This window comes from Pinus tabuliformis, chromosome 9 (genome assembly GCF_031772625.1).
Source record: "Pinus tabuliformis cultivar Carrire ecotype Pingquan chromosome 9, CPIR1, whole genome shotgun sequence".
NCBI classification, from domain to species: domain Eukaryota; kingdom Viridiplantae; phylum Streptophyta; class Pinopsida; order Pinales; family Pinaceae; genus Pinus; species Pinus tabuliformis.
This window is the reverse complement of record NC_142307.1, coordinates 174,749,986-174,822,074: the sequence shown is the minus strand read 5'-3', so window position 1 is coordinate 174,822,074 and position 72,089 is coordinate 174,749,986.

Genomic DNA, 72,089 nt, shown 5'->3' with positions numbered 1-72,089 from the left:
ACTATTTCCCCTCATGCCTTAGTTGAGGATCCTCATTTCCTCACATATCGTGGACCCTATTCTTTCGACATCAGCTCATTTATTCTAGAAGAATGGTCTAAAGGGTGGCGTATCTTGGTTCCAACTTCCATTCTTATTAGGCACCTCGGATCGAGTAGAGGGACTCATTATTTCCATTTGACTTGGTCGTTTCATGTTTGTGATTCCTACACTTGATGGCCCAGTGATGCAACATATTGTACCAGTGATTCCCAGGTGTGTGTGAGATGTTTCATACCTCATGAGGGGGTGGCCCTTTAGGTAGGTCCCCACACACTCACATGCATTCCTATTATGCTACTGCCTCAAATGCAGTTCTGAAGATTTGATGGGTTCGGTTCTTACTGATCGTAGTGTTAATAGCATGCATGTCTCCTTCAGACCATCCATTCAGTTTTTCTGAGCCCTTCCCTATTTAGTAGGGCTTCCTCTGTTGTTTTACCCTCCCTCCCACCCATTTTTGAGGGAAGGGCCTTTGTATATCACATACTTAGATATTATTGTATTCATTCCTAGCTCATATTTTTGTAGGTTCATTATGTATATGGGACACATTTTATTATTTTCTGACTCTGTTATGCCAACATGTCATGTACCATTCAACATGTACTTCATTGCTCAGTTTTATGTTTCTGGGCACACCATTATTTTTGTACTAAATTATCTCGACAGGTATGGGTATGCCTCCCATGCCTCATTGAGGTCTGGTACCACAATATAAAATGAGACTTGCATTAGTCTCGCTCCCTCTATCCCTATCCTCTCCCACTTCAGCTTTATTGGTCTCTCTCTCTCTCTGTCTGACTCCCATGTGTTGTCTAGTGATTGTGTCTTTACGACGTACTTCGGTCATACGTTTTTCTCCTAACACTCGTACATTGGCGGGCAATTTGTTATCACCAAAAATTGATCATCTAGCCTAATTTACTAGATGGATCGAAGTACACCATTTAAAGCCAATTTTACCATAGCAAAATTGCTTTCATTATGAGAAATTACTTAATAAACCACCTTTGTTAAGTAATTTATAGTTAAACCCATGAAGAATAATTAAATAAATCAGTATTTATTTGATTTTCTTCTAGGAATAATTATTTGAACCATTGTTCAACTATTATTCCTTGTCATATTTGACCCAATTATGAAAAATAAATAGATAAATTGTTAATTATCTTATTTTTCTCTAAGAATAATTAATTAATCACTAACTAAATCCCTTAGGAATAATTAAATAAATCCTTATTTTTTTATTTTTTATAAATAAAAGTTTAAATACTTTTTCCCTCCTAACCAAATATAATAAAATATTTCAAGTGGTTATTCCAAGAATGGGGTTAACAATATTTTATTATTGCTCATTATTCGCAGATAACTCAATATTTTGTTATAAATAGAGGGGTTTCCCATTCATTATTCACTTTTGATTATTTTCATTATTGCACTAACTGTTGTAACTCTGATTATTTTCATTTTCGCACACCATATATTTGTTGGGTTTACACATTATAGAGGAAAGAGACTCTACACGAGCTGAAGATGTTTGAGGATAGCCAAGAACCCATCCCATAGAGGGGGATTGGCAACATTTATTTGTTCCCTTCACAGGTGTTATAATAAAATCTATTCTTTGTATATCTGGTTTCCATTGGATGATTGGAGATATTACTATTTCCTTTTGCTATTTAACTATGATTGGCATAGATCAGAATTTTGGTAGGTTTTGTTTCTATCAGTTGCTGCAAAGCTACGATGTTTAGCAGCCATTTATATTGTTGAGACTGTTTGTCATCCACAGTATTAAGTGGGTTCTTTTTGTACATCTTTGAGAATAAAACACTACAACACATAGATTAGTCAAACCACAAACAAGACAAATCTCATAGATTCACAGAAGTAGGAGTGTCGATGCAAATGGATAATGATTGCAATACATAGTTGTAAACAAAAAAAATTAAATGAATTACATCCACAATGTACATCAGTTGATTACAAAAGAAAAACATTGATATGTCGCATGCCTTAGAGTGATAGTTGGATCATCACAACTCAAAGATCTATCTATTATTTTTTCCATGAGAATATCACCATGACACAATTTTACCAAGTCGTTAAAATGGGTTATTGAATTAAAGAAAATAAATACCCAAATTCATTAAGAAGAAAAAAAAAACTTCATCAAATTAAATCACCAGAGTGAAGGATTTGCAATGATTTTGTATACATTCATTGCAGTTGAAATGGACTTCAACAAACATAATTAATGAGACAAAATCGAGGACTGAAAGAGGCATTAAATGGAAATTTAATATGAGAAATAAAGGAAAATAGGATAAAAGGGAGATTAAGAGACACAAATATGCATGCAAGGGAAATTAGAGAGAAATTAGGGGAAAATGATGAAAAAAGAAAAAGGAAAGAAAGTGACACGAGACATCAATGATAAAAAGGCATCTGAAAAATAATTGACAATTTTTTACTCAGAGTTTGATCAATCTCATAAATCAAAATTCAAGGGAGTGAGAACAAGAAAAGGAGCAAGAAAAGGAAAACAAGGGAGCACAAGAGGATGTTTGGTCGGTGACAAGTAAGGCGAAAAATAGTTGTGGAATTTCAAGTAATAGTGTGCATCTGTGGTTTAGCATGTGAGGATTTGATGCATGGTGCATGCAATGGTTTATGGTTTATGTTTATTGTCATTAGAATAGGATATGCCTAGATTGATAGTGGTTTATAGCTTCTCCTTATCCATTTCCTAGATAGCCATGGTGTTGTGGGTTGCTTGTTTGGCTTAAGTTTTGGATGGTTAGTATAATTTGGATACTTGTTATGTGGTCTTGGGAAATTCCCAAGGTTCAAGGGTAGAGATGGGATCTCTCATGGAACTCTTGAAGGATGGGTTGGGACAAGGAAATTCCTTTGGGTATAGTGAGAAATTTGGAGGCATACTATCCCTTTTGGTATTATTTATTTTTGGAACCGTTTAGGTGAAGTCACTGTGGTGAAGGGTTGAGGTGGTTTAACCTCTAGAAGCCCTAGTTGATTCTGTTTTGGTTCGTCCCATGTGACCTCACATTCATGCTTGGAATATGGCATGGGGGGATCTGGCTGAAAGGAAGTCCTTGGTTTAGTTGGCATTTGCAGATGCTAACATAAGTTATTTTGTTATTGTGATCATTGAGCACATCTATTAATTATTGTGGTGATTTTATGACTGGTTTGTCATGGTCTCTCTCTGGTTCATTTAGCATTTTCATATGGTAATATTAGTTATTTTCTTATTGTGGTCATTGAGCACATATGTTAATTATTGTGGTGATTTTATGACCGGTTTGTTATATTTTTTCCACGACTAGCCCCAGTAGTTAAGTCGGGGGGTTTGAAAGTGGGCAGAGACCCCCTCTACGAGGTCTGGGGTGGCACCCCGGGGTATTTTTTTTGGACCCTATATTAGGTTGGCAGACCTACCTATGGTTTTTTCCATGGATTTCACACATGGTTTTAGGCGTGATGGGTTTCGGTCCATGGTATTTTGTAGTTCTATTCAAGGGCACTACAGTTATATTCTAATCTAGGGTTAAAGGATTGGGGTATATGGATGCTTCGGCATGCATATATGTATTGTGACATTGAAAGGAACATAATGAAAAATCAATCTGGTAGTTCCGGTTTTGGTATTCAGGGCAAAATCTCAGTGTATATTTGTTTTATGTGTTATGCTCTTGCCTTTGCTTATTTTCTATTTTTAGAATTCGTATGTAGGTAATTTCTATGGGGGTTAAAACCTACATTTGGTATCAGAGTTGTTTTGGCTTCAAGGGGACACCTTTGCTACTGAGAGGTTTTGCTCAGGCATTTGGTAGACCATGTTGAGTGGCAGATCTGCAGGATCGATTCTTGCGGTGAAAGAAGATGGTGAGCAATGGAAAGATAGAGATCGAAAAATTTAATGGTCAGAGTTTTCAGTTGTGGAAACTCAAGATGGAGGATCTATTGGTGGATAACAATTAGTGGATCGCGGTAGATCCAGGTACTAAACCAACGAGAGTGTCCGATGAAGAATGGAAGAAGTTGGATCAGAAGGAAAAAAGAAAAATATGATTGTCTATCTTAGATCCAATATTGTTGAATGTATCAGGGGAAGCTACGACAAAGGCTTTGTGGGACAAGTTAGGGACTTTGTACCAATATAAGTCTCTAGTGAATAAATTGTTCCTATGGAAAAAGATGTATAACTTGAGGATGAAAGATGGAGAATAGATGACAAAGCATCTAAATGCATTTAATACTGTTATAAGCCAATTATTATCTGTTGATATTAAAATTTCAGGTGAAGATAAGTGCATCAGTTTGTTGTGTTCTCTACCAAATTCGTGGGATAGTCTAGTTATTGCAATAGTTAGCAATGCAACTGCCTTGCAGTTTGATGAAATAGTCTCATCCTTGCTTATGGAGGAGATGAGATGGAAAAATATGGAGAGCCAGAATGGTGATGCCTTATCTATACGAGGACGGTCCTAGAACATAAACAAAAATAAGTCCTTGAGTGGGAGATCTAAATCTAGAGGGAGATCTAAATCTCCAGGAAAACCTGTAAAGGTGTGCTAGAAATGCGGAAAAGAAGGGAACTACAAAAGGGATTGTAAATCTAAAACTCCTAAGAAAGGAACGGGATCTAATGGTGCTCCTTCCACAGAGGCGAAAACCACCTCAGATGAAGGTGGGGATGTGTACTTGGCTTCTTCTTCAAGTACACATGTAGATCATGAGGCATGGTTTATTGACTTAGGAGCATCCTTTCACTTCACTCGCCATAGAGAGTGGTTATTCAAGTATGATAAATATGATGGTGGTGATGTCTTCTTAGGGGATGACATGAAGGCTAGAATCATTGGTCATCAAAAATTCAAGTTGAAGTTGCAAGGTGGAAGGATTAGAACAATTTCGGGTGTTTTGCATATTCCTGCATTGGCCAGAAATATGATTTTTGTAAGCAAGCTGGATGATCCAGGTGTAAAAAATATTGTTTGCGAAAGATACCTACAAGATGGGTCAGGGAGCACTGGTATTGATGCGCGGATTTTGGATTTGAACTCTCTACAAGCTTCAAGGTAGCATTTTTATTGATGGGTGCAACAGTTCTGTGGTTCCTAAAAGTGGAGTAGAAAATCTAGTGGTCTCTAAAGAAAAGACCATGTTATGGCTTCAAAGGTTTGGACATATTGGAGAGAAGGGCCTTCGAATACTTCATGGTAAAGGCATGGTAGAAGGTATGTCTAATAGCTATTTGGATTTTTATTTCTGTGAAAATTATGTATATGGGAAGCAGAGTTGGGTGAGTTTCCCCTCTGGTGGTAAGAGGGTGAAACATATATTAGATCTTGTGCATAGTGATGTGTTTGGACCTGTGTCGGTTTCATCACTTGGTAAGTTTGTGTACTATGTGTCATTTATAGATGAATTCTCAACGAGTACATGGATATATTTCCTCAAGAAGAAATCTAAATTCTTTGATAGGTTTAAAGAATTTAACACTCTGGTGGAAAACCAGAAAGAGAAGAAGATAAAGGTGCTGAGGACAGATAACGGTGGAGAGTTTTGCAAGAAGGAATTTGAAGATTTTTGTAAGAAGTGTGGTATAGAGGGTAGAAGACTACTCCATACACACCTGAGAAAAAAGTAGCTGCAAAAGGAATGAACAAGACGTTGATGGTGTTATCACTCAGGTTGTTCCCTTTGACTCCCAAGGGAATACGGCCGAGGTAACCACTAACCAATCTTTGGGTCACAGGTTCTAGCCTACTTATGACCAGAGAGGGCTCTCTCTTTATGTTTTAACTTTGTTTGTGTAGTATTTTAGGCTAGCTAAGATGCTCAAGGTTTGTTTTTGGAATTTGTTGGATGATGATTTTAGTCAAGATATATATGTGCTCACTAGAGTTTGCTAGGCCATTGGGCATGGAGTCAGTGGTCCTTCAGTTATTTGGTGTGCTGTATTGATACAGTAGTGATGCTGCAGAGCTAGATAGGTGTCTGAGAAACAACGCTTCGAAATTGTGATTGAATGTGATGTGTCCAGTTTATGAAAGGCAATTAATAATCTTCCAATAAACTGATATGGAGAAAAAGTGAGAATATTATTTAGAAGCAGTGAAGAATTTCTAGATAACATTCATATTTATAGAATTAATGAAAACATGAGAAACTAAGAATTCATGTCCATAATTAATTCTGAAGAAAACATTTACAGCAATAAAAGATTGAGCAAAAGGTGTAACCAAACATATCCTGCACTATCCCTTTTATCTACTGCTAGATCAGTGAAACATGAGCATGATTTAATAACATAAGAAGACAAAACGGAGATTGAGAAAAACTTATTATTCCATCAGACAGCACAAGAATTCTGTAACAGCACGCATGGTATCAGCAAGACATCAAACATTCAGGAAATCACTGAGCTGGTCCAGCCCTTTGCATTAGGTAATCTGAAAGTATACAATACATTTGCCTCAGAGTGAAAATCACCAACCCCTCATACGTTATTAGGGGAGGTATATATACAAAATTTACATAAGAAAATATCTAGCTGAAGAGTAAATGCTTCATTAATGTCATGCCAACTCCTGGAGCGTAGTAGCTGAGGGAGTAAATGCTGTAGTAACTCTTCAGTGCCTTAGCTGTCAAAAATAGTCAGACGATATTGACTATGTGGTTGCTGGAGTCGGTTGAGGATACGCTGTCAAAAAGGTGCGTATATCTTATCCTTTGCTTGTTGCCACTGTCTTATGCTGAGTCATCTTTCAGCTGCCTTAAATGATGTTTGACTTTTGCTGAGTTGTAGCTGACTGGGATGGAACATCTGAAGTTAATGTGGAAAAATTTGAAGCATTGCTTGCCACCAATCCTCCTTGGGCATTTGGTGTCTTCTGATCTTCACCAAAGTCTCATCTGCTTCAGTATATCTATAAAAATTAGGAGGAGTCTCAAAAAGGTGGTGGATTTCATTTTCAATAAAAAATATATTCTCAAGTTTTTGCAGAAGACTCTGTCCTGTTGGAGGCCCTGCCTCTTCAGAAGTACTGCTAGATGCAGTAATTTGATTTTCCACAAAGGTGGACATCCTGTTGCATATTGCTCACGGGGGAGCAATCTTCCCGTGCTATTTAGTAGGCTAGGAAGTCCTTTTTCTTGTAATGCTCCCATTTTAGCCTTGTACTCATCCACCTCAGCCTGGATTTCATAGCACTTCCTCTCCACAGTTTGTACATAATTTCTGAGAGTGAGTACCTTTTTAACTGTTAGGACAACCTCTGTTCTATTGACAATATTGATGGCTGCCAGTTCTTCCTTTGTCTGCCTGTTCAAAAAATCTATCAATCTATTGGACAGCTCCGGCCAGTTTCCCAGCACTATTCTGGCCCTTTGAATCTCTGTCTGTTCTTGGCCAATCAAATCCATCTGATCATGCACAGTCTTAATTGATTTACATTGCTTGGTGATGGATTGGTCAATGCGGGCCCACAAAATTCTTTTTATTTCTGCCATAGCGGTCTCTAGCTTGAGCTCCTTCTCCAAGGTCTTTATTTTTTCTTTCAAGGCCTTTATTTCTGTGCCTTGTTCTGCCACAGTTATTTTTTATTTATCATATTTGGCATCTAGTTCTTCCAACTTTTCCTTGGCCTGCTTTATCTCATTTGCCTGGAGCTCCATTTCTTTAATGGCCTTGGTCAGCTCTTCCATGCTTGTACTGGAGTCTGGAGCCGTTGTCTTTGTTGATTCTGTTGTTGCTGTTGTTGTTATAGGGGCCACTGCTGCCTCTGTAGTTGTTGCAGTGGTTGAAGTGGTTGGAGGAGCTTGGGATGTAGACTCTCCCTGCTTATCTTGTAATGCCCCTTCAAGCTCTTTCTCCAAATCGAGGACCTTCTGGTTTAGCTGCATTATGAGGTCTAGTTGCTCATCGACCTACTTTTCCTTTTGTAACTCTGCAGTTTGAGGGTGCTCTGTGGGCAGCAGTTTTAACCTCTTTTTCAGTGCATTGAGGTCATCTTCTTTTTTCTTGAGGAGGGCCCTTACTCCCTTTGGATCCTTAGGATCATGTCCCAAGTCAATGATGATGTCCTCCAGCGATTTTATTCTGTTGTCCTTGGCTATGGAGGACATTCTCTCAAAATCCAACTGAATGTTGGTATTTTTCAATGATTCTTTTAATTCATGGGCCATGGATGCCTTGTCCACCAAGGTGGCATAGACCATTTCTCCAGTTTGCTTGTGGAGTTCAATTTGGTCCATGGGGTGAATGTCTTTTGCCATGACTTCCACCCTTGTCTTCACATAATCTGCAGCTGATTTTGGATGGGGCACTGTAGGTTTGAAATGACTGAGGATCATTTTCTCCTCTTGAATGTCATATACAGACATTAGCCTTTCTTTCTGGGCTGGTGTTGCATTTAGAAATTGTTTATAGACTTCCACCCTCAGCAAGTCATTTTGTGCCTTGATTTGCTTGAAAGAAGCCTTAGTGCTTTTGGGCTTCTTGCTCTGCTGAGAGGAGGAGGACACCTCCAAACCAAGTTGTACTCCCTGCTCCTGCTGAAAGGAGCTTGTACCTGTATGTTGGCTGCCTTCTCCATCTTTCCTTGAACTGTCAAGGACTTCTTCACTGATTTCTTCTATCTCTGGAGAATCAACCCTTTGTCTCTTGGCCTGGGGTTGTTGGGAGGATCCACTAGCAGGAGTGGACTCTTCTCTATCTCTTTTCATACCCCTCTCCTCATGTGCTGGGGTCTGCAAAATTGGTGCTACTAGTGGCTCAGTTTGTGGAGGAGGGGTGTGCTCTTGTTGCTGCCCTATTGAGGAGGCAGGTTGTTCTTTCACTTTTTGCTCTTCAGTACCCATTATTCCTTTACCCTTGTCTGTACCCGGTGCTGTTGTGGAAGATATCTGTGTGGTTGGTGCAACTGCTGAGGTCGAGGTACCTTCTCCTACTGGCTGCGGTCGTTTGAAGGGTACCTGCTGCACACAATCCAAGTCAAGAGTCTTTTCCAAATCCTTTACATTCTTTTGCATTAACTCTTCTTCAGTCAATTTTTCAACTAATGTATCTGGCAGCCATTCTTGCTTATTGGCATATTTTTCAATATGTGGGTACTTGCAGTGCTCATAACCTAGCAGTCTGTACTTGACTCTCCTAGCAGTGATGAAGCCTTCAGGGTCATAGGGGACCCACCGGAAGCTTTTTGAGAGCATGTACTTATCTTTAAGGATTAGCTCAGCATCTTGCCATCCCTCTTTTTTATTCATTATGAATGGGCCCAGGTGGTGTTTGAATTTGAGATGGGCTTTCTTTTTGGAGCTGTGAAAGTGAGTGAGATCAGAGTGAATGAGCTGCCTGTAATACTCCAAGGCAAATATCCTCATGGGCACATATTTTGGGAGCCTGTATGGACAGAGCTCACAGCCATAAATTCTGATGACTGTATGATCTTCATATAGGTACCAATCACCTATTTTGTAATTCTTGGAGAGCTGCAGGACTTTCTGCATATCAAATGATATTCTGGGAGGAGGGGAGTTCATTAACAAACAAGAGACTGGAAAAAAAAACTGATCAATAAATTCACAATATGAATATGGTGACCTTTGCACTTGATGGAAGACAGATGTCCAGAAGATAACAGATCTTCTTTCCCCTTTAGAATCCAGCTTTTTAATGTAGCATGGAAAGGCCTCAGACTGATAGTACATGAAAAGGTGATAGATATAAGATGAATACTTGAAGATGCCCTGTCTGTCTACTTTGCACAACTGATCATGAATCTTGTTAGCTATGAACTTGGCAAAATTATATTTGCGGGCAGGGGGTTGGCCTGGGTTGTAGGCTGCTAAAAATACCAGCATTGTTTCATCCACATGCTCACTGGTTCTGTACCCCAGCACATAAGCAATCATGTCCAACAAAAGTCTACCTACCTCAGTAAAATAAACATCCAAGTAGGGAGGTGGCCCTGTGGGCTGGCATTCAGGTCTCATAAATATCTTGGTGATTTTCTGAATATCCTCACTGGTCATCTTGGCACCAGTGTCCAGCAGATAATTCATGGAGAAAGGGAACAGCAGCTCAGTCTGATTGAAGTTAAGCATCTGGTTAATGGACTCAGCATTGATGTGAAAGAGGATGCTCCCAGATGGAGACTTAATAGCTCTGTGCTGCACATCATAATTTTCAGCACATAGGCGAATAATCTCAGGAAAAACATTGACAGAGGGGAGACAGTAGTGTGGTAGATTTGACTCCCATATCCCATATGTATCCTTGCCATTCAGGTAGTCATCTCTTAATTGCCTGAAGGTCTGCAAATAGTCCCTATTACCCACAAAGTCTTGGATAAGGTAGTCCCTGTCAGCAAGAGGCAAGGACTCCAGGTCTTTATTCGGTGCATTTATAGGAGCAACACTGAGGGTTGTGGGTGCAGGAGCAGCCATTATGTAGTCTGAATTTGAACAAGGCAAGTATAGTGACTAGGAAGGATACTCCAAATTTCAGTGACAGACTCAATGTGGAAAATGCTGGAAATTCTTTTCAAATGGAATAGGCAGGCTATGCAGGACTGTCTCTGCCTTGCTTGGCTAAATTCACAGGGATTGTGAATTGATCAGGATGAATTGCAGAGGGCATGTAAGATTCAATTTGGTGAAATTGCAGCTGGTATACACCCGGCAAAAGGGAACAATGCCGGGCAGCTCGAGGGCAAATTTACAATTTTGATCGGTGAACTGATCGTTTTAATATCAAATTATGGCGCCGGGGCAATGCAGGTTACTTTATTTCAACTCCAAGTAGCAGACAGTCTTTAATTTGGAATTTGACAGGTGCTTTAATGGTGAACTTGCAGAGAAATGGCATGCCTGGGGAAAAACAAGAGAATTACGATGAATACCTGGATAAATAGCTTGGAAAGCCTGCGGGCTGAACAGTGAAGGCTCAAGGTAGCTGAGTTGACGAGTTCTGACGGTTGCAAATTCGAATTTGGAGGTTGGAGGCGACCCGGCGGTGAAACGGCGACAACAACTCTGTCTTTTTCACTCGAAAATGACATAAAACGGCTAAAACCGCGATTTTTAACGACGAATTCGGACCAAAAGGGTCATTGGCGCCTTTCCGCCGATGACGTCTGCATGACATCATGGCGGGCCCGGGGTACGGAGGGTGACGTGGACGCTGAGCTGGAGGCCAGTGTGGACAGACACGGTGGCGGGCGGAGGTGGTGGCAGGGCTACGTGGAGGGCCACGAGGCGCGGGGGCGGGCGGAGGCGACACGACGTCAGGATGAGGGTGACGGGTGCCGGATGGGCAGTATCGGGGAGGTGGTAAGCGGTCTCGCCGCACCACCTTTGGGAAAAGGTGGTATCAACGAGGGGGGTTGCGAACAACCCCGCCGATCGCCACGTGTCCGGAGTACGAACACTCATACCGCCCTCTCCCTGGACGTTAAAGGGAGGCAGGTCCAGATCTAGAAATGACCGCCCACCGTTAGATCGGGGGCGGTGGAAGATGAACAGCTGGCGGGAGTTTCGGACCGGTCGTGCATGTTGGGGGGGACCCGCCCGCATATTAAAATATTCATTTTAATATTTGGGACGCGGGACTTTAAGTATTGGGATTTTTGTGGGTTTTATATTAGTCTGTTGGGGGGATAAGGGTTATGGTTAGGTTTGAGTAAAGGGAAAGGGGTTTTTTGATGAAATTCTTTAGGAAAAGAGGGGAAATGATGGATTAGGGGGAGGTTATTACTCTAACCAGAGGTTAGAGTAATCCCAAAGCCGGGTTGACCATAGTCCCTGATGGACTAATGTCTCCCTTAGACAAACTTATTAAGCTATAGTGCTAAAGGGGGGATATTTATACATTGCTTGGGGTTTTATACACCATGGTGTTATAATAGTAGGGGAAAGGGAAACATAGGGGATTTAATGTAAATACAGTTAGTAGTTAGTACTGGGGGGAATGAGAATGAGAAGTGGTAGTTACCAAGCTTTGCAGGTGTCAAACTTAGTTAGGTAGTAGATCAAAATGAAAAGAATTTTTACACAAGAAATGTGGCTTCTTTTCAAAGAAAGAAGTCATTTATGACATCAAATTTGTACAAATGAAGGGCATAAGGAGGACTGGTCAGGCAGATCCTGCAGTCCTCATGGGAGGTTAGTAAGAAACTTTGAAGGGAATGAGGGAAGTTAGTGATGACTTAGCACTTTGCCACCTAGGCCACTGCTCTTGCCTTTCCTGCTGATGGCCACTTTGATTTACTCCAAGTGATGTGCTTGGATTTTGCTTTCTGCATCCTTCAACTGCCTACCCTGCATATTATGCCTAACATTTTTTCTTCATTTTGTATGGGTGCACTTGGTCTTGCAAACCCTGATAATTTTCTTTTCTTTTTGCTGCCCTCCTATCTAAGTCTACCCTTATGCCTTCCAAGGGCCTAGATTAAGCAGTTGGGCTCCTTTCTTTCTCTATCAACCTAATCATCTGTCAAGCTTGAACTGTTTGATCAGGTACTTCCTTACTAGTCTACAACTTGCAATTTAAATTATGGAGAGGCCCAGCTTGAGCTGTTGGACCACCCATCAAAACAATAGTGGCAATTTGGACTAGCCACTCTCATGGTCTTTGTTTGGGGTTCATTTCTCTTATTTTTTATTGACCAATTCCTTTTCTTGCCCTTTTATTTTTCTTTTAAGGCATACCCTCTTTACATTTTTTAGACTGTCTATTTCTTTTACAAAAATGGAACCTTAGCAGCATGGAAGGTAGACATTTTTGGCACTTCCATTGTCAATCATGAGAGATGAGAACCTATTGGTATAGGAGGCTAACAGATGGAAAGGGAAAGAAGCATGCTTAGTGGTGTCGGGTTAGGACAGGAATTCTGGGTAGAGGCAGTGGAGACTGAATGTTACCTGGTCAATAGATCACCTTCATCAACGTTGGAGGATAAGACTCCAAAAGAGGTATGGATTGGTAAGAAACCTTCTATTTCACATATGAGGGTATTTGGATGTGATGCATATGTACATGTTCGAAAGGAGAAAAGAACAAAATTGGATAGTAAATCTGAAAAGTTCATCTTTATTGGGTATAATGATGGTTTAAAAGGTTATAAGCTTTGGAATGGAGTAACAAGGAATGTTGTGTACAACCAAGATGTGGTTCTTAGAGAGGTGAAAGATGTTATTAAACATGAAGTCCTACCAAAGGAACCTGAGAAGATATATTTTGAGATAAAGGACGAAGAATCAGACTCTATAGCAGAAGAGGAATCAGAAGAGGAAGAGCCACAAACTCTAGTTGTGAGAAGATCGGTTCGAGAAAGAAGGTAGCCAAAAAGGTATAGTCCATCTTCCTTCTATTCAAATTTTTCTTTATCTATTACTGATGATGATCCCAAAATTGTGAAAGAAGCAGTAGATTCAGAGGATGGAAAACTCTGGAAAGAAGCCATGGTTGATGAAATGGCATCTTTGCACAAAAATGAGGCTTAGGATCTAGTGGATTTTCTGGCTGGAAGGAAACCCATTGGAAAAAAATTGGTGTTCAAGAAGAAGACGAATGTGGAAGGAAAGGTTGAGAAATACAAATCTCGGTTCATAGCAAAAGGTTATTCCCACGTGTCAGGAATTGATTTTGGTGATATTTGTTTCTCTTGTTGCCAAGGTAGCTTCTATTAGATTACTTTTATATGTTGTTGTTGCTTTTGATTTTGAGGTAGAAGAGATGGATGTGAAAACATTTCTTCACGAGGATTTGGAAGAAGAGATATACATGAAGAAACCTGAAGGCTTTGCGGTGAATAGTAAGTAAGAACTAGTATGCAACTTAAAAAATCTTCCTATGGGATAAAACAATCACCAAGGATGTGGTATCAGAAATTGGATACATTTATATGGGGACTTGGCTTCACTAGATGCAAAGCAGATCACTGCGTATATTTTAAATTAATTGGAGACTATGATATTTATCTTCTCTTGTATGTGGATGATATGTTGCTAGTTGGAAATGACAAAGAAATTATCCAGGATTTGAAGACCCAATTATCCTCCAAATTCGACATGAAAGATCTTGGTGCTGCAAACTATTTTTTGGGCATGGAAATTAAACAAGATTGGGAAAAGAGGAAGCTTTGGTTAAACCAAAGGAAGTATGTCAAGAAAATATTGCAAAGGTTAAATATGTAGGATAGTAAATCGAGGAAGGTTCCTATTCCTGTAGGTGTAAAGTTATCTGTTGAAGAGTGTCCCAAGACACAAGAAGAGGAAGAGGACATGTCACGTGTTCCATATACAAGTGCAGTCAGTAGCCTGATATATGCAATGGTCTGTACTAGACAGACATTGCACATGCAGTGGGAGTATTGAGCAGGTTTATGTCAAAACTAGGAAAGGATCATTGGACTTGATAGTGAAGCGGGTTTTCAGGTATTTGTGTGGCACTAGTGATTATGGTTTGTGCTACCAAGGAAGACCAAGATTGGACAGATTTTTGGACATCCGTGCCTTTAGTGATGCAGACTAGGCTAGAGATCTGGATCAGAGAATATCTACAAGTGGGTATGCGCTTAACTTATTTGGAGGTGCAATCATTTGGATGAGTAAGAGACAATTTGTAGTGGCACTGTCAACTATAGAGGCAAAATACATGGTAGCCACTCATGCAATCAAGGAAGCAGTTTGGTTGTAGAGATTGTGTTCAAGTATGGGGTTAGTACATAAAGCTATAAAGATAGACTGTGATAGCCAAAGTACAATTTTCTTGGCAAAGAACCCTGCTTATCATTCAAAGACAAAGGACATTGATGTTTAGTATCACTTTTGTGAGGGATATGGTAGAATACAAAAAGGTGTTGCTGGTAAAGGTAGACACTTTAAAGAATACTACAGATGCATTGACAAAGTCTGTGAACTCTAAGAAGTTCTCTTGGTGTAGAGAAACAATGGGAATTGTAGGGCTGGATCAATGACTAAGATCTCCTATGCCCCCTATGGAAAAAAAACAAGTGGGAGAATGTTGGGTTGTGTTATATACTTTCCACGACTAGTCGGGCGCAACAGGGGGATCACATGGGAGGGTGGTATCCCCTCCTCTGTTGGGGGATTTGAAGGGGGTGGAAGCCCCCCTCTACGGGGTCCAGGGAAGCATCTCGGGGAAATTTTATTTTGGGCCCTATATTAGGTGGGTGGACCTACCTATGGTTTTGTGAATGGATTTCACACATGGTTTTGGGCGAGATGGTTTTCGATCCATGGTATTTTGTAGATCTGGTCAAGGGAACTACAGTTATATTCTAATCTAGGGTTAATGGATTGGGGTTTATGGATGATTCGACATGTATATATTATATTGTAACATTGAAAGGAACATAAAGAAAAATCAATCTAGTAGTCCCAGTTTTTTGGATCTAGGGGAAAATCTTTGTGTATATTTGTTTTATGTGTTATGCTCTCGCCTTTGTTTATTTCTTGTTTGTAGAATTCGTATGCGGGTAATTTCTATATGGGGTTAAAACATACAATTTGCATATGTTAATATGAGTTATTTTGTTATTGTGATCATTGAGCACATCTGTTAATTGTTGTGGTGATTTTATGACTGGTTTGTCATGGTCTCACTCTCGTTAAATGTTGATTATAAGAATTGTATGTTTATCACTATGTCATGTGGTCTTGTTATGGATCTAATCCAGGTTGATAGACTCTTGGTTATATATTTGAATGCATGAGCTAATATGTGTTTTATGCAGCTGGCAAGAGAGGGAAATAAACCTTCCAGATGGTTTATGATGGAACTAATGATACAGTGAACACATATTATCCATTCATGATCTGTAGATTGTATGTTTACCAAGTGTTTTTCTAAATGAATTTCATGTACTTGTTATGTTTGAGCAGAGAATGAGTACAGAATAGTGAGTTATGACACCTGTAGGTAATTAAGATTATTATGAATGATTTTTGGTAGTTCTGGGCAGTTGTCTTAGAACTGGTCCTAAAATACGGATCAATGTTTCTAGTCACACTCTCAAATCCCAGAAATTTTAGCTGTAGCCACATGGAGTGTGAGTTTTGAACGTGTGGCTGGATATTTCTAATCATATGCACAACCCTGCATGGGTGTGACTAGGAGGTAAAGTGGTTGAAAAATGTTTTTCCAGTCAAGGGAATGGTCACTAGTGTAATTTGTCTAGTGTATGGGTGATTACATGTCCCTAGATAGTTGCAGTAAGTTTAGGATGGTAGACCCCAACTCCATAACGAGAAATTGGATGTTGGTTCATCCTTAATATCTTTATGCTCATGTTTACTCAGGTGAGCTTATAAAAGTAGGTAAATGTAGGGTGGGGTGTTACAACCCTTGCATCTAGTGTCATTCCTTGGAAAAGTTTCTTTCACAAACTTCCCCAACACATATCCCTTACATACATCACCATACTCTACGGTCACTTTTGGAACACCTTCCACTATCTCTTGAATCAATTTTAATGCTCCATGATGAATATTACCCCTCTTACTATGCCATAGTTGTCCCTTTTCTCTAGGATTATTATTTCTCACTAGTGCCTTAGGAGTATCAAACTGCAAACTATAAAGTCATTTTCTCCTAACTTCAATATCTATGGGTTATTTCCAATCCTTATTCTTTATCAACATTTGTGCCCCCTTAAAGAGTACATAGTACCCTTTATCCTAAAGGATAGATACACAAATCAGGCTCATGACCAAATCTAGCACATGCAACACATCATGAATGGGAATCAATGTGATAGCCTCCCATTGTACTTAGAATTGTTCCCCATCTAAATCTATAATTTGATGTCCTCCTTGTAATTGGAGAATTAATCCCTAACTCATGTCATATGGAATGATCACCCATTATCTATATACCAAACACCTTGTGAGGTTGAGTTAGTCACGCAAGCTATGACTGCAAGCTCTTGTTTCATCTTACTAGAGAGCTCATTTACATTCACAGAGGCCTTCATCTGTTGCTTGCCCTTATTTTAGCTTTCCATCCTTTGTAGGAAATTTTTGACACAGTGGCCAAACTCATGACAATTGTATCATTTGACCTTAAAAACATCCTTCTTCTTCTCACTTTCTAGGATAGGACCTTTACTAGAACCCTTCTTCACCTTCCATTTTCATGCTAGGGCCACATATTCCCATTCCTCCTTGCTTTTCTGATGCTTATTGTTGTTGCCTCTTATGATACTTAGTCTGAGCTCCCCCGGAGTGAAATCCTTCCATAGCCAATCCTAACTTAGTAAGGCGTCTTGTCCATTGATGATTTGAATGAATACATACCGCTACTTAGCAAACCCATTCAAGGCTATTTGCACAAACTATTCATCATATGGTTTATCTCTAATCATTTCTAATTCATCCTTGAAAATTCAAACTCTGGTGAGGTAAATCACAATGCTTTCTCCCTTATTCATTTGGGTATTTCTCAGTTTATCTCTAAGAATCGACTACCTATTAGTGGTAGCATCCTAGAACAACTTTGTAATCGCATCACAAATTTTATTTGTTGTATCCAAATTTATGATATGTGGAACAATATAATCCTTAACGCCATTAATAACTATCCTCCTTGCTTTGGCATATTACTTCTTATATGCAAGAAGTTGTGTTGGATCTATAGGTACAACTACAACGCTGGCTGCATATTCCTTGATACCAATTTCTTCTAGCAAAAAAGAAATTATATCTTTCTAGGCATAAAAATTAGAGGCACCATACAATTTCTCCCAATCTCTCAATCCCGATAATGTGATTTAAAAAACAACATTGGGAAATATAGCAAGACCTAAATCAATCTAAATAAAATTAACTGGGTTTTATAAACCCTCGATTTTCTCTTCATTTGTATACGTAGAGACTCTTTTTCCCCTAGATATTCTTTGATACCATGTGAATTTTGTAAATGTTATAGTTAATCTAGTTACTATTCACTTATTTTTAAAATATTATTGTTATTATGTAAATCATATACGACAAATACTTTATAAAACACTCTTGCAACTTCACCAAAATTAAATCACAGTGGATGAGAAAATATCACACACAAAAAATAATAGACACCGATATTTTTAGACGAATTGTCCCGGGAAAAACCCTGGTGTGGGGAAAACTAGTTCTATAGACGAGGGCTTTATTATTCTTCAACAAGTCAAGGATTACATAAATTTATTGCCTCTTATTGGCAAAGATTTGGCAATATTTCCTTAACTTCTACTAATCAAATAAAAATCTCTGTGCAACTTGCACTTCCTTCAACATCTCACTAAAGCCACTTGAAATTCCTCTGGTATTTGTCTCTAGCAATTGGAAATTGATCTGTAGCTCCAGAAACTCGCACTTTCTGATGAGACCTCTCTTTGTAGAAATAATTCAACCTCTTTCATTCTCTAAAAAAACTGAAATCTTCATGAAGAATTTTTTCGGAAATTATCTCCTCAATTTCTCTTGTTGAAACCCTATCACTGGTGTCTCCCACACTATCATTATGCTCTTATTATCACTGCAAATCACTCTATCTCCAAAAGTCCCATAACTATCCTCTTAAAATTTTTCTTTAAGTAATCGACAGCCATGATCTATTAAAAATCGATGGATAATATCATCTTAACTTCATTCAATCACTTTTCTAGAAGCTATTAGAGAAAATCAATTTTCCTCAATTAATCCTAATCAATTAACCACTTTTTGGAGGCTAAACTAAGGAAAATAATTAAATTTCCTAATTAAATCTAAATATGACAATTTTCCTTAGAAACATTTTTTGGGTATTGGAGATAATTAATTCATCTATGTTTCTAGCCTCATTGACACCACCTAAGACTAGAACTCCTATCTGGACTACACCAATTAATGTATTCTTCTCTGATTTACTTATTTTTGTGTTTCTAGTTTTTGGCCCATCTTCCTAGAGTCTAAATGGGATATCCCTCTTTTGTTATTCGTGATTAATAATTTTGTACATATTCATTGCAGTTGAAATGAAGTTCACCAAAGAGAATTAGTGAGACCAAAACCAAGAACAAAAGAGGGCATTCAGAGCATGTTTTTACATATTCGCGACATCCTTCACCAACTAGTTTGACATGATAACAACTATAAAATTCAGTTTAGTTTTATAGGTGCATCATTCTTTATGAATCGATTTAACAACCTCTACTATAGTATCTAATGATGCATTAACTTAAGGGAGTTTTTATAATTCATTGGTTTAATTTTCCTTTAATTTACTACTTATTTAGTTTTATGGTTTTTGTACCATGTAACTCGAATGAAGTTATTTTATTAGCATGAAATAATTTTTATACTAACTTCTATAGATTTGAATTCAATATAGGTTTGATTTTATATTTGTTAGGTCCCTGTACTACTAGTGTAGCCCCTTATTATTATTATTGCAACCCCCTTATTGTAATTTTGTGCTCATGTAGTCCACATATTGTTATTATTGTGCCCCATAGAAGTCTCCTATTGTTATTGTTGTGCCCTTCAAATATTATTGTTATGTCGGCTCTGATTATATTGTGACCCCTTAGACTCCTATATATAGAAAGGAGGTCTTGTCATTTGTATCATCCAAGAATTCTTCATTTGTTTAATGTAAAGGAGGTTTCCCCCTCGAAGAGTCTTATTTTGAAGTTGTTGATCTATCTCTTCTTCTATTTTGTGAGCTGGTTTCACAACATTTCGTAGCAGAGGTTTGGATTCTAGGGTTTTGCTGCTTCAAATAGGCCATCATCACTATAATGGTTTTTCTACAAAGCTTTAGAAGCTTATAAAACAACCCATTTGAGAAAAAATTGTGCTCAAACTCGTGTCTGAATTTTAGACCGTTTCTCACTATAATTTTGGAGATATGAACCGATGAATTTAGGGTTTTTGAAGGCTCCCAAATTCCATATCAAATAGGTGACCTTGGGAAAACGTCATAAATTTTTCTCCAAGCATTGGATTCAAATTTCATAACCACTAACAGAAATAGGTTAGACTTTAGTTTATCGGGTAACATTTTCAGGGCCAAAGGTAAAAAGTGACATGTGGAACTTCGTACAAGTTCACTCTACTAAACTAGACTATAATCAGGTCATCAAGGGATATTGGGCGTAATGATTTCTTGATGAATCCAATCTAAATCAGACCTATGGGGTTATGAAGAAGACTCAAATGGATACCACAGGACAAAATTGCAGAACTTGGACATCCGAAATTACAAACTTACAGTCGTTTCAAGATCAAGCTCCTAAAAGGAAGAAAAAGAGATATGAGGAATTTTGATTCCAAGGATCTGGTAACTTGGATACTACAGATGGAGCAATATTTTGATCTACATGATGTGAATCTATTATAAAAGGTACGTATTGAATCTTTATATTTAGAACCAAATAAGTTTGTATGGTATAGAGGGCTTTGTTCTTGTAAACCACTTGTCACCTAGTCAATTTTCACGGAGGAAATGATAGCACATTATGAGGATACAAAGAGAATCACCTTCTTTAGCCAATTGATAAGTCTCAAACAAAAGGGTTCAAAGGCAGAGCACTTTGAGGACTTCCAATAATTGAATATAAGCTTAAATAATATTGCAGAGAAGTAGGGGATTGATGTCTTCGTAGGGACATTAAAGGATAAAATTCAACATGAGGTTCATCTTTGGGAACCTTATTCATTGCAGAAGGCATTCAGGTTGGAAAGAAAAATTGAAAGCAAAATTATGGCAACAAGGAATCCTATCACTCACAACTATAAATATGGAAGTGTTGTTTCTCCTAACCTTCCACAACCTACAAGGTTGACACCACAACAATTGGAAGAAAAAAGAGAAAACATGCTTTGTTATAATTGTGATAGAAAATACATTAAAGGTCATAAGTGTGCTGAGAAGAATTTATTTTACATGGATTTTGAAGAGGAGGAATAAAAGGATCAAGAAACATGAAAAGAAGAGGATATACACTAGGAACCAGCCCTAGAGAAAGAATAAATAAATCCAACCATATCTTGTAGTGCATTGGCAGGAATTACCACTCCTCAAACTCTCAAGATAGATGGACACGTGTAGATAGTGAACAAATGTTTAGGAGGATATCTTTGTTGCTTTGTATCTAATAAACAAACAAAATGGGTCAAGTGGCTACCTCTGGTTGAATGGTGGTATAATGCTTCAACAAAAATGACCCCATTTGTGCCACTTTATGGATATCATACACCATCCATCACATCATATTTAAGAGAAAATTATAAGGTTCAAGAAATGGAAGATCACATCAAGCATCAACAACAAGTTCTTCAACTCTTAAAGGATAACCTCACTTTTGCACAAAATCAAATGAAACAACAAGCATATCAACATCACAATGAGAGAATTGTTGATGTAGGCGATTGGGTATTTTTATGGCTACAACCATACAAACAATTGTCCCTCAAGAAAGTTAAGAAGGATAATAAATTATCACCAAAGTACTATGGTCCTTACATGGTGTTGCAAAAGATTGCTACTATGGCATACAAGTCAAAGCTTCCTGCATCTTCTCGAGTGCACCTAGTTTTCCATGTTCCATTCTTAAAGAAGGTTATAGGTGACAAGATCCCAGTTAAAAAAATATTATTGGAACTTGACGAGGAAGGAAAAATCATAGTGGAACCTTAAGCAGCCATGGAAACAAGAACCCAATAGCTGTTAAATCGATCAATTTCAAAGTATCTCATCAAGTGGAAGAACTTACCCGCTGAATATTTCACATGGGAGGATGATAATTTTATACAGAAGCATGCATAACTATTCAAGCATTGAGGATAACAATTTTTTAAGGAGATGGGCATGTTAGGTCCCTATACTACTAGTGTAGCCACTTATCATTATTAGTGCACCCCCCCCCCTTTTGTTGTATTTCTATGCCCATGTAGTCCCCATATTATTATTATTGTGCCCCATAGATGCCCACTATTGTTATTGTTGTGCCCTTACAATATTATTGATATATCGGCTCTAAGTATATTGTGACCCCTTCGACTCGTATATATAGAAAGGAGGCCTTGTCATTTGTATCATCCAAGAAATGTTCATTTGTGTAATGTAAAGGAGTTTTCCCCCTTGAAGAGGCTTATTTTGAAATCGTTGATCCATCTGTTATTCTATTTTGTGAGTTGGTTTCATAACAATATTTGTGGTTATTATAATTATATTTTAATTTTAATTATATAGTTTTTTATTTCTAAACACTTTAATTCGGGTTTTTTTTAAGAGGAAAAAAAACTAATAGGTATATTATTATTTGAACCAAACCAGTTACATCTTATAGGTAACATATGTTATAAAAAACCACCAGCCATTGTAAATGCATCAACTAGCTATTTAAAACTTAAATACTGCTTATAGAGTAGATTTTCAAAATAGTGAGAATTTTCCTCAAAGAATGCTACCGAATTTAAAACATCGAGAATATCTAGATAAAAGGTATGTTGGATAATACTATAAACCAAAAAATGCCACTACAGAATGGAAATATTTCCATCTTCTGAGATGTTTCCTGTAGTAAAAAAAGAGAAATACATGAATCCATATGGATCCTGAATGTCCATCTTGGACAGAGAATCGCAACACAGTTGGACTTCCTATAGATGTGGGCAATCGTGAAGCTCTAAAATTGATGCAGCATGTCCTTGATCCATTCTCACCACCCTCGAAGCTCTGGTGGATCGAATGTCAATCTTCCCAGGAAGCCATCAATGATGGTCTTAGAATCCCCATATATGTTTATGTTTAGGATATTATTTGATAGTGAAAATCAAAGTAGTACCCCAAAATAAATTATCTCAACTCTAGAATTTGAGCCCATCCCACCCTTCCAATGCATCTTGTAATATGGGAGTACATCAATATAGAACTAAGCCCTGCATCCACACAGACTCCATTGGGAAGAACCATCAAAATATCTAGCCAGTAAAATTATGTGTGGCAAAGTGAATCTTCTAGACATGTCTTGAATGTCCACACACTGCAGAGACATATATTCTAGCCATGAGAGGACCTTTGAAACAATGGAGTGAGTGCTAATCAAAACCCCTAAAAAAATTTAGTGGTTGTAGGCTTTCTAAATCTCCCAGAAAGTCAATAGTGGGATGTAGGCTTGAATACCCACCCTGGATGCTCCCCATCTCAAACAATGTTTGATAAACAGAAATGTGGTGGAGGGTAACCTGCAAAAAGACAATAAAATAGACAAAATGTATAAATAAAATTTACAGTGAATGAGGAGATGGATTACCGATTAGTGCAACAACCTGGTTTAGAGAATCCTCATTTACATAAGTTGTCAAAAGTAAGGATACGATTTCTCCAAGCCAACCAACAGAAAAGTATAATTTTGAGAGGAGTGCAGGACTTCCAGATAGGGGGGAACTAAAACCAAGGAGAGTGAGAAGTATTAATATGTGAGAAAAAATAATAAGATTCAAATACTACCACAGAGTGTTGTATAAGCTTGCCCCCCAAAGTGAGGGAGTCCCCACCAAGATAGCAGTAAATACCAATATTTCTGAGACATTGGACGAAGTGAGACCATTGTTTGGCCAAATTCATCGTTAATCCAATTTGTGAATTATCTCGCCAAATTGAAAATGGTCCATGCCACTTTGATCTAATATGTGCCAATAAAAACAAACCACACTGATGAATTGTCTCCAGTAAATATATCCTCGACAAGAATACACATCCACACTCAATATATTGTCCCTTCCAACAAAGATCTTGTTGCCACCCCCAAAGTTCTACTTAACATGCTAAAGGAACAAATGTTTGGATTTTTGGAAACTGCACCATATATATGATTCACCTCTGATACCTATTTCACCCCTACGGATCCAGTCAAAGATAGGTTTTTATTTTAAGTATTTGAAATGAAATTTCTAATGTAATACCATTTCCGAAGAGGGATCTCTAAATGGACTTTATAATAAGGGATTTTCCAAAAATATTTGTGTTGAGAGTTGTTGGCTGTGTGGGGCCTGACCGAGGTTCAGTGTTAGTTAGCCAAACAAATCCCTACACTACTATACCTTTCAAAATTAGCTGCGGGGCGTAGACCGAACCTTCACCCGAAGCAGTATGGGGGGATGTTGGAACCAAGTTTCCGCACCCTGAGATGGTCGTGATGTCAGTTTACTCCCTCTCTTCCTGCTTTTGCACAGGTCATTAAGTTCTAGGGCTCTATCATTCTAGCCCTTTATTCTGACCTTTAGTACCTCCGCAAAGGAGTACAATTGACCTTCGCGTAGCCCTAACCTACAGTTCAGGTACTTTTGCGCTGCTATGACAGTGTTTTGAATAGGTTTCTAGGTTACTTGAGGTTCTTTACTTATCTCATTATTCAGTCACAGTTAGAATCGCGTAATATGATATTCTTACTTGCGTTCATTTACCCAATATAATCACATATATTCACACATTACATACACCTTATAAATTAAACCTGAAACACAATATAACCAGATGCATTAGCAGGAAACAAAGATGGAATTTGTAGAATTCTTCTCTTTATTGATATCTTCATATGATTACAAACTCTATCCACCTTGTGCACACAGCTGGAGGGGTCCGTGCACTCAGCTGTAGACTTCCACCCTAGGCCTCTACACACTCAACTGCAGAACCTCTACCTATGCTACGACCCGAAACTTAGACTTCTCTACCAAGACTCCAAGCCTTCTATTCTACTACTAAAAAACTTATGACTTCTCAAAACTACTTAGAGCTTACTTACTTAGCTCTTTTTATACAATCTCATGGTCCGCAGACCATAGGTAGATCTTTTCAGCTGAATTTACACTTTAAAAACTAAGGGTATACAACCCTTTATGACTCATGACACCTTCTCGCTCTGCAACCACAAAATGCGGAGACTTTACAACTTTATTACAAAATTTGACCCAAAACATGGGCTTTTAGCCCAAAAACTATCTTTGGGGGATCCCGTTCCCAACAGGCCCCAAACACAAACATTGTGACTCACCCTCGAGTCACTCTGCAAGCACAGAGATCTTAGCACCAAGGCCTCCCAGATCAACCTGTATGACCGCAACAACAACAGTGCACTGTGCGGCTGCCTACTTTGCTTCTTCAACCATCTGCTCGATCACTGCTTTTGAACTGTTGGCCTGAAGCTTCTGCTGAGTTTCTTGGAGAGTCACAAGAATTCCTTCAATAGAGGTTGTGACCACATAAGCTTCATCCAGATAGACCTTCAGTCGCACCTTCAACACTGCCTCCTTGTGTTGCACTGCATATACCTATTCCTTCAACTCCTTGGCCTCCTGCAGCTTTTCCAGTCTCTGTGTGAGCACGACAGTCCACCCTGTGCCTTTTACCTCATGATAGCACTCTTGTAGATCACGCACTTTTGTCTCTAGCCGTTGTACATTAGGGTCCTCCTCCAAGCTTGTCAGGACCTCGAACGACTGTTCAAAAAGTTGTGTGCAGTCTGTTACTGCACTGTTGACCGTCGTTATTGCCTCTGTAACAACGGTTGCATGATGCTCCTTTACTTCTGCGGAGTTGAAAGTTGGGCCTTCAACTGTAATTCGGCGATCTATAAGTTAAACTCTAACTAAACCCTCACCATATTTGTGGGAGCATTGCACACCCTTGTAGCTAGCTTGAGGATGCGCACCTCGACCGGTTCCTCCTCAGGAATGGCTAACTCCGGGACCATTCAGCATGCCTCCTCTATGTCCTGAATTGTTCAGTTGTTTTGGTCAGTCACTTCAGTCACGGCAGTGATGGCAGAGTCTCTCTGTAGTGCCATCTATTCGTTATTAATCCACTGCTCACTGATCACCTATAGAGCGTAGTGTTCATGGGCCCTCAGTTATGCGATCACTCCATCCTACAAAAGGTGGAGCACCTCACCAGGGAGCACTGCCAGATTCAACCCTACTCCCTTGAGGGCGCTGACAGTGGGCCTCTCAACTTCATTCTCCATGTTCAGTGCTCCATTAGGCAACACTATCACGCTCGAGACCTTCGCACGAAGCATCTCGATAGCTTCTGAAGTGCTAATAGCAAGGTTGGTGGACATTGTGCCAGCCTGTGACGTGCGGGTTTGCAGCTCCTGCACACCTGTCAGAATGGCCCCCAATATTAGTTGTTGCTGCTTCTCAAATTTTTGTAGGGCCTCTGTGGTCACATCTCGCACCGTGTCTGCAATGTCATGAAAATCGCCCTCTGTGAAAGTGATTAGGTCCAAAGACGTCTTATTGGCCTTGGATTTCTTCCTCGACCCTCCTTTCTCTTGCTCCCATAGATTCTTGATGTGGGTGGATGTTGCCTATGGGTTCATGCCATGGTGCTCTGTCTACTCGTCTGTCTCTTCCTCTGTCTTAGGCAAAGGCAACCTCCTACCTTTGTCAGTGCCCTTCTCTGTTCCACCTATTTGTTTCTCCATCTGCTGAGCAGCGTCACACTCCACTTGAGCCTTGTCAACGACCTCCTTTTTCCTCTTCTCAGCTAGCTGTGCCATCTTGAGCTTGGCCCCCTCCTTCTTATGTTGCATGATGGACTTCCTCTCTCCCATCGCCAAGTCTGATGTAGTGTGCCACTCTCCGAGCCAGAGATCATGTACTACATCAATGGAATCATACATTTCTAGGTAAGGCAAGTCATACCATGTTTGGGCAGGGTCCTTTTGCACCTTGATGGACACATGGTGGAAATCGACCTTAAACTCTGCATAGCCCTAGAGGTTGGCAAACACCGTAGGCAACAATCGTAGTTTGCGATTGATGGCCATGCAAATGTTCATCTCCATCAAGATCCAGAAGATCTTGTTGTCCTTGATGCACTACACATCCTTGGTAGGTCTAGCATCACCGACGAGAATTGATTGTCCTCTGGTAACTCCCATGCTACCAACACAATAGCTAACAAGAGCCATGTGTAGTGGAATGTCTTTCTAAGCTCATGTGCCTCGCAACAGTTCACAAGGAATTCACCGCAGAGATAGTGCGCCCAATTGAACTGGACTCCTTCGGTACACGGGGTTACTAGCGTGATGATAGGTGCCAACACCTCATCAGTGTGACACTTTATCATCACCTTCCCTGCCAAAATCTACGTAGCCAAGTTTACAGCAGGGTCACTGATGCTTGATATGGCATATCTGTGTGGCTTCTTCACAAGCTTAAATTTCTCCTTCATGGCCTCTGTGAAGGCCTGCTCACCACCTTTTCCACCAAACATCATGGCTGGATTTTCTCTTGTATAGGGAAACCAAATGATCTTATGGATCAATCTTTCGGTGATGGGCATTAGCTTGTCCAGCCACAGACACCCATCATGCACCAAGCATAGTAGTTGCTTGATGACCAAAACTGTAATCCAGGTGCGGTTGTAGTGTGGCACCCATAGCAAGTTGAGCTGACCTGCCTTATCTACTCCCCTGAGCCACTTCCACGGCTCCAAAGTGGTCATTTCGGTGGTTGTATCAATAATGTGGCACATTAGTTGCTCGGTCGCTAGGTGCAAGAACTTCTCATGGTCAGCTAAGTCCCAGTCTTTGAGCTTTAACAGAGGAACTCGCCCCAAGCACGGTCCTTCGAAGATAATCTCATCCGACAGCAAAGGGGTTTGCAAGGGGACCTTGCTCTTATCAATATCTTTTGGCACCTTCATCTTGCCCTTGTGTGGAGGGATGTACTCAGGCAACCAAGTTATAGGTTCAACACCCTGGGCTTGAACTTCCTCCACATCTATCCCCAAGTCCTCATCATCCATCAGCATGTCTTCTATTTCCTCCTCCTTCTGCTCCAGATTGATGCCTTTTCCCTTTTCCTGTGTAGTGTGCTTGTCCTTTAGTGGATTTCTTCTTGGCGATGCACACACTAGTATTGCAGGTTTCTTGCCCTTTTATCCTTCACGCTCTCCTTGGTTGGGGTCAACTTTGGTCTCGGCATCTGTGGTGATTTTGGGACTTCTGCTAATACTTCGATAACCTTTGGAGAAACTTCTTCTGCCTCCCCAACCATTTCCAGCACAGCCTCATTGGTTGTCATTGCTTCGGTGTCCATAACTATTGTAGGTGACAACATGATGCTATTCAACAGTGCTCGTGTCATCTCTGGTAATTGCTCAAACGCTGAACTCGCTAGCAGAGCCTTGAGTAATTCTCGATTCATGTGTGCCTGAGAGCTCAACAACTCAATTCTCAAAATGACAAGTGTTATTCACTGGGCAGCCACGTATAATTTATAGGGAATTTTGAATTCAAATCCGACCATTCCCCAACATTCAATTCATTAATGTCAGATTGGCAGCAGATTTTCAAAGGATTTGATCCATAAATTCCGTCTTAAATGTCAGTTTCCCTCTCCATTTGGCGGCATTTCTACCATCAAATCATGAATAGTGAATTTAATGGTCACTTTCCGGCTGACCTGTGTGATTTCTCCCTGGGTAGCGTAGCTCCCTTCGCATTGTCATGAACCTTGTGACACTTCCTTGCTTCACATAATCTTCCAATCACGCATTCCCGAACCTGGGCAGTGTAGTTTATAGTCTTGTGCCTCCTTTTAGCTTCCTTGAGCACTAAGACTATGATACCCTCATATAGGCATACGGCCGCACCACCGGTGTATGGATTCAATCTACTACCATTCACCTTTCCTGGGAAGGGATCTCCATTCAATTTACCCAACTGAACCGCTCCACCATCAGTAATCTCCTTAATGACATAGGGCCCTAACTAGTGCATTCTAAAATTCCCTGGAAATTTATCAAACTTACTGTCATATAACAAAACCAGGTCATTTACCTTAAAGGTCCGCAGCTTAATATGCCAACCATACCATGCTTTTTTGCGCTACTTTTGGACCTGTTGGTGGTATCCAACTAGAAATCTCTCTTCCTCAAGCTCAGCCAGCTGCACTAGCCTCTCTTCTAGGGCTCCGCGATCCATCATACCCATGAGTGCTGCTATGAGTAGATGAGGCACAATGTATTCCATGTGCATCACTGCTTCAGCACCATATATAAGCCTAAAGGGTGTTTGTCCAGTCAACTTCTTGCATGTCGTTCGATAGGCCCATAGTACTGCAGGTATGTGCAGGTCCCAATCACTTTGTTGAGCATTGCAAACCTTGGTTAGCACCTTCTCCAACACTTTATTGAATGCTTCCATTGTCCCATTAGTCCGTGGGTGATAAGGCGTGCTCTTTTGGTGATATACTTGAAATTCATCTGTCAGTGCGCTAATCATCTCTTTCAGAAAGTGCGTACCCCAATCACTCATCAAAATATTTGGACACCCAAATTGCGTCAATACACACTCAAAGAGGAACTTCGCAGTAGTCACGCCTGTGCAATCCTACACAGGTTGTGCCTCTGCCCATCGAGTCAAATACTCCATTGCAGTGATAATGTATCGTGCTCTTGTCTTCTTCCCTTGGGGCTTAATGGTTCCCACAAAATATATCACCCATTTCTCAAAGGGTTGTAATGTCATCTATGGATTCAGAGGCAGCTCACCCCTTCGTGATGGCCTACCCGTCTTATGACATACATCACACGCCTTGTAGTAAGCTTTTGAATCATGATGGAGGGTTGGCCACCACAACCCTACGCATAGAACCTTCTACGCAGTCTCTCTTCATGCATAATGACCTCCCATGGCACCCCCATGAGCATCCGCAAGGATACTTCTCCTTTCAAACCCTGGTACATATCGTCGCAATATTTCATCAGACCCCATTTTGTACAAATGCCTAGCAATGACAAAATGTCTATCACACATACCAATAACTCCTTCTTCTGTTTAACAGTGTAACATTCCAGTTCAATTCCTATCGTTAGGAAGTGTATGATATATCCAAAATGATCGTTCGCGACGTGCACTACAAATAGATGTGCATCAGGCAATCCCTCCTCCAAACTAGTGGGCTCTTCCCCTGCTTCAATGCGCGACAGATGGTTTGGTCCTGTGTTCGGTTGTCTAGGCTTCACAATAACTTCAAAATCATACTTCTGGAATAATAACAACCATCGGAATATTATCCCCCCCAACACAGGCTTATCGACCAAGGATTTCAACTCGAAATGATCCATATACATCTTAAAATGGCCACCTAGCAAATAGTGTCTAAACTTTTGGAGCATGTATACCATGGCTAACCCCTCACACTCGGTGGTGGAATAGTTCTTCTCACCCTTGGATAACCTTCTGCTTATGAATGCTATCAGATGGTCTAATTCTCCTCTGCTAGCTATGTCAACACTGCTCCCAGTGCTATACATGACGCGTCAACATGTACATGAAACTCCTCCTTCCAATCCGAGAAGACTAAAATCAGCGCGGTGACCATCTTTTCTTTTAATACATCCAAGCTTTTCTTACAGTCCTTGTTCCAACAGAACGTGACATCCTTTTTCAACAACTTCTCCATAAGCGTGGTGATCTAGGCATAGCCCTTGATAAACTTCCTGTAATACCCATTATGTCCTACGGTTGTGCGCAACTATTTCACACTCCTTAGCGCTTCCAAGTTAAGTATCTCCGCAATCTTCATGGGATCTACCATCATTCCTTATCTACAAATCACATGACCCAACAAAGTCCCAAAAGGAACAAAAAATAGGCACTTCCTCAGATTGAGCATGATCTAGTACCTTCAACAAGTATCTAGCATTAGGTGCAAACTTGCGACATGGAATTTCACTAGCCTGAACACAGTCCAGTCATTAATGTACACTTCTAGAAACTTATGAATAAATTCCTTGAACGCAGCAATGACTACACATGAAAAAATCGCAGGCGCATTCTTCAATCTGAATGGTATTACAATGTACTAAAAACATCCCCACTCAGTTGCAAAGGTCATCTTGCTCCTATCCTCTGGTGCGATTGATCTGATGGTACCCAGAGAACCCATCAGTGAAGGAATATGCTTCCTAGCCACCTACATTGTCAAACACTTCATCAGTGAATAGAGTCGGGAAAGGGTCATGTACGCAAGTGTCATTCAACTTCCTAAGATCCACGCATATCCTTATTTCACCCTTCTGCTTCCTTTCCTGTACCACCATTGGGCTTACCTAATCAGATTCTTCTACACAGTCAATGAAGCTTGTTGCAAGCATCTTGTCTAGCTCTAAGCGGACCTTCTCCCTATACTTCAGATTGAGACGGTAAGGTCTTTGCTTAACCAGCTTCACGTTGGATTTTAACGTGATCTTCATAACACCTATGTCTCCTATTATCCCTTTTAGCTCCGTAAACTTGGTAGGGAACAAATCCTAGTATTTTCAAAGCAATTCAGTGACCTTATCCACCATCATGTCATCCCAGTAATCTCCAATCTTCGCGAATTTGGGCTCCACCTCCGTACCAATATTTACTTGTTTTGTCTTCAGTGGCACGGTTATATCAGGATTCTCAATTTGTGGTCCCTCACCCTCGCGACGACCCTCTGTTTTGGGGATGTTAATCTTTCACAAATCCTCATCTTCTTCTTCAGCAGTCATGTTATAGAATTCCAGTGTGTTGCTCAGCTGAGTAGTCCAATCAGGTTGAATCAGGTCCAAAGGATCCTGCAGTATCCTAAAGATTGTTGCTTTCACTTCTTGTAGCGTGTTTTCAATACAGTTGAACTCGTCTTCAAAAATGAATGTCATTATGAATCCTTTGCGCAAAATATCCCATTCACCTATACCATACTGGAGCTTTGTCTCCAAGTACCAGTTCATCGGGATGACATCCAAGGTATGACAGAACAAGTGCATCGATTCCGGTTTGGGATTCGCTCCATAAGCCTGAGCCCATCTGGCCAAGTGTGCGCATGGATCGTCCTTCCCATCATACTTGTCTATCATTCATACCTTAGGTTTCCCAAAGCATGTTCTCATGATCCTCCTACATTCATGCCAATCGTCAAAGCTACGCTTGTGCGTACCCCACCACCTTGTAGACGTAGCATGCAGTGCCTAGTCCAAATCCTAGAAGCTTGCTTCTCGGGTACCTCCCTCTCAAATGCATCCAAAAATGCATCTACGTCATTCAAGCCATCGTAAGTGGACATATTTCTTACCTCTAACGACACATAGTGCAGTGACCGGGTCATCATGTTACAGCTCAGTGTGGTTACTTCGTGTAATCGATTCTGCTAGCGTTCTAATTCTTCATCAGATTCCGAGGTGCAAGAATTCTCATGATCCCATGTAATTTTTCCATCTCTATTGGATTCACCAAATCTTAGTCTCGCGTCTTTATCTTATATATACAATCCAAATCTTCATCGCTCTCATAATCGCAAATTGGTTCAGTATAGCACGATCCTTCAGCAGGATCTAGGGGTACTATTACGCAGAGCGAATTATCTTCAAATATCATATTTTGATTCTTTAGGTTGATTACCCCATTCATGCAAGTATACCAATCGATTCCAGGAAGCACAGGGTAGGGGTTGTTGTCATCCAAAATTTCTATTACTTCAAAACGAGCCGACACGCTCGCACCTTCAATATCTACAGTCACCCCTTGTAGCTGCCCCATGGGGATGATCTTCTGCTGATTTGCCATCCTTAACTGAATCTAAGACCACTACAGTGTGGGTCTTCCCATCCCCTCCCAAGTCTGCTTTGGTAGGACATTCGCGTCTAACCCCAGATCCAAAATAACCTGATCCATTTCACATTCTCCTATTGGTCAGTCTCATTTCTCATCCTGTCCTTGTTTTATGCTTACCAATATTTCATACCATGCACAGTTCACCTAGAGTGTTTCCGACGCATCTATTTATAAGCTCTTGTAATCCCTTCATAGCCTTGTTATCGCACAACTTTATGCAGGTTTCTAGAAAGGTCATAAGCATAGAAGGGTCCATTTCCCGATTAGGATTATCCATGCTCCCTGAGGTGGAGGCCTCAACAAAGCTCTTATTTTCTTCCATGAATGTTTCATGGCTGCGCTCCAAATCAAATTCATCCTCCTTTGTTAGAGCTTTGCGAACCCATGTGTTGACTTCAGGTTGTTTCCACTTATCATACCATTTTGCAATTCCACTTCGGAGCACTATATTCACATTTGGATCCTCTTCGCGAGGCTCAGACCTCATCATCTGTAGGTTCTGAGTCAGTTGAGGAGGTAGCACCCCTTTATCACGTATCCTCGCTATCAACGTAGGACAGTATTATGTATCATGATCAAACTGGGTGTAATATTTGCACGATATTTGTGTAGGGTTAGTGAATTCATGGGAATAGTGTCTTGGTCCTCCGCAATTGTAGAAAATTATTTTTTCCCAACCTCTACCAGGTCCTCCTTCGCCTCAACCTTGTTCACGCCCCTGAAAGCTTGTTCATGTCATCCCTATGCTCTGGTCAAGTGGCTGTGTTTCTGCCTGAACCCTATAGGTGGGTGTTCTATCGATCATCAATTCTTAACTTCTGTAGTTGTGCTCATCATGCCCTATCGACCTATAGAAGTTGCAGAACAGTTGTTACGGTGTTTGTACAAACTTCTATTGGGTGTGGAGCCTAATTATCTTCTGTATTCAAAGGTATCGCTGCATTGGACCCTAGTTTGTAATGGGGCAGAAATGTTTCCCGTAAAATATATGTTGTAGAGGGGGTTTTGGAGGGGGGTTGCGACCATTGGAAGCCCCCCCTGGAGGGGAAATTGGGGGCAGTGCCCCCAAAGCTAAAAATAGATGTAAAATTTCATTTTAAAATGTTGTAATTTCATAGTCAATCTGAGTTGTTCATTAGGTGGAGATCTAACAGTAGAAGTTATGTTTAATTTAGGGTTTTTCCCCTAGAAGGCAACCCCTTGCTATACATGAGGGAATTATGTTGCATCTATGTATATCTGTATTCTGATGAGGAAGAGAAATGAGATTGAGAGAAAACAGGGAATTATAGCGGATCTGTTGTAGGTTGTATCTCTTTAGTTTGATGGATAATATAAAAGGAAGGACTAGTTGTTTCTCCATGGACGTAGCCCAAAATGGGTGAACCACGTATGTCTGTGTCTCTCTTATTTTATGCTTTTTCGATGTTTATATTTATACAATATTTTTTGTTCCATTGCTCTGTAATATATAATTTTCTAACAACTGGTATCAGAGCCGAAGTTCTATTTGGCTAATAAACTCACAGGAGTGAAGGGTTCTTGGTTCGAGTGGGAGCAATGGCGAAAGATGGTAGGTTTAGGGTTGAAAAATTTAATGGCCAAAACTACCAGCTGTAGAAGATGCAGATGGAAGATTATCTGTATCAGAGAGATCTATACCAACCATTGAGTGGAAAGGCAAAGAAATCAGCATGTAGGATAAACACAAAATGGGATATTCTTAAGATAAAGGCACTTCGAAGAATACGGCTATGCCTAGCGGCGTCGGTAGCATTTAATATTTCAAAGGAAACGAAAACAGAGGGTTTAATGTCAACATTGGCCAAACTATATGAAAAACAATTGGCCTCAAATAAGGTATTTCTTATGAAGCATTTATTTAATATGAACATGTCCGAAGGTGGATCTGTTGCTGATCATTTAAATGAATTTAATACAGTTACTAGTCAGTTAAGTTCTGTAGGGGTAACTTTTGATGATGAAGTTAGGGCTCTCTTATTTTTCTGCTCATTGCGAGAAAGTTGGAATGGTTTAGTTATGGCCATTAGTAACTCTGTCTCTGGATCTAGTACTTTAAATTTTGATGATGTTGTCGGTGCAATCCTTAGCAAGGAAATGCGACGGAAAAGCTCCGGTGAGACATCAGGTAATGCTTTGACTGGAAAGACTAGGGGAAGAAAAATGGAAAGAGGAAAGAGCCTAGGATATTGCAGTAAGTCAAGGAAACGTAGATCCAAGTCAAGATCGGGGCTAGTGTGTTGGAAATGCACGAAGAAAGGACACCTGAAGAAAGATTGCAAGTTTCGGAAGGGAAAGAAGGAGACGTGCAGCAAGAAAAAAATCATGAAGCAAATGTGAGAGGTGATGTGTTGCAAGATGCTTTGATTCTTTCTTTAGAAAATATTATTAATGCCTGGGCGGTAGATTTAGGGGCCTCATTCCATGCCACAGCTGATAGGAAACATTTTCATGATTATGTTTAAGGAGATTTTGGACAGGTTCAATTGGGTGATGATAAACCCTATAAAATCATTAGAATGGGTACAATTTTCATAAAATAACAAAATGTAAATCAATGGATATTGAAGGAGGTAAGGCATGTTCCAGATCTGAAGAAAAATCTTGTTTCAATAGGGCAGTTGGGAGGTGAAGGCTATGTGACTACTTTTACAGATAAAACCTGGAAGGTCACTAAAGGATCCCTAGTAATAGCAAAAGGAGAAAAAATTGGTACATTATATTTATGCAATGGTATTTCTAATTCTGTTAATGATTTAACCTCTATAGGAAAAGATACAGCATTGTGGCACCATAGGCTCAGGCACATGAGTGAGAAGGGGATGCAAATTCTTCACTCAAAAAATTCTGTTGCTAGGTTTGAAGCATGTTGATTTAAAATTCTGTGAGAATTGTGTTTATGGAAAACATAAGAGATTCAAATTCCTCAGAGTTGGGAAAGAAAAGAATATAAAAAAAAATAGAGTTTGTGCATACAGATGTATGGGGACCTGCTTATATATCATCTCTTGGTGGCTCTCATTATTATGTTACTTTTATTGATGATGCAACTAGAAAAACCTAGATTTATTATATTCGAAATAACTCAGATGTATTTGATACTTTCAAGAAATGGAAATCTTTAGTTGAAAATGAGATAGGAAAAAGGTTGAAGTTTCTCAAATCAGACAATGGAGGTGAATATTGTAGCAAAGAGTTTGATAGGTAATGTTCAGAGAATGGAATTCGCAGGGAGAAGACATTTCCAGGAACACCACAAGAAAACGGTGTGTCAGAAAGGATGAACAAGACAATCATGGAGCGTGCAAGGTGCATGAGATTGCATGTAGGATTACCTTTACAATTTTGGGCAGATGCTATAGATACTATTTTTTATCTAATAAAAAAAGGGCCTTCAAGTTCATTGGATGGTGGTATTCCAGAGGAGGCATGGATAGGTAAAAAGGTAAACTACTCATTTTTAAAAAAAATTGGTTGTGAAGCCTTTGTCCACATTAATAAAGAAAATAGAACAAAGCTTGAGGAAAAATCAAAGAAATGTACTTTTATTGGATATGGTGTTAATGATTTTGGTTATCTCTTTTATGATTATGAAAAACACAAAATCATTAGGAGAAGAGATGTCATATTCAATGAAAAGGTTTTGTATAAGGATCAGTTGCAGGAAGAGAAACAAGAAAAAGAAAACAGAGAATACATAGTGCTTGATGAGATCAAAAAAAAGGTGTTGGTGCCTAAAAATCATAATGATCAACGACCAGAACAATAACCACAACAACAAGAATCACCTCAAACACCTGAAAGTGGTGTTAGAAGATCTACCCAAATAAGTAGACCCCCAGAACGATACTCTCCTTCATTATATTATGTATTGTTGACTGATTCTGGTGAACCAGAATGTTATGAAGAAGTAGTGTAGGTAGAAATCCGAAAGAGGTGGGAACAATCCATGAAAGAAGAGATGGACTCCTTAGCACATAACTATACTTGGGACTTAGTCAGGTTGCCTACGGGTAAAACAACATTGCATAATAAATGGGTTTACAGGTCGAAGGAAGAAGATGGAGGTGTTAGCTACCTATACCAATAGGTTTCATTTTGATGATTAGCAGGGGAAGTGCCAATATGATCTACTTTGGTGATGCAAAGATCTCATATTCTTGTGGAAGACACATATCCACAGTTCGTTGATGTTGTCCTACTTCTGAATGGGTGATCCAACAGTCTAAGCTGGGTCATGCCATATTTCAATTATTATTTTTTGTACACTAGAGAAAGAAATCTGTCGAAACTGTTCATTCTTGGCAGATCAGTAGTTAGGTAGTGAATGAAGGTTCCCAACTGTTTAATCTGGGGCCTTGGAAGTAATAAGGCTAGCCTTAGATAGAAAATCAAAAGAAAATGCCAAAGAAAAGAAAAAGGCACATGAGGGTTTGCCAGTCTAAGAGCACCCTCCTTGAAGTAACAAAAAATGCTAGGCAATAGAATGGGTAGGTAGATGGGGTTGCAGAAGCAGGATTTCCTTCATGTCACTGGCCTAAGCAAAAGAAACACATGGTGTCAGTGCAGATCTTCCTATTCAGCAGTTTTGCAGCAACAAAATGAAGCATGTCTAACTTCCCAATCATCCCCCATCACATTCCTTGCTAACATCCCAATACCACCTTTGTTCATGAGAGAAATCAAACTCATTCATTGATCCTTGTAGCATAAAGAGCCACATTTCCTGTGTAAAAGTCTTTTCATTTTGATCTACTCCCTAACTAAGTTTGTTTCCTATAAAACTTGGTCTTTGCTTCCTCTTCTCCACATCTTCCATCCAATACTAATTAATAACTCCATCTATACTTAACTCCCTATGTTCCCCTTTCCCTATTACTATAGCACTATTGTGTATAAAAACCCCAAAAAAATATGTATATATCCCTCCCCTTTGGCGTTATAGCCATATGTTCGAATATTGGAAAACCATGCAGCAATAAAGTCTTGTTGTATATGGTTGTGTAAAGTCAGGGATTAAACTAACCCATGGTTGGTTTAATAACCTAAACTCTACCCTTGTCCCCTTACAACCCCTTTGCAATGTTTTACCCGCCCTATTTGCAAAAACCTTGTTAAAACCCACTTTTGCCGCCTATCCAAAGTTTTGGTTATACTGCGCATTTCACAAAAAACAAAGAAAATCAGTAAAAAATGTTGTCGGGTCCCGCCGTATTGTCCTATCAGCTTTGCAACCCGTCGCCCGTCGGATCTGGGCTTTCCCATCAGACGGCCCATATCAATATCGGGCCGCCCCCGATGTCCGGACGATAGCACCCGAAAAATGTCAGAGGGTGACGTGAGGGCTCGGCCACGCGTCGCTTCCAGGTTATATCGGGAGGTTGTCTGCCAATACCGCCCCCGTACCATAAGCGGTTCGATGGAACCACTTACCGCTTTGGTTTACCGCCCGCCCACGTCACGCCCACGTCACGCCCAGTCATGCCAAGTCGGCCCCGCATCAGCGCTAAGCCTGCCATTGCTCCACTCTGTCCGCCACCTCAGCAGTTCCCGTGGACCACTCACAGGCCGCCACGTCACCCTGCCGTACCCAACCCCACCCGATGATGTCATGCTGACATCATCCAAAAAAGGCGCCAAAAGCCCAAAATGTCCATATTTTCACCAAAATTCGCGTTTTTTCTCATTTTCTTTACCAAAAGACTACTGTGCTCTCTGCATGTATTTTACGACCATTTCGCCGCCAACCTGCAGAAGTTGATTTAAAGACCGTGGTCGCCCTCAATTCGTCTGCATTGCCACCATTGCCAGAGTTTACTAGGTATTTACCAAAATCTCCCCTCCGCACCTGGTTTTTTGCATAATTCACCAAAACGAGCGAAAAAAGAGAGAAAAGCACTGTAATTACCAGCAAATTCTAGGTGACTACCATTTATCTCCAACTATAAGGCTGAATTTACCTACAGAAGTCCCCATTGAGCTGAATTTTCACAAATTTACAGCCTGTTTGCGCAATCGCAAACTGAAACCTCTGCTGCACAAGTTCACCGGGAAAATAGCTTTTAAGTCCCACCATTTGCTCATTAGACCTTCTCAGGAGTATTCCAACTTGTTTTCACCATAATTCACCCTGTTTTCCCTACAAATTGCCCTATTCCTGCAAAATTCATTGCTCTGTGTTGCTAAGCCCAGAAAAACAAGTTCAAATACAATTCAAAGTAGCAAAAACCATGGAAACTCCAGTTGCATTGAATGTTACACCTCTAAATGCCCCACAAAGAGAGCTTGAGTGGCAGGCCCTGGCTGACAGAGACTACCAAATGGCAGAGGGAATCCCAGAATATAGCAAGTACCACATTCATGTACTCAATGACCTTAAAGCCAAGCATCTTAGTGGGAATGATATCCTAGGGATTTGGGATTCCAATTTGCCCATTTTCAATCTCCCTCAGGTCAATATCTTCCTAGACTTGATACATAGATGCAGTGCCAACTATGACCCATGTCAGAGAGCTGTCCTCAATTCCTCAGGCTCAGTTTTGTTCCATGTCACCCCTGAGGCCATAAATGAGATGCTACACTTTCATACTGCAAAGCCATTGACTCCTCTTTCCATGATGGACTTACTAAAGAAAGGAGGAAAGCTGTCTAGTGCCCAAATTTTAAAGATCAATCAGTTATTCATTCAACCATGCTCTGAAACTGTGAGGACTCCTCCCATAGGAAATGTATATTTCAATGAGTTGTGCAGGATGCTTGTGGATATGATCAGTTATGTCCTGGGTTATAGGACATCTGAGGATGCTGATGAAACTATTATGGCCATGCTGTCCATCTTCTCCCCTGGGAAGCCTCCTGCTGTTCACTATGATTATGCTGCCTACATTGCCAATAAGATTCATGAGCAATTGATGAATCTAGAGAGGGAAAGGATATTTAGATATACATCTTACATCTATCACTTATTCCTATTCTATCAGCCTGATAGCTTCCCTATTACTCTCAAGAGGCTTGATGCCCAAGGGAACCAAAGGTCTGTAGTGTTTTGGTCTTCAGTTTTCCATCATATATCTTTTTCACCATACAACTACTGTGAATTCATAGACCTGTTCATCCATCCAGCCATGTCCTTGCTGTTGAGTGCCCCTCCTCCAAGATTAACAGATGAGATGCAAAGGATCCTCCAGCTCTCAAAGGCCTACAACATTGGGGATTGGTACTTCTACCAACACCATACAGTGATCAGAATATATGGTTGTGAGCTAGCCCCATATAGGCTGCCAAGATATGTCCCTATGAGACTCTTTGCCTTAGAGTATTTCAGGCAGTTTGGAAATGCAGACATGGTCCATTTCCACAGCAAAAACAAGAAGGTACAACTAAAAGTCAGAAATCAGCTAGGCCCATTCATTTATAATAAAAGAGAAGAGGCATGGCAAGAAGCAGATAAGATCCTGCAACGCCTTGGATTGCAAACTAGTTTCCTCTGGATACCCTATGATCCAAATCACTTCATTAGCCTTAGAAGGGTCAAGTATAAATTGGCTAGCTATGATCATGTCAGGCTGCCCCATATTGAAAAATATGTCAATCTGTTAAGATGGAAAGAGGGCACATTAGAAGAAGCAAGTACTAAAGAGGAAATACTACAAAAAGAAGCAAAGAATCTTGAAAAGGAAGCTGACTTGGAAAATTGTGGGCAGGTTTCCTCGTATTATGAAGTGCAACTTGGACCAGCTGCCTCATCCTCTACAGCCCCCCAACAGGCAGCTAAAACTACTCCTCAGGCAGCCAGCAAAGGTAAAGAAAAAGAGATGGAATAGGAGCAGCCACCCCCTACAGCAGAACAGCAGTAAGAGCAGCCCAAGCAGCAAGAAGAAACAACTGAGGCCCCAATATCTACAGAGCAGCAGGCTCAAGAAAGTGTGCCTCCAAGGTAGGAAACAGTAGTGGATGCCTCGGTGCTCCAAACTCCACTAAATGAAGAAAGAAGCAGGAAGAGGGATAGAGAGCAGGAAACTCCCCTCACTACATTAACAAATCAACAAGGGTAGAAAAGGCAAAGATTAAATCCTCTTTCTGAAGAAGAGATGCCTATTGGGAAATCCTTGGGTATGGGCCCCCCTAGCATGGAAGCATCTGCCAGTTCCTTCCAACAATAACAAGAAAGAACACTTGGAGGAGAGGTCAGCTCCTCAAGCCAGCAAAGAAGGGTTGAATCCAGCATAAAGCAGCAATTTATTGACATTAAGAAGAGGAATGAGCCAGTTAGACTCCAGCTATACAATCACTTACTCAAAATGGCTCCCACAAACCAGCAGAGGCTTATGTCAGCATATGACATAACAGAGGGGAAAATGACTATGAGTCATTTCATGCCTACTATGCTGCAGCCACAGTCATCTGCAGATTGCATAAGAACCAACCTTGAGGTACTTGCAAAGGACATCCACCCAATGGACCAGATAGAGCTTCATAAGCAAACGGGTGAGATGGTCTATTCCACTCTTGCAGACAAAACCTTCCTTGCACACAAATTGCAAAATAGTCTCCATAACACTACTGCACAATTAGAATTGGAGAAGGCCTCTTCACAAGCCAAAGACAACAGGATTAGGTCTTTGGAGGATATTATTATAGAGCTTGGGCATGACTCAAGTGATCCCAAAGCTGTACAGGCATTATTAAAGGTAAGGGATGCAGATATAGCAGCTTTGAGGAAAATGGTAAAAATTCCAGCAACCCTTCACCCTCAAAAAGAAGATGTTGCTCAGCAGAGGAAGGACCAAGATGTAGCAGCCATGCTGCTAACACTACACAAACAGTTGGTACAAACAGAAGGGAAGTTGGTAGAAACATAGGTTGCATTACAGGCAGCCCTGAAACAGAAAGAGGGAGGCCAGACATCTCAGCCCCCTCAGCCAGTGATTAATCTTGAGGAGCCTCCTCAAACTATCAGTCCTCCCACAGGACAGACAGCTGGAACGGGCACATCAACATCAGCACCAGCAACAACATCAGAACAGGCACCAAGCCTTGACATGCAGAAGATGATGAAGGAGATTCAAGTTCTAGAGGCCCAGATGGCTAAACTAAATGAGGCTAAGGAAAAATTGGCTACAATTAATGAAAAGTATGATAAATCAAAGCAAACTGTAGCTGAAAAAACAAGAGAGGTGAAAGCTCTTGAGAAAAGGATAAAAGAGCTGGAGAAAGAGCTCTCTCTTGACAAAATAGTGGCTGAGATTAAGAAAGTCCCATGGGCCTATATTGGTCAATCCATAACAGACCAATGGCAATACATAGAAACCATTCATGAGCACATGGACCTCATAGGCAGGGCACACAAGGAAAGTCAGAGAGCAAGGGCATCTCTAGGCACTATGCCTGAGATAGCCAATAGGATGATCAATGTCCTGAACAACCGCACAGGCCCTCAGCTGGCAGCAATAGGAATCCCCAACAGAACTGACACCATCTTACTGGTGAAAAGGGTGCTCACTTTAAGAAGTCTTGTGCAAACATTGGATAGAAGATGTCAGGAAATACAGACAGAGGTGAACAAATTCACAGAGAAATTCACGGCATTGCATAACAGAGGCCTTCCCAGCCTACTAAACAGTGCAGATAGATTGATGTCCCATGAAAATTATGCCAAAAGGGTAAACACGTTTGCTACAAATCAGATCACTGCAGGATCAAGTACCCTAGAGGAAACAGGGCCTGCATCTGGGCAGAGCCTCTATGACAGAATAGAAAATTTGTTCTTTATCATGAATGAGATCAGACATCTGTTTGAAGTGCCTCCTAATTACTACAAATATACTGAGGCAGATGAAACACTAGGCACAATTTTGAGACATCAGTTGCCTACACAGGAATGGTGGACCAGCATGATACAGACATTGCTGTGAACAAACAGGTTTTCATCAAATTTCTACATCAAAATACAAATCATCATGTTCAGACAGTTGATATATTCACTATGACTGTAAAAGAGTGGACTGAGCCAACTCAGCAAACCAATTCGGCCACTAAAGCAACCTCGACAGATGCAGATGACAAGGCCGAGAAAGCTACAGCACGACAGAACATTAAAGGCATATCATTCAGAATAAATGCAGAGCGCTCAACCGACTCAGTGGCCTCCAAAAGTCAAAAAGGCTTCTGACAGAACTGAAGGGTATTCATTGTATATTTAGAATAGCAATAACTTTCTTATCTGCTATTTCTGAAAGTTGGTGAACGCAGTTATTGAACAAATGACTCAGCGTTTCAGATATTTTGTAAAAACCGATTGTATATATATCCCCTCGCATAAGCTTGCTGGGGTTGTTGATTTTCTCTTCCAGAGAACCTATGCTGTAAATTTCAGATTTTTAATACAGGGAGCTGATGGAATTTCCAAAGTTCTGAGTTGTTTTGATGTGTTGTGGTGTGATTGCTTACTGCTACAGGATTCCTGCATATTTCATGGCACAATAAGTTTCTTTAACCTTCTTGTTATGCATTTCATTCTTTCATAATCCGTTCATGCTCTATATTTCACAGTTTAATAGCACAGAAAAAGAATAGTTTCAAGATTTGTTCAATGAATACCCTGAACTCAATCTATGTTGTTATGAATGTTTTCCTCTAGTATTAGTTATGATAGTATAATTCTTAATTGCTTCACCTTCAGACTAAAACTTCACAGTGAGTATTATTCAGGAATTCAAATCTGCTCCTGAGTGATATATCTCTTTCTCACATCACCAGCTTAGTGAAAAACTCTTAGTTGCCTTTCACTGGCTAGACATATTTCATCTTCACAATTTTAAGTTTGTTTCATGATATATCTATAAGGCCCTGCAGTTTTAGCAAATCTTACTCAATATCTCAAACAGCCCATAATCACAGACTCCATTGCCCAATGGACTGAACCTTCTGAAGACCTCATCTCAGCTACTGGAAGACATCATTCAACCAAAATTGTAAACAAAATCCTCACCTCATAACTAGCCTAAGATCACAAAAAACAAAGCTAGAACCTGCAATCCAAAGCTTGGTTAGTGGTTACCCTGGTCGTATTCCCTCAAGAGTCAAAGGGAACAACCTGGGTGATAACAGGAGGTAGACAAAGGTATAAAGCTAGACTTGTGGTGAAGGGGTTTGCAAATAAAAAGGGTAGAGACTTTGATGAGATATTTTTTCCTATCATTAAGATGACCTCAATCAAAACTATTTTAAGTCTAGTAGCAACTGAATATTTGCATCTTGGGTAGTTAGATGTGAAGAAAACTTTTCTCCATGGGGATTTGGAGGAAGAGATATATATGCAGCAACCACAAGGATATGAGGTAAAAGGGAAGGAAAAACTAGTGTGCAGGTTGACGAAGAGCTTTTATGGCTTAAAACAGGCTCCAAGGCAGTGGTACCTAAAATTTGACAGGTTTATGTCTACACAAGGTTATACTAGATGTCACTCTGACCATTGTGTTTATCTCAAAAGAAAAAATGATGGCAGCTATGTTATATTGTTATTGTATGTAGATGACATGCTTGTTGTAGGTTCTAACATGCAGGAAATAAATGTGCTCAAAAGAAAATTGGCAAACTCATTTGCAATGAAGGATTTGGGTGCTGCAAAACAAATCCTTGGTATGAAAATAACTAGAGATAGGAGGAATCACAAATTAACATTGTCTCAGAGTGAGTACATACAAAAGGTTTTGAAAAAGTTTAATATGCAGAATGCAAAACCAATCAGTATACCTTTGGCTAGCCATTTCAAACTAAGTTAGGAAATGTGTCCCAAGACTCAAGAAGAAATGGCTGATATGTCTAAAGTTGCATATGCATCAACAATTGGAAGCTTAATGTATGCAATGGTCTACACAAGGCCTAATATTGCACATGCAATGGGAATTGTAAGCAGGTACATGAACAATCTAGGAATAGAACATTGGATGGCAATAAAGTGGATTCTCAGGTATTTGAGAGGTACCACAAATCAAGCATTATGCTTTGGTGGTTCAAAAATTACTCTACAAGGATATGTTGATGCAGATATGGCGGGTGATAGAGATAACAGGAGGAGCACCACAAGGTATGTGTTTACTATAGGTGGAAGAACTATCAGTTGGGTCTCAAAACTGAAAAGTGTTGTTGCACTCTCAACAACAGAAGCAGAGTATGTTGCTGCTATAGAGGCCAGTAAATAAATGATTTGGTTACAAAGGTTTCTGGATGAATTAGGTAAGAAGCAAGAGTTGGGCAGGTTATACCATGACAGTGAGAGTGCCATACATCTTGCAAAGAACTATACATTTCATTCCAAGACTAAATGTATACGAATCAAGTACCATTTCATGCTGTCAGCATTGGAACATGGATAGTTGAAGATGGAAAAGATACACGCTAGCCAGAATCCTGCTGATATGTTAACAAAAGTTGTAACCAGGGAGAAATTGAGAGTCTGTTCAGTATCAATTGGTCTTCAAGTATGATGAAGAAGATGAGAAAAAACCAGGTCCAAAGTGGAGTCATTTTCCAGTAAATGAAGCAGTGGTGGAGTTGCTATAATCAGTCTCCAAGTGGGAGATTATTGGGTGTGGAGCCTGATTATCTTCTGTATTCAAAGGTATCACCGCATTGGACCCCAATTCGTAATGGGGCAGAAAATTTGCCTGTAAAATATACATTGTAGGGGGGGTGGGGGGGTCCAGGGGGGGCTGCGACCTTTGGGAGCCCCCCCTAGTGGGGGGATTGGGGGTAGTGCCCTCGAAGCTTAAAATATATGTAAAATTGCCTTGTAAAATGTTGTAATTTCATAGTCAATCTGAGTCGTTCATTAGGTGGAGATATGACGGTAGAAGGCAACCCCTCGCTATATATGAGGGAATTGTATTGCGTCTATGTATATCTATATTCTGAGTGAGAAAGAGAGAGGAGATTGAGAGAGAAAAGGGAATTACAGCGGATCTTCTATAGGTTGTATCTCTTCAGTTTGTTGGATAATATAAAATGAAGGACTGGTTGTTTCTCCGTGGACGTAGCCCAAACTAGGTGAACCACGTATATCTATGTCTATCTTGTTTTATGTATTTTATTTGTTTATATTTATGCAATATTTTATGTGTTCCATTGGTTTGTAATATTTAATTTTCTAACAACTTCTATAGCAAATGACAGTTATCCGTTGTGTGTTTTCTTGCTACCTGACATATAGTGCATCACAAGGCAGGCCCAACACTTGGTCCTGCTTGGGCTTCTAGCCTCAAAGGCATCAGTCCTCCTTCTGCAATATAGTTCACAAAGACCAGGAAATGGTATTTGTCATGCCCCTAACCTTTACATTTCGGGTAGCATACATCTTCACGCACCTCCAGTCGAACTGTTCTATCCTGCTTCAAACTTTGCATTTCAAGGCAAAGATTTTGCAACCACACGTGGATCTGTTGAACCCACAAATTCATAACTTTCATTGGTGTTTCATGCAATCTCATTACAATATTCAAGGCCTCTGTCTGAGTCATAATCTTTTGTTGTGATAGTGCAACCCTTAGGTGTGGTAGGAGCGAAGCCACAAACCACTCACGGTGTTGTCCATCTATTAAGTTCATATTGGCTTCACGGATTTTACATTTTAACCTTCTGATCTAATTCCCAAGGTGTCTTGCCTAGTTTCATCATAATTTCATTGAACCCACAATCGACTGTGCCTCAGATTTAGGCCTATTGAATTCTTTATTCAGCATAGTCTGGATGTCTGCCAGTCTAGCGTTTGGGTTATCATTAGAGTACTTAATGTACTAGGTTAGCACGCGATCCTGTAGAGAAATAACCAATGTTTCCTTATTCATGTGATCATTTGTAACACCCTAAGCTTCCTACACAGCTTTCACGAAGAACCAGAACTGGTCTGGGTCCTCATTTCCCAAGCCTTTAAACAAAGGTAGCTTCACTGAATTTTCCATGTTGAACTGTGGTGGAGGTGGTGATGGTATGGGAGAAGTCACAGGTGATGTTGGTGAAGTTGGAGGTGGTGTGGGTGAAGGTGGCAGTCGCGGGAATCCCTGCTTTATCAAGTGAATTGCACTTCGCGGAGAAGCCTGCGCTACTCCCTCTTTGTTACCTAGTAGAGGTGAAATCAATGGACTATATTCATGACCCTTTCTCCCTTTGTTCCTGTAAGTCTTTCTACTTCGCATAGCTCCAAACATCAAGGTAGTTGCATAACCCGTTTTTCACACAATAACATCTTAATCCAGGTATTCAAAGACTTTACACACTTACCTCATGGACCTTTGAAAAATCGTCACTCCGCCTCTCTGTAGCTAACTGAGGTATCAAACGCGAATTCAATCACAAATACTCCTATGATGCAATCGAGTCAATGATCGACAGTGCGGGCGATCTTATCCTCAGACGCTTCCAGTCTTTGTACTAACTCTAGGGTCCAGACAATAGGACCATCAAGTCTCCACCTTCCTTGGCTATCCGCTAGCTTCGCGATCCACTCATATAGCTCAACTGGAAAGGAACATAAAAAGATATCGTGAATTTCTATATACAAGCACCTATCCAGCCACTATTCCTTTGTCAGTTGTGGATTTATGTTCTCCTGTGCCACAAATTCGTGGATCTTCCTATTCAACCAATCTCTGATCTCTTTCTTAATAGGATTCTAGTGATACGACATCACACATCTCTTATGCATATTTTGGTCCCGGCAACGGAACCATTTGTTGGCTGCGTGGGGCCTGACCCAGGTTCAGCGTTAGTTAGCTAAACAAATCCCTACACTATTGGCCATTTCAAAATCATCCCGCGGGGCGCAGATCGAAGTCTCACCTGAAGCAGTATGGGGGGCTGTTGGAACCAAGTTTCCACACCCTGAGATGGTTGTGATGTCAGTTTATTCCCTTTGTTCCTGCTTTTGCGCAAGTCATTAAGTTCTAGGGCTCTGTCAGTCTAGCCCTTTATTCCCACCTTTAGTACCTCCGCGAAGGAGTATGATTGACCTTCGCATAGCCCTAACCTATGGTTCAGGTACCTTTGCATAATTGTGACAATGTTTTGAACAGGTTTCCAAGTTATCAACAGTTGGAAGCTTAATGTATGCAATGGTCTACACAAGGCCTAAAATTGCACATGCTGTGGGAGTCGTAAGTAGGTACATGAACAATCTAGGAAAAGAACATTGGATGGAAATAAAGTGGATTCTCAGGTATTTGAGAGGTACCACAAATCAAGCATTATGCTTTGGTGGTTCAAAAATTACTCTACAAGGATATGTTGATGCAGATATGGCAGGTGATAGATATAACAGAAGGAGCACCACAAGGTATGTGTTTAATGTAGGTGGAACAGTTGTCAGTTGGATCTCAAAACTGCAAAGTGTTGTTGCACTCTCAACAATAGAAGCAGAGTATGTTGCTACTACAGAGGCTAGTAAATAAATGATTTGCTTACAAAGGTTTCTGGATGAATTGGGTAAGAAGAAAGAGTTGGGCAGGTTATATAATGATAATGAGAGTGCCATACATCTTGTAAAGAACTCTAAATTTCATTCCAAGACTAAACATATACAGCTCAAGTACCATTTCATATAGTCAGCATTGGAAGATGGACAGTTGAAGATGGAAAAGATACACACTAGCCATAATCCTACCGATATGTTAACAAAAGTTGTAACCAAGGAGAACTGAGAGTCTGATCAGTTTCAATTGGTCTTCAAGTATGATGAAGAAGATGAGAAACATCCAGGTCCAAAGTGGACTCATTTTCCAGCAAATGAAGCAACGGTGGAGTTTCTATAATCATTCTATAAGTGGGAGATTTTTGGGTGTGGAGCTTCATTATCTTCTATATTCAAAGGTATCGCCGCATTGAACCCCAGTTTGTAATGGGGCGGAAAAGCCGCCCATAAAATATATGTTGTAGGGGAGGTCTAGTGGGGAGCTATGACCTTTGGGAGGCCCCTCTGGAGAGTGGATCGGAGGCAGTGCCCCCAAAGCTAAAAATAGATGTAAAATTGCCTTGTAAAATGTTGTGATTTCGTAGTCAATCTGAGTCGTTCATTAGGTGGAGATATGACGGTAGAAGTTATGTTTAATTTAGGGTTTTTTGCCCTAGAAGGCAACCGCTCACTATATATGAGGGAATTGTATTGCATCTATGTATATTTGTATTCTGAGTGAGAAAGAGAGAAGAGATTGAGACCGAAGAGGGAATTATAGCAGATCTTCTATACGTTGTATCTCTTCAGTTTGCTAGATAATATAAAAGGAAGAACTGGTTGTTTGTCAGTGGATGTAGCCCAAACTAGGTGAACCACGTGTATCTGTGTCTCTCTTGTTTTATGCATTTTCTGTGTTTATATTTTTACAATATTTTATATGTTCCATTGCTCTATAATATATAATTTTCTAACAACTTATACAACAAATGAAAGTTATTCGTCGTGTCCTTTCCTGCTACCTGACATATAGCGCACCACAACGCAAGCCCCGTGCTTGGTCCTGCTTAGGCTTCTAGCCTCAGAGGCATCGATCCTCCTCATGCAATATAGTTCACAAGGATTGGGCAATGGTATTTTCCATGCCCCTGACCTTTACATTTCAGGCACCATACCTCTTCGCACCTCCAGTCGAACTATTCTATCCTGCTTCAAACATTGTATTTCAAGGCAAAGATTTTGCAACTCTGCATGGATCTATTGAACCCCCAATTTAATATCTTGCATTGGTGTTTCATGCAGTCTCATTACAATATCCAAGGCCTCTGCCTGAGTCATAATCTTCTGTTGTGACAGCGCAACCCTTAGGTGTGGCAGGAGTGATGCCACAAACCACTCGCAGTGTTGTCCATCTGTTAAGTTCATATTGGCTTCATGGATTTTACGTTTCGACCTCTGATCCAATTCCCAAGGTGTCTCGCCTGGTTTCATCACGATTGCATTGAACCCCACAATCAACTGTGCCTCAGATTTAGGCCTACCGATTTTTTTATTCAGCGTGGTTTGGATGTCTGCCACTCTCGCATTTGGGTTATCACTAGAGTACTTAATGTACTAGGTTAGCGCGTGATCTTGCAGATCACTAACCAGTGTTTCCTTTTTCATGTGATCATCTGTAACACCCTGAGCTTCCCACACAACTTTCCGTTGAAGCCCCGAAAATCGGGTCTACAACAAGGGGGATACCCACCTGGTCTGGACCTTGAAAGCAGCTCCTTTTCCGTTTGGGATGGTGGGTCCGACTGGGGATAATGGTGTCAGTTTCCCAATTTGTTTGTGATGATAAGAGTTTATGTTTCCCTTTCTAAATATTTCTAAATAAAATTCTTTTAATCTAAGTCTAATTTAAAACATGCAATTATATTCTAATGAACTGAAACATCTAATTCTAAAACTAACCTGGGAATTAACTTTTCACTTATGCGATCTAAAATAGTTTCTAATAGCAATTGGTAATAAAGATCATTCAATTGCTACAAGAAAAGAATTCAATAAAAGTAAATTGTTTCGTATAAGAAATTAGCCGAAAAAATTGTGAGAAGCATATCGCATAATAAGTCATTCATACATTAAGCATAAACAGAATCTTCATCACCATACAAAAGTTCCAAATCATAACTCAAACATTCAAGCCTTCATATATAAACAACTGAACATAAAATATTACTTTAACACATAAGCAGAAATCATTAAGAGATAAAACTACCATTGATAACAAGTTCTACTCATGAGCTTTAGCAATATAGATTTATCTCTTCCTAATTCAATATCTACTAAGAGTACAAAAATGCATTTCAGTAGTAGACATTAAACACAAATATCAATAAATCTCGTTCCATTCATTCATCAAAACCTCCTCCAAGGGTGCAGAGTGCATGTTCTAAGGAAATGTTTTTGACAAATTTCTGGACCCCTCTCTAAATGCATGAGAGGGGTTAAAATAGTACCTTCTAAGACTAAAAATAGTTTATTACAAAAATATAGGAGGAGGTTTAAATGACCGTCCTCATCTAAGGAAAAAATAAATCAAAAATAAAACTAAAACTGTATCTGGAAATTAACTATCTATGCATTTGTTTTCTAAGATCGCAAGCATTCAGCATTGGCTTCAGGAGCATTGTTTAGCTGACCTTCGATTTTAGTTGTCATATGAAAACAGAATCGGCAAGTGTTGGTGCTATCTTTTCGACAGAATTTGTAAGGCATTTCAGAGTCATGCATTGACTGTGTGGTTTAACCAAGTATTGCCAATAAGTGTCCCAATTCAACTTGGTTAATTTCTTGATGGACTCTTCCTTTTCTTCAACTTTTTTTCTCCGGCTTTTCTACAGTTGGTGTGCCTTTGGGAGAAATATCGGAGCAGTTTTTGATATCAGGTTTGCTCTATGTAGATTTTCATTGACATAGTCAATGACATTACTCGTTGTTGTCGCTTCTTCTTCCGCTGCCTGTTTTGCCTTTTTAATATGTGCATCCCACTTATTAAACAACATTTGTTTGTGGGCTTCATTGATTTTGAGCAAGCCTTCTTTATTCACTTCCTCTGATTCCTACCAAATCAAATAATCAGAAATTATTTTATCAATTAAATCATAATCAAGTCGCAAATCCACGACTTGACTTGTAATTTTATCGCTCATTTCGCAATGGGAGCTCCATTGCGATATTCTTTGGTAGAGTGCCTCTTGCTATTGCAAGAGTTATTCATTCAAGGCAAAGGCTTCTAAGACAAACTCTGTGATTTTGGGGTCATCTTTATGAAATTCTAGCATAGCCTGTAATTGATGTTCCTTTTCAGGCAAATTTCTCTGATACCCCAACTGCATCTGTTGAAACTCCTGTTGTAATTTTTCTGCTTTCTCCTCTGCTTCTCGGTTGGCACTGACCTGTTGTAGCTGTTGCTGCAAAACTAGGATTTTTTCCTCTCTATCCTTTAGTAATAGTTGTACTTCAGATGCTTTATCAATGGTAGCAGAAGCATAGGCTCTCGCGATCTGGGATAACTTAGTCAAATTTTCAGCAAGGTCAGTGGTAGGGTCTCGCCAAAGGACATCTAGTTGCTCTGCCTCAGGTGAAAGTACGCTGTCTAATTTTCGTTTCATTCTTCGTCTTCTTACCACTGCTTTGTGTTGTGGACTATAAAATACATCTAGAGGAGGAATCTCCTCTATCTTTAGCATGATTTCAGATGATGGGGTCATGGTAATATGCTTCGTTTCTGGAGCATTGCTGACTGTTTCAGTGACCATATCTATCATTTTCTGTGTTGTTTTCTTAGGTGTCTTGAGGTTTTTCTCCTCAGTATTAATCAATTCATTAAGTGTTTCCCACTCTTTATCCAGCTCAGTCCTCACTGGCTTTGGTGGCTGGATGACGAGAGGGGGAACCTTCACCTGTGGTGTCGTCAAAACTTGTTTCTCTAGGTGCTCTTTAGATTAGGCAGTATCCTTGACTGACCCTTCACTTTTATTATGGTCACTCTTGGACCGTTTAGAGCGTTCTGGTGATTCTTTCCCACACTTAGACCTGGACTTGTCTGTACCCGAGCTTCCACTTAGACTAACGCTGGGAGTTGGCTCCCTTATTGGTTCTAAGCGCAACTTATCCAAGGGGATGTTTGCTAATCTCCTCTCTTTGTAGAGTTTGAATTCTTGGAATTCCGCTAGGGGAAATTGAATTTGAGCCATATGCAAAATGTCTTACAGTGTGTTTTTCTACTGGAAGATGTCATCAAAGAGATCATCTTCTTTGGTGAATACCTTTATTTTGATAGCCGTAGTAAAAAAATTATGACATCATAGGGATCGAATTGTCTCCCTAGAAATTTAAACAATCGTAGACTCAGCATGTTGTCTACTTCTCTGAAGGCCAGACCTAAATAAAACAGTGAAAAGGCCCCACAGGCCACAGGAAATTGCGGCCAAACAGCCTTCTTCTTGTCTTTCAACTCTTTTCTCATTCCTCCAACCCCACAGGTTTGGTAGGCTATTTCACGTGCCAATAACTTATCATGAACATACAAGGGTAGCACATGAGGGGAAGCAATGGTTCCAAATACTCTGACATAAGTGAAAAACTCTTATCCAAACCATCTTCCGATAGGGAGAATATCAACTTCCGCTTTTGGGGAAAATATTGGGGCGTCCTTATTATACAACATTTTATGAAGAGGTAACATAACTCCATGACAAATTTTGTAAAAATACAGGATAAACTTGGAATCCCATAATTCCTTATGGTAAATGTGAATGGGCAAGGGATTCTTTATAGTCCACTTCCAACCCATTAAAGGAAATCTGGAAACAAAACAGATTGCATCCATAACATAAGCAGCTAAAAAGAAAGAAGGATAAATCCTCTGAGAGGGAGTTCTTTTAGACTAGTAGTTCCAAATAGCCGAGGCTAAATTATCAGACAATATCTGGACCCAATCCATAATAGTGGCGTTAGTGGCCGCATCTAATAGGGATAGCCACTCGGATGAAAACTTGTTGATGTCAGGCCTTCCAAATAGCCTACATAACATAGCAGCAACAAAACAATACAGGGAGGATAGGGAACCAGTATTGTACATACTATTTTTTTTATTTTTTCAATGGCTCTTCCTTTGCTGACCAGTTCTTGGTGCACTCCGCCAAATCTTTGTTTTCTTTGGAGAATTTCTCCACGAACTTCTTGTTGTAGCTTTCCTGCGGCTCTGGTAAATGATACATAAGCCTTAAATCCTGTGGGGTAAATGACCCAATGAGCTCCTGGCTCTGAGACTTGAATTGTCTGTCTGTTATATCAGCACTGTCCAATACCGACTTGACCATGTCTGTATATGGAAGTATCTTAGGCCTTGCTACTATACAGTGTAGAAATGAGCATGCAAGTTCAGTAAGTGAGGCTTTAGATGACGCACATGAGTCTGCTATCACTGTAACTTCCATAACTCTGGGGTTTTCTTCTTCCAGCAGACTGTATATGCCTTCCCAAGTGGATATGCCAGATTCTTTGGTACAAGTGGTGTCTGTGAATAAGGGCGTCATCTCTATTTTCTCAGCAACTGGAGCTTTTCCCTTCTTTCTCATTACGTTCTACACACTACTGTGTATATTATTTGCTTGCTACTCCTGCAAGTTTACAAGTAAGAAAATAATAATGGTAAGTGATAAGGTGACGAGAAAAATCTTAATTCTGAAATCATATCAAATATATCACCCTACGTGAAACAACCTTTCGATCAGATCTAAATCTTATCTCATAAATGACCATCAATAAACCACTAAGTTGACATTAATGCCCATAACTGGGTATCGAATTACGAGAAATATTTCATTGAACAATGAGCCCTGTCGAGCTACGATAAAGCGATTTTTCGATTTGCTTCGCAATATTGCAGATCGCAATATTACTAATCTTTTTCATTAACAATCATTTATTTATTTATGTGACTACGAGATGAGATTTGCAAGATGCTTTATTGCATATCACAGGATCGAGATGTTTTATCTTAGGTGGTACTTGTGACATATGAAAGCTGCGTTGTGCGATGAGTCTTTAAGGTGTGTGATCTCGCATCATCGCGTTTTTGCAATTTCAAAAGTTTGTTTATATGATGTCCTCCATTACCCTTTTTTGATGCGATGTTTTGTTGTTAAGAGAACAATTTTATTTGAAACTTATCATAAAACTTAATTTTTTTCGATTTTGCGGATGTTTTCCTAAGTTTAAGATAATATGTTTTATTCAAAGGGAATTATAAATGCTAGTGTTTTATTTTTTAGAAGGGCCCCCATTTATTTAGTTTTATTACTAATACTAAATAAAAAGGGGGGTTGTTGCTGGCCACAACAATTGGCGATTCACTAGGAAGAACCAGTTATCTCTTATTATCTTTGAATTTTCAGTAACTTCCAAAACAGAAATGTTTTCAGGAAAATCAAACTTTATTATAGAAATATAAAGTGCATCATGCTCTTAGCCATTAATGGTAGTTCGTTTCTTCCGTGCTAATTTTGATTATTTTCTTCCCAAAGCTAGCCATTGTATTTGCATCAGACATTGATTGGTTTATAAAGATAAAAACAAAGACATCTCTATAGATCAGTTTTAAGTATGCTCATTTTTCATAGGTAGAGCCTCTACTGCCAGAAGGCGTTCATAGCCTCGACCGGGTTACCTGTTACCTAGCAATGATCCCGTATCCTACTTGGAGAAATATACAATTTTCAAAGATAAATCTAGATCCACACTTATTTCTTTTGTTTTCTTTTAATTCTTAAAGAAAAATGTCCTGGTTTGGTAGCCAAATTATGACAGTGCCATTCACTTGATTTATAACTTTGCTGAACAAGCTGGCTCGTGATGAGACCCCTTGCCTTTTGATTGCAACAATCTTGAGTCATTGCCTTGTTTTGGTATGCAGTTTTGGAAATGTCAGCAAGTTATAATATCTATGATCATGATAAGTCAGCTCGTGATGAGACCTCTTATTCTTTAAGTCTATAGTGTATCATTGGATTACTCCTTGAAACTCGTAATTCCCTAGGTTGGGAGGAAGTCATTGGTTCCTTAAGAATAGCTCTGGACGAAAATTATAGAGTTTTTTGAAGACAAATTTTCTATAGAGAACCTTCATTTTGTTTATTGATGCTTTTCATGACTGATATAAAACAAATTCCCACTAAAGGTTATTTTTATCAAAATTCGTAAGGCTGAAACTAGTAAAATTTTCAGGCTTGTAGCATTTGATTGTATCTTTCAATAATAATGATCGATTTTCCAAATCAGTTCTATTTATACAAGCAAAAAAACAAAATTTAAAAGAAACGCTAATCTTTTTCGTGAAATCCAAAGGTAACCATTTACAACCTGTTTTATTATCAAAATAAAGCTATAAACAATAATTTACAAAAATAGAAGAGGTCATCTTCTATGGAAAGTATTTTTTAAGGATCTGCCCATTAACAGGTAAAGATTCTCTTTTCCCTGCTAAATCTTGCAACATGAAAGTCGATGGACCTATGATTTCAACAATTTGGAATGGTCCAAGCCACATTCATTGGAATTTCGAATGTTTACCTTTTTCTTCGTGAACCTTATCCCATTTCAATACTAAATCTCCAATTTGAAAATCCTTCCTAGATACCATGTTTGAATAGAAGGAAGCCTTTATTAATGCTTTATGATGAGCATGTGTAATTTTAGCCTATTCTCGTTGCTCTTCTAGCTTAAGGATCTGCAGTTGTCTTAGTTGTAAAGACGAAGTTGGTGTTTCGTCAATAAATTGAACTAAGGCCAAAGAAGGAATTGCTAGATGAGTTGGGAGAACTACTTCTTTCCCATAAACTAAATTAAAGGGAGAAGTGCCAATGGAAGCTTTTTGAGTTATTCGGTCTGCCCACAGAGCATACATCAAAGATTTGTGCCAATTTTTATGATTCTGATCAATGGTTCGCTTAATGATTCTGATTAAGTTTTTATTCATTGATTCGACCAACCCATTCCCTTGTGGGTAATAATTGGCAGAATATTTAAGCTTAAAACCTCTTTTAAGTGCAAATTCAGTCATAGCATTGCCAGAAAAATATGATGCATTGTCAAACATTAAAGCAGAAGGTAAACCAAACCTGGTAATTATGAACTAATCTATGAAATCGATGATATGTTCAGCATTAAATATCTTGAGAGGAACTGCTTCTACCCATTTAGTAAAATAATTTGTAGTTGTAAGGATGTACCTATGCTATTTAGAAGAGTGAGGAACGATCTCACCTATTATATCCAATCCCCATTGATCAAATGGTTGATCGATATTGACTGGTTGCAATGGCAATGATGGTTTCTTCTGTCTTCTGGCAGCAGTTTGACAAACTTGACATTTCCTTACATAGCTATGTGCATCTTTAAATAGTGTAGGCCAATAGTATCCTGCGCGCAAAATTTTATGTGTTGTAGCATCTCTCGCATAATGTCCACCTGCTATTCCATCATGGAGTTCCTGCAACACCTTTTCAGCTTCATATTTCTCAAGACATTGAAGGAGAACAGAATGATAATTCATCCTAAAAAGCACATCGTTTACGAGTTGATACTATTTGGCTTTCAATCTCAGGGCTCTTTTCTTTGTATAATTTAGATTTGAAGGAGCATATCCATTTTTTAGATAAAACATGATATTAGTGTATCTCGATTCAATATCGTTTAGGTTTACCTCATACATCTGTACCTATTGATTTGGAGATGGTATTTCATAAATAAGCGATGCTCCAGCCAACATCTTGCAAAAGCCTTGACCTTTTACAATATTTGCTGGCTTGATCTCAGCGTCGTATTCTTGTAGGGAATTGACCCAATTTTCTCTCTTTTCACCCACGTCTTTCTATATTAAGATATTTCTTACCATTGGAAACGACACTATGATATTTGTATGGGTCTTGAGAAGAAAGGGTCTAAAATGTTTGAACGATTTGAAAACAGCATAAGCTTGTTTCTCAACGTCAGAATAATTTAATTCAGCCCCTTGCAAATTTGAACTAAAGAAGGAAATTGGGGCTTATGCTTTGTCTTGATTGGCTTGAGTGAGTATTGCAGCATATGATTTCTCAGAGGAAAATGTATACAAAACAAAAGGATCAAAAAAAATTGGAGTTGCTAGGGATCGGGCATTAACAATCTCTTGCTTAATCAACTTGAACGCTTCATACTCTGATTGGCCCCATCTGAGGATTGAATTCTTCTTGATCATTGCTTGTAATGGTAACACAATCCTTGAGAAGTCTGGAACAAATCTTTTAACAAAATTAATCTGGCCAAGGAAGGATTGCATGGCTTTCTTATTATGTGGTAACGATATTTCGGAAATCTCCTTAATTCTATCGAGATCAATATGGATTCCAGATTTTGACACTATAAATCCAAGAAGTTTTGCTTCACTTAATGCAAAAAAGAACTTCTTTGGATTAAATGAAATCCCATACCTTTGACAATGTTGGAAGATCTGATTTAAGTCTCTGAGGTGATTACCACGTTTTTTAGAATATACTGTTATGTCATCCAAGTAAATCACCACTAATTTGTTTACTAATCCCTTAAATGTGATATCCATGGCCCTTTGAAATGTGGTGCCAGCATTAATCAGCCCAAAAGGCATCTTTTGATATGCATAAGTACCTCATTTGGTTCTAAATGTGGTTTTTAGCTGATCGTCGGGATGGACCAAAACTTGGTTGTAGCCAAAGAAACCATCTAAAAAGGACATTAATTCTGACCCTGCAACTACTTGCAATATTTGTTCCATAGGAGGCAGGGGAAAATTATCCTTTTGACAAGCTTTGTTAAGATTTAGAAAGTCAATAAAAATTCTAATATCTCTGTTTTTCTTTCTGACTGGAACCGAGTTGGAAACCCATCTAGAATCTCGAACGGGAAAAATAATTTTGGCTTTCAATAATTTATTGAGTTCATATTTAATCTTACTTTCCATATTAGGTTGTATTTTCCTCAACTTTTGCTGTACAGGTTTTTCATCGGCTATCATCGGGATAGTATGTTGAATGATTGAAGTGTCGTAAGTCTTAAGGTCATCATAATTCCAGTCAAAGACACTTTAATACTGTTTTAGGAGCCAAACAAAGGCTAATTTTTCTTCTGGGGCTAGGCTAAGACCTAGGTTGATATTTTGTGGCTTGGTATCCATTCCTAGATTTACTAGTTCATAGTTCAGAGTTGAATTTTGAGGTTTTGAATTGGTAGACCTTTTAAATCTGTCTTTCAAATCATATAGGTCTTCCAACTTGACTACAGATTTTGGCATAGCATTATTAGTGCTCTCTTCTTGTAACTGCTTGTCATGTTGGTCCTCATCAATTATCTGATTAGTGTAAGATCCTTCTGATGTTAGGAAACTTACAATATCAGGGTCATCGTTAAAAATTATCCAGTTGGTAACATTATTAGGGAAGGAGGGCCTAAATATCAATTCGATTGAGAATCTGTCTGAGTTATAGTCTTCTGAGGGAATGAGCTTGGAAGCTACATTAGCTAGGAGGTTAGCACTAGCATTTTGGAGTCTGGGAATAGATGAAATATTGAATGCTATAAAATGTTCAGTCAGATCTTGCACTAAAGATTGATAATGCTTTAACTGACCTGATGGATAATGTATAGTATTTCGTACCTGTTTAATAACAATATCAGGGTCTCCAAAGACTTGTAGATACTTGATATCTAGTATTATTGCCTTGTACATCCCTTGCACTAAAGCTTCGTATTCTGCAGTGTTGTTTGTTTGTGTAATCAAACTCAGGTCTACAAGTTAGCATGGTTTTATTCCCTTCTGGAATAACTAATACACATCCTGCTCCTGCTCCATCATTAGACTTAGAACCATCAAAAAATAATCCAAAACAAAGAGTTATTTACAGAACTATCTACAAAAATAACGCACTTAGAACTATCTATTTCAGAAAAGTTTTCTACTTGAGACAGAACAGAATATTCTAAATAAGGCAAAGTATGAGCATTAAAATTTCCTAAGAAAGAGTCATAGAATAGTTGCCAATTATATTGTTGTTGTATGCTATAGGTTCATTTTCTCCTTCCAATTCCATCACTATGTATTTTTGGTGTCTTTCTCGCTCAACCTTTATCTGATTTGGTTTACCATTGTAAGGGAGCCACATGTGTGACCAATCAGTCGCAAAGTATCCATGAAGCTTTTCAGACCAATCCCTACTAAGAATTAAACCATAAAATTCAGGAATGTTTGCAACTAAAATATCAATGACTTGACATACCTTTAGATTAGATGACAACCTTATGGTAACTTGATTTATTTCACCAATTACTTCAACCTATGATCGGTCCAGCTAAACTATGCATACTACAGATTTTTGAGGTTGGATGTTTAACTTTGCACATATTGTTTTAGGCAGAATATTAAATGAAGCTCCTAAATCTACCAAACAATTATGCAAGTTTTTATTGAAAATTCCGTAAGTAAGAAGGAATGAGGGAGTATGGGATTTTGACCTACCTCTAATTAAAGCAATATCATTCGGGTCAACTTTATTTTCCATATTAGTTAGAGGTCTTCCCATCTCATGAGAGGCTTGCGAGATTATAGCGGCAAGAAGAGGTGTAATGGGTATTGCATGTAACTCTTTCAAAAGTAGTTTCTGTTGATGTTTCAATTTGCTTAGTTCATGAAAAGTGATGTTAGCCCTATTCTTCTTCACATTTTCAATGATATTATACTCCATCTCATCAAAGACAATCAGTGTTTTAGATGGAGTTGATGAATCAGATTGGATTGGGCTTGTTTGAGTCGCTTTTGATGAAATATTGAATCAGATCTTGCACTAAAGATCTTGTGCTCTTTTGTTTAGAACTAGGTTGTGGAGGATCGAGTTGATTTCTACTTCTGGTACTGACTGGTGATGCCTCTTGATCCTCTTCATCTGGAAGAATGAAGTCCCACATTCCCTGTAGCTCTACAACTTCATCTTCATCAATAGGTTCTTCATTAGAAACTTCCTCTTCTTCTCCTTCAGATTTTGCATTTGTTATAGCATTGGGAGGCTTTGAATCAGTTGAAGGATTTTTTCTATAAGGCTTGTAGGGTTTCTTAGAAGAAGTCTCTGCTACTTGTCTTTTAATGTCAACCATTTCGTTAGACATGGTTTTTAAAACTTTTTGCAATCCTTCTAAATCAAATGGGTCCTCTAATTGTTTTTTCTTAGGATCATCTCTAAAAATAGTCTTCTTAGATTTTCTTTCATCGACAGTGTTTTTCTTTTCTAAAGCTAAGATATGTTTTTCTACCGCTATCACTTCCTTCATGTTTTCAGCCAATGTTGTCTTGGCAGCCCTATCAACAAATATTGCTATGTTCGATGGTAAAGCAGATATGTACCATTCACTTCGAACTTCTTCGCTAGGCTTGGAAGCGGTCGGAATTTTATTCAAAAGCTTGTTGAAACGTGAGTTAAAATCTTTGATAGGTTCTCTTGATTCAGTATTTAGATTCGATAGATCATTGATCAATGTTTCCATAGATCTATCATCACCGAACTTAGTCAAGAATTTCTCTTGGAAAATGTCACAACTAGTAATAGACCCTGATGGTAACGAAAAATACCAAGATCTAGCTGCTGCTTGTAAACTATAAGGAACAAGTATAAAAATAGCCTCTTCATTCATAACTCCATTTAAATTTATTGATAACATAAATTTGTTTATGTGTTCTTCTACTAGCATGCCTGCTTTAGGATTAAAATTGGGCAGCCATTTTTCAGGATGGGCTGGTAATTGACTCAAGGGTGTAGGCATTAAGACTTCCCCTAGATTGTTCCATGGGTTTTGAGCCATCATTGAACTACTAACAGAAGAAAGCGTAGATGAAGTTCCTTGTGGTAGGGGATGAGGATGTTAAAGTTCCAGTACTCTGATGGAAAACAACTTGAAGTGGAGGGGTGGATGGCTGACTTTGCAATGGATAAGTTGGAATGGATGTTGATGACGAAAGAGCCTCACTATCAGACCCTCGAGGTGACTTCCTTGCTCTTTTCCTTTTAGGTAGAGGTAATTCAGTTGGTTCGATACCAAACTTTTCACTCTATAATCTGGTAAGAGGATGAGAAGGATTGTATTGCGAAGTCACACTACCTTGAGATATTTCAAACTTTTGCAGTGATATGGAAAATCCTTGAAGTTTATGAATCAAAGACTTAACTTCAGGAGATTCGATAGTAGATATATCTAAAATGTTTGGGTTTGTGGCAGTGGTTATTGTTTTCTCAACTTCTCGATTAAGATTTAAATACTCGGAATGCGATGGAGAAGTCGGGGAGATGTTGAGGGCGATTTACTCTCAGAATGGTATTTAGATTTAGATTTACTAGCCATTCACAGTTCGGGCCATCCTTCTAGCACCAAATATGTTGAAGCCCCAAAAATCGGGTCTACAACAAGGCGGATACCCACTTGGTTCGGACCTTGAAAGCAGTTCCTTTTCTGTTTGGGATGGTGGGTCCGACTAGGGATAATGGGACCAGTTTCCCAATTTGTGTGTGATGATAAGAGTTGATGTTTCCCTTTCTAAAGATTTCTAAATAAAATGCTTTTAATCTAAGTCTAATTTAAAACATGCAGTTATATTCTAATTTACAAAAACATCTAATTCTAAAACTAACCCGGGAATTAACTTTTCACTTATGCAATCTAAAATATTTTCTAACAGCAATTGGTAATAAATATCATTCAATTGCTACAAGAAAAGAATTCATTAAAAGTAAATTGTTTCGTATAAGAAATTAGCTGAAACAATTGTGAGAAGCATATTGCATAATAAGTCATTCATACATTAAGCATAAACAGAATAGTCATCACCGTACAAAAGTGCCAAATGATAACTCAAACATTCAAGCCTTCATATATAAACAACTGAACATAAAATATTAATTTGACACATAAGCAGAAATGATTAAGAGATAAAAGTATCATTGATAACAAGTTCTACTCATGAGCTTCAGCAATATAGATTTATCTCTTCCTAATTCAATATCTACTAAGAGTATAGAAATGCATTTCAGTGGTAGACATCAAACACAGATATCAATAAATCTCGTCCCATTCATTCATCAAAACCTCCTCCGAGGGTGCAGAAGTCCATGTTCTAAGGAAGCATTTTTGACAAATTTTTGGACCTCTCTCTAAATGCATGAGAGGGGTTAAAATACTACTAACTAAGACTAAAAATAATTTATTACAAAAATATAGGAGGAGGTTTAAATGACCATCCTCATCTAAGGAAAAAATAAATCAAAAATAAAACTAAAATTGTATCTGGAAATTAACTATCTATGCATCTATTCTCTGAGATCGCAAGCATTCAGCATCGGCTTCAAGGGCATAGATTGGCTGACCTCTGATTTTAGTTGTCCTGCGAAAATAGAATCGGCAAGTGCTGTCTCTATCTTTTCAGCAGAATTTGTAAGGCATTTCAGAGTCATGCATCGACTGTGCGATTTAACCAAGTACTACTAGTAAGTCTCCCAATTCAACTTGGTTAATTTCTTGATGGACTCTGCCTTTTCTTCAACTTTTTGTTTCCAGTTTGTCTACAGTTGTTGTGCCTTTGGGAGAAATCCCCGAGCGGTTTATGATATCAGGTTTTCTCTATGTAATTTTCATTGACACAGTCAATGACATTACTCACTGCTGTCATTGCTTCTTCCGCTGCCTATTCTGCCTTTTTAATCTATGCATTCCACTTATTGAACAACATTTCTTTATGGGCTTCATTGATTTTGAGCAAGCTTGCTTTCTTCCCTTCCTCCAATTCCTGCCAAATCAAATAATCAGAAATTCTTTTATCAATTAAATCATAATCAAGTCGCAAATCCATGACTTGACTCGTAATTTTATCACTCATCTCGCAATGGGAGCTCCATTGTGATATTATTTGGCAAAGTGCCTCTTGCTATTGCAAGAGTTGGTCATTCAAGGCAAAGGCTTCTAAGACAAACTCTGTCATTTTGGGGTCATCTTTATGAAATTCTAGCATAGCCTGTGATTGATGTTCCTTTTCGGCTAAATTGCTCTGATACCCTAGCTGCATCTGTTGAAAGTCCTGTTGTAATTTTTCTACTTTCTCCTCTACTTCTTAGTTGGCATTAGCTTGTTGTAGCTGTTGTTGCAAAAATACGATTTGTTCCTCGCTATCCTTAAGTAGTAGTTGTACTTCAAATGCTTTATCAATGGTAGAAGAAGCATAGGCTCCTACGATCTGGGATAACTTAGTCAAATTTTCCATAGGGTCAGTGGTAGGGTCTTGCCAAAGGACATCTAGTTGCTTTGCCTCAGGTGAGAGCACGCTGTCTAATTTTCGTTTCTTTCTTTGTCTTCTTACCACTGCTTTGTGCTGCGGAATATAAAATACATATAGAGCAGGAATCTCCTCTATCTTCAGCATGATTTCAGACAATGGGGTCATGGGAATATGCTCCATTTCTCGAGCATTATTGACTGTTTCAATGACCATATCTATCATTGCCTGTGTAGTATTCTCAGGTGTCTTCAGGTTTTGCTCCTCAGTATTAATCAATTCATTATCCAGCTCAGTTCTCACTGGCTTTGGTGGCTGGATGAGGGGAGGGGGAACCTTCACCTGTGGTGTCGTCAAAACTTGTTGCTCTTGGTGCTCTTTAGATTGATCAGTATCCCTAACTAACCCTTCACTTTTATTATGGTCACTCTCGGACCGTTTAGAGCGTTCTAGTGATTCTTTCCCACACTTAGACCTGGACTTGTCTGTACCCAAGCTTCCACTTAGACTAACGTTGGGAGTTGGCTCCCTTATTGGTTCTAAGTGAAACTTATCCAAGGGGATGTTTGCTAATCTCCTCTCTCCATAGAGTTTGAATTCTTGGAATTCCCCAGGGGGAAATTGAATTTGAGCCATATGAAAAATGTCTTTCAATGTGCTTTTCTGCTGCAAGATGTCATCAAAGAGATCATCTTCTTTAGTGAATACCTTTATTTTGACCGTTGTAGTAAATTTTTTTATGACATCATAGGGATTGAATTGTCTCCCTGGAAATTTAAACAGTCATAGACTCAGCAAGTTGTCTACTTCTCTGAAGGCATGACCTAAATCAAACAGTGAAAAGGCCCCACGGGCCATAGGAAATTGCAGCCAAACGGCCTTCTTCTTGTCTTTCAACTCTTTGCTCATTCCTCTAGCCCCGCAGGTTTAGTAGGCTATTTCACGGGCCAATAACTTATTAGGAACATACAAGGGTAGTACATGAGGGGAAGCAATGCTTCCAAATACTCTGACATAAGTGAAAAACTCTTCTGCAAACCATCTTTCAACCGGGAGAATATCAACTTCCACTTCGGGGGAAAATCTTGGGGCATCCTTATTATACAACATTTTGTGGAGAGGTAACATAACTCCATGACCAATTCTGTAAAAATACGAGATAAACTTGGAATCCCACAATTCCTTATGGTAAATGTGAATGGGCAAGGGATTCTGTATAGTCCACTTCCAACCCATTAAAGGAAATCTGGAAACAGAACAGATTGCATCCATAACATAAGCAGCTAGAAAGAAAGGAGGATAAATCCTCTGAAAGGGAGTTCTTTTAGATCGGTAGTTCCAAATAGCCAAGGCTAAATTACTAGACAACATCTGGGCCCAATCCATAATAGTGGCATTAGTGGCCACATCTAATAGGGGTAGCCACTCAGATGAAAACTTGTTGATGTCAGGCCTTCCAAATAGCCTACATAGCATAGCAGCAGCAAAACAATATGGGGAGGAGAGAGAACCAGTATTGTACATACCACGTTTGTCTTTTTTCAATGGCTCTTCCTTTGCTAACCAGTTCTTGGTGCACTCCTCCAAATATTAGTTTTCTTTGGCGATTTTCTCCACGAACTACTTGTTGTAGCTTGCCTGCAGCTCTAGTAGATGATACATAAGCCTTAAATCCTATCGGGTACATGACCCAATGAGCTCCTGGCTCTGAGACTTGAATTGTCTATCTGTTATATCAGCATTGTCCAATACCCACTTGACCATGTCTGTATATGGAAGTATCTTAGGCCTTGCTGCTATGCGGTGTAGAAATGAGCATGCAAGTTTAGTAAGTGAGGCTTCAAATGACCTATGTGAGTTTACTATCACTGTAACTTCCATAACTCTAGGGTTTTCTTCTTCCAGCAGACTGTACATGCCTTTCCAAGTGGATATGTCAGATTCTCTGTGTTGTAGGGAAAAGTATCCGACTCGGATGACCCTATCCCACTCTAAGGGTGATAGTACCTCAGCAACAACTGTAAAGAAAACTACTTAAGGTTTACTTCTTTACGAAAGCAAGAGAGAATGAAGAAATGCACTAACCGTTGCCTTGCGCTTAATGTCGAATCCAAACTCTTCTCTTTGCTGCTTGCTCCCAGCTCCTTGCTCTTTTGCTGGCCCAGCTACATTGAGATCCTGCAAAATAACAAAGAAGGAAACTACAAGAAGCATGCAATCATAACTGATTCAAGGATTAGCATAAATCAAATATACAATTATCACAATACATCATTGAAACAAGTGCATATAGAAGAACCTCAATAGCTTTTATTAATAGAAGAAGTAAAGTTCTGAGAATGTTACAACCATTGAAGGCCCCAATCCAGCAACACCTCCCAGCAGAAAGAATTTCTCCTCTTCACCTCCTTCAAGCAATCACCCAATAGTTCTATAGTGAAACCAACAGCATATCATTACTTTGCACAAAATTCCAGCCTCCTGAGCTCATAGGAGAGAGCTCAATATATAGATGAATTGAGAAAGGATGAGTCAGCTTGCAACTGATGTGTAGCTGCCTTGTGTCCTCTCTCTCTTCAGTTGATCTTCAGTTCTTGAGTCCACTTGGAGAACCTTGCTTCCACTTGGAGAAACAGAGCCTCTGACTCATCACAAGGCGAAATCCCTGATCCAAGTGTCATTTTTGGAAGATTCCAGAGCAATGACTCAGTGTGCCACTTGTCCCATCTCGCTCAGCGCAGGTGGTCTTTGTTCTACCTGCTTTGCAACGTAGGTACACCATGGAGGAGTTGAGTTTCAGCGCAGAAGCCTAGTGGAGCACCTGCTTTGATTTCAGGATTGCTTGTTTTTTAGTGTTTTCAGGTGGAGAACTGATCTGAGAGCTGTTGGTTTGCTGACCTTGTTCCTCTAGGGGTAGGAACATCATGTTTAGGGACTTTGGATCCCTTGGATTATTGACAATTCATGCCTGATGTTGCAAGGCACAAAATTGTCTATAACAGATGCCCCCTAAAGTATGAGGTCGTTTATCGGGTGAAATGCTTTATTAGGAGGATCCGAAGTTCATTCAATCTGCTGAGAAGTGTCCTGTAATAAGATACAATACAATACATTATTTTTCATTCTTTTTCATGATCTAGCTGAGGCGGGCATTCCCATTCTCAGCTTTATAAATTCATTTTGGTACATAGCACAGACGGTCGTCTGATGATAGACTGATAATTCTCTGCTGAAATTATCATCCTTTGAGAAGGATGATCATCTGCTGCAATGATGTACATATCAAATGTCTTTATATCCTGAATATATATCGCAGCCCAGATGGATGAAACTAGATCTGGGGTCTTCAATCTCTTCCGATCTTCACTCGATGCACAAGTCGATCCATGTGAGAATTTCTTGAAGTCGAACATGGAAAGACATCGCTTGATTACCGGTCAATGATGTAAACCGTTAACAAGCGCGAGAGGAATCACCGATAAGGATGATGACCCTCAAGGTACGGCAGTACAATTCACATGGTGGGAATAAAGGACTTGGCGTCGACCACCATGCAAAATCTTTTGGTCGAAGGTCATTGATGTATACCTGTCGCTGGAAGTGAGAAACTTGCCATTGAGGCATGCAAGCTTCAAAGTACTGAAGGGGTTGTTCCTAGATCAACTCCTTGGATAATGAGCTGATGTCGACAAGGAGAGATCCGTCAAAGGAGGGCCTTAATGAATCCCACATCAGTGACACGGAACGGAGCTAGTGATTGTGATGAGGCGAAAACAAACTGTGATGTATGATTCAGGGTGGCGGTCATGAAATGGATGAAGGACGATGTATGGCAGTGGATGGGACACGGTTGACTCTTTGCAGAACAACATCTCTTGAACATATAACGACACTGATGTGATGGATTGGTAGCATTACCCCAAATGTGGATGGTGTGGCGAGGACCATGGTGATGAGACCGGTGAATGAAACAACCCAACCCGATGTGATATGGAGGACAAAGTGTCATGTTCAAGAGCGACTTGCTACCATTAAAGCTGTGAGGTTCTCCCAATTTTTCCCCAGTCATTGTTGACCAGTACCTCTTTATTCTTATCAAGCTTGAGGAGGATAACATATGCTTGTTCTATAACCTGCCCTTCGGGCAAGCCCATCGCTATGTTTTAACGAGCCTAGCGATAGGGAAACTTGTTCTTGTCTAAAGACAAGTTTGTCGCTATTTAATGAATTTAACGAGTCTAACGACAAGGATAACTCGGTCCTTTTCATTTTTAGAGAGTCTGAAAAGGTACACAAAGTCGACTCCAGAATTCCTTTTTCGTCATCTAATCCCTTAAGTCCGAAAAAGTATAAAACAATACAGAAGGGATGAATTTTCGATTGCTTTAACGAGCCGAACAAAACAAGCGCTCGATCTTTTTGTGCAATAATCCCTCAGGTCCAAAAAGATTAAAATCTAGAGGAGGGATAGCTCTTCCAGTCGTTTAACGAGCTGGAAGGCCAAAACTCGGCAAAATTTTCATATTTTACGAGTCAAGAGAATAGAGCTCAAAGAAGACTCGTCTTTTGAGGAACGAGTGATAAACAGGGAGAGCAGCAGATTCCAGGTACAGGTTGGAATTTTCCAATCACGGCAGTGTCACAAGGATGGCTAAGTGAAATCACTCTTCGCAGCTGTTCCTCAAAATGGGTAAACAAACATATGGAGATGAACAATTGGCCAAATGAACGGATGGAGGTGAGACTGCAAGAACACGACCAAGGGCTTTAATATGGCTGTCAAAGGTTACATTTACCAAGGTTATCTACCGGTTCATTTTTTCTGGGTGAGCTTGAACTCTAGGGGAATATTGCTCACAACTTATGTTTATTTTTTAACGAGCATGAACTATGTGCTAAAACTGCTCGGATCTTGCGTTTATTTTTTAACGATCATGAACTGTGTGCTAAAACTGCTCGATTATACCAGTCATAAAACAAGAAACGCCTCAGGTGAGATAGCTATTTTTTAAGGAGCTTTATCTCACGAAGCTATGCTCCTATTCGGCAAGTTTTGACTTTTGCCCCACATCCTTTCTTTATGCAAGCTGGAAACGGCTAATCCTACGAGTTTAACGGGTTAGACCTACAGGTTTAAAGGGAGGACCTAAAAATTTAAAAAATAAATAGTCGTCCCGTGCTTGCACTCCAAAAGGTTTGCATGCCCCCAGGTATAAAGTATAATTTCAAGGCTACCCCTCCTCTGTCCCACCTCTATTTTTCTACTTGTCGTCTTGCTATATTTTTAACGATACTTGTCTTCTCGTTATTTTTCGGTGCCGACGGTACTTGTCTTCCCATCAGTACACTTTTAGATTTTTGCAAGATCGCAACAGATAAAACATTGGCGTTACGGAGGGAGGTTTGCCTCTTACTTATTATCCGAAAAATGGTTATGTTCGCTGCCGCAAACTAAACTCTCTTTTCGGCGATGTCTATCATTAGGTTGCTAAGGATGGTGACTACTTGTTGCAGCAATTTCATCTCTTTCTTTGGAGGCTGCCCCTACTTATCCTTCAAAACATATGTTTTAATGGGTGAGGCTTGCCTTCAAAGATGGTGGCTACTTGCCGCCACAAATGGATCTCCTCCCTCAGGAGAGCCTACTTTTTAGACAAAGGGAGCGAGAAGCTGATTATCTCACTCACATAACTTTGACAAAAGAATTTTATCCTAGAACAACCCTCTCTTCCTTCTTTCGGACGGGGTACGGACTAGTCCCATTCTTCTGTGGAAATTAACTTTATACCCAAGGTTTTCTCTGTCCAAGGCAGGCCAGGGTGCATGCCCCCTGGGTCCCAGTTCTTTCTTCTGAATCACTTGCATTCATCGGGAAGTAGAACTAGGGGTGGAGGCATTCCTTGAGTGAATAAGCCGTTAAGGGATGGTATTTGACTATTTGCGATGCGTGATCCTGGAAATGAAAGTTGGTCTACGAGCTTGACCATTCTTCCTTCGTGCGGAAAACACATAACTCTGAAGAGTGAGGACACTATCGCCTCCATGCAATATATATAGTCTCGTCCAAGGAGTAAGTTATACACCAAGGGTCCCTGGACGACCATGACGTTCATATGAACTGTCTTCCCCTTCAATGTAATGGGAACATTGGGGAGAATCCCTAACGGGCGACTGGTTCCTTTATCAAAACCTGATAGATTTCTCATCTCAGGTAAAAGCGTCGGGGAACCCAGTGCTTTCCAAGCAATAGAGGAAAGGATACTCACAGATGCCCCTTCATCAATGATAGTTCCAGCCATCACCATTCTATAGATTTGGACGATGATTCTGAATGGGATACTGGCTGGTAACCGGGGTCTGCCTAGTTGATTCCAATCAAAGGACACAACCAGGTTGCTTGGTGGTGGGACCAAATACACGGCCGGATACGACCCTGACGATGTTCCTTCCTGCGATAAAGGAATGGGCGCGTTGCCCTGATGCTCATCAGAGTCCGTGTTGATGAAAAGAATCTGGATGGTGTCATCCTTGTTCTCTTCAGTGAGGGTGTCATTTGAAGATGAATCTTCAACGACGGTGTCATTTGAGGATGAAACCTCTGAAGGAAGAACTGGGTCAACTGTCGTTTCGACCTTTAGACTTTTGTCTGGTCTGGATTCAGTAGGTTCATTCTCAATGACCGACACTTCAGCTGACCACTTGATCGGGCCAGCCGGATTTTCAACTATCGAGGGACTTGACACGAGTTTTTGGTATCCAGGAGGAAGTCGTAACGGTGAAACCGGACGATCTTCCAAAACTCTCTTCGCCTCATCTAAGAATGGACAACGGTGGATGGCGTGATCGCCTTCACACAGTCTGCAGGGTGATCTTGGTCTCCCTCTTTGTCCTTCACTCTCGCTAGTTGACGGACTGCAATCAACATGACTACCAGAGGTTGATGCTACCAGATTGTGCAACCTGGGGGACCAGTCTCTTAGTATCCGAGGAATACAAGGACAATCACGATGGAAGTGGGTCCCTTTGCAAATGATACATGGTGATTTAGGCCCGGTCGGTGCAGTGTGTGGATTTTTGTCAGATGTCTTTTGCTTGCCCCCAGTCGTCTTCACCTTAGGCTCCTTCTGCTTCTTTTCTTTCTTCTTCTTCTCCTTCTTCTCCATGGGAGGCTGAATTTTTCCGGCTCTACCTTGCGAAGATGAAGGATTAGAGGAAGAATTGTAAGAAGTGGAAGGCTGGTGGGTAGTTCTAGACTGGTCTGACTGTTGATTCGACTGCTCAGGATTAGTGGCGATCTGAACTACATTAGTTGAAAAGAGCCATACAGGTAGGCCAATTGTCAATCCTGGAAGTGACAATGTGGCCATATGAGGCGCACCAACATCTCCCCAAGAGGAGAAGGGATTGGGACTTCCACCAAGGTGACTTCCTTGGTTGGTGGGCTCCATACTTTTCAACTGAAAGATCAACGTGGGAATAACAGGTGATTATGTTCCGATTAAAGTAAATTTTATTAACGACGCTTTAGACACAACTTTGCTTTTTCATGTTTTAAGAGTCGAGAAAAAGCTAAAGATGACTCTAGTCTCCTTCGATGTTTTAACGAGCCCGAAGTGACAAATTCTCGGATGGACTTTTTCAGTTATAGAGTTTGAAAAATGCCAAAAGAAACTTCTCTGGAGTTCTAGGCAGAGGGTGTGCCAAACTTTTCGCGAAACCACAAAATACGTTTTACGGTACGGGTGGTCGATCTTCGTGAATGCTGTGTTCACTGCATCGCAATCAGTAGGGCGGCCGACACGGCTTCCTATGGATAAAGGCTTTGTTCCTATAGGGGTCTCCCAATATATACGCGACGGTACGTGGGAGCACAAGTCCGTATTAGTGCCACCGACTCTCAGGAGGAATCACCCACCTTCGTAGAGATCGACAGTCACTATGTTTAACGACGCCGGAACACGTCTCTACCTAGACCTCTATGTGTTTGCGTTATGTTACAAAGCGTTGTTATGTAAATTGAATTTATTTTAATGTTGATCTTGTTTAGCAGTTTTCCTTTAAGGATCACCACGAGATGTATGTAACAAATTCCTGAATGCAGTCTAAGATGAGAAGCAAACTTTTCAATCTTTCAACTTTGAAAATCTTAACTACTGAGGGAGAAGAAAGGCAAATCTTTTCACACAGATCATAGAGCACACACTAATGCAATTTTTTCCTAAATCAGCATGCAAATAGTCAAATGCAAAATGCACAATGCATGTATTTTCTTTTCCCTTTCTTAATGTTGATGTATTACAAAAAGAAAGTTGTTATATAACTTTGATTTCGATTTCAAGCGAAAGTAAACAAGCTAGTCCAAAATCAAAAGACACCTTAAGATTTACTTGTTTAAACGCTGGAAATGCATGAAATCAAACCATAATGATGAAAGTAAAAAGACTAATCAGCTATGGACAGCAAACAAGCTAACTCTTTAGACCAGCAAAATGCCTAACACAGGTTCAGATCTAAGAGGCCAAAGCAAGACTAG